We start from the raw sequence: 72,089 nt of genomic DNA on the forward strand, positions 1-72,089 counted from the left end.
CTGTGTAGAATTACACTTTAAAATGGGCAGAGCATCTTTAAAATCCTTTTGCAGTAGCTAAGAGCTTATACATTAGCTTTCATGAGAGGCATTACAGATGTCTCTGAATATTGTATAAACACTAGCCTGTTTGCAACAGTTTAAAAACCTAAATATTTTATAAGAATATACCGAACATTTAACTCGCCTTGTATTTTTTATACAGCAATAAAAACCACATTTTTATCAAAAGATGCTGGAAAACCTGACTAGTAATGTGACACATTGTTATAACCTAGGAGGAAAGTTCACTGGTCTAGAATTAATAAAGTGTGTGATCTGTACAGGAATTTCTACACTACAGGGTGAAACAGCTACCCTTGGCTTTGCTTGCTTTTGCATAAAAATGCATGTAATATGTAAGAATGTTCTCTGATGTATCTTTATGTCTCTGTGGAAAAAGAGGTTTCTGTGGTTTCCAACTGGACATCACTTGGAAAATGAAAATACCACCTCCACACCTGATCTGATCTATGTGTGACATTGCATGCCTTTACCAAGTAGCTTTCCTGCAGGAGGCAGGAAACAGCAAGTATTTTCTCCCAAAATATATGTACCAATTTCAAGGAGACCCAAAGCATGCTTTGAGGGAGTTACAATGAGTTTCTTTAATCCAGAATTCCCAGATGGATTCCAGGAGGAATAATTCCCCTAGTGACTTGGCTGTATTCCCAAAGGCTTTCATTCCCATTTTCACACATGATACACGCACGTAGGGGTAGCACCTCGAAGGATGTACATGACCTCAAAGACTCACCATCTCCTTAGCAGAATTAACTGTTCTGAGAAATGACCCAACCTGAACACTTGGCCATACCAGAGGTAATGCTGGACAGGGAGGAGAGTTAACTCCAGGAAGGGAAAAATTATTGACCTTCTACAATGGAAAGCTCCCAGCTTCAGTGTAGAAAATTTAAGGGTTGCCTTTGTTCCCCTACAGCTTGTCAGGACACTCTGTGGTGGGGCTTTTTGGGGAGAGAGTTCATGTGTTTAAAAGGGAGTTATATTCCCAAGGCAGAGAAGTGTAAATCCATGAGCAAGTGAGATTTAGGACACAGCTTTTGTTTTCCACAGTCTGTCTTAACAATTCCAGCAGGAATGCAACAACTTTACCCCCTCCAAGCCAGAGCAATTGTGTACTGTAAGTGAAGGACTATATAGGTTTTTGGGGGAATTTTAACATAGGTGTACCGGGTGGCCACAATTTTTCAGAGCTATCAGGCTTAGGTAGCAGCTGAATAGACGTTTTAAAAATCACAAATTGAAAGACTAGTTAGGAGAAGGAAGAGTTTCACCTTCTAAGTCTTTTCAAAACTGTACTTTGTTGTAAGGTCATAGTTTTAATTTTTTATGTCTCTGCTGATTAATTTAATTGTTCTGATTTTCCTGATTGATTTCATTATATCTGTTGCTTTTATTGCCTAAATGTCTTTATCAAGCTTGACCTTTAATGCAAACATTCACATGGTTTTCAACAGAAATTCAGCTTCTAATTGTGTAGGTATTTAAAAGGTTGCTTCCTTTTTATACTAAAAGAGTTGCTCATGAGTGTTGTTCCATTAAAGACAGCAATGCCTCCATCAGCAACTGCTATGAGCGAAGTTAGGATGACACAGTGGTAGAAATGCTTGACCCTCTCTAGTTGTCACTGCTGATGAAGTGAATGTGTACCAGCAGGAGAAATGTTGGAGTTCTCCATGATTAGTAAACCTGGAAGGTCTGTAGATAAGGTCTTGTATCCTTTGTTTTTTCCAGGACACAGCAACCCATCTATGGTGCAATTTCCTTTGCAAGGCTGAGTGCATATTTTTCCACTCCAAAATTTGCATAACACTTGGTCACTTAGAGCAGAAGAATGAACAATATTTGAGATTTCCATTTTGAATTATTTAGGAATCTAACCTTACTTGCTGAGTGTATAAAGCTATCCCTAAATAACCCACCTGCACTAGCTGTGAAAGAATTATCTTGTCCCCTAAAAGGAGACCACAACATTAACTGCAAGGATCCAGAGCTACAGGATATTTATACATCTTAATTCTTCCAGGAATCATGGAACTGGCTTTGCTTAATGGAAGATCATGTGTGTTGAAGGGGAAATTCCTTTCAGATCTGCACAGACATCAGGTCAAAAGTTTGTACTGGACAAAAATATAATGACTAGGGTAGTCTGAAAAATGGTGGCCAAGAAAATGCATGCTCTGGAATAAATGATATGGTTGATGTGGCTAGATCTCACACATGTGTATATCAGGATTAATTCCTTGGTGGCCTATAGTTATTTCCACTTTACATTGGCATAAACTATGTAGAAAATAAGGTTAGCATTTGTGCCATCTACAGAGCAAATACCAGTGCCAGCCCAAGTTGCGCAGTTTTTTTTGTGTGTCTGTGTTTTTCTTATATCTTGAACAGGAACATGGCTTCCTTAAGGCACAGAAATGTCAGAAAATCTATCACCAGGCTTGTCCCTATAGCTTTTAGTTGTTTGCAATCAGTTCTTTCCTATAAATATATTTCTGTATTTCTATTTTGAATAACTGAGGAAGCCATCCAGTCTCCTTTGTTCGACGAGTATGTCAGGCCACCTGTGAGTCATGAGGCTGCAAAGGGTGAGAGAATTCTTCACCTCCTCCCTCAAGATTTTTTTTTTTTTAACAAGGTTTATTACTTCCATTTGACAGGTTGGAAGCTGGGACACTAAATAACTTGGCCAAGGTCATATAGGAAATTCGAGATGGAGCACCAAACATATGATTGCTACTGGTTTCCAAGCCATCTCTCAAACCACTGGACATCCTTCTTAATTTCCAGTCTTTTCTGGCACTGCTACCAACTTTCTGGTCCCATTCCTCAACCACACTGCACCAGTTTTCCCCTCCTTTTGTAAATAAAACCAACCTTGCAAGGTAATGTACCAAAGCAATCAACAGATACATAGTAATTTCCTCAGCCAGTTTCACTTCTCTTTCAGTTTACAACTTGTCCACGGACAAATTTATTCCTTGCTTGGAGCACTTTACTGAATCATTATTATTCAAAAGTATCTGTTAGCACTTTGCTAAGCCTCAGACTGAACATCTTTGATCCACCCATTTCAAGATTAGATGGATGACAGAACCCAAGCTTGAGATCCAAAAACATCCATGTTTTGGAGGTATATTCAAAGCCCAAGCCTGGATTTGACTCCCAACACAGTTACTTTGATCTGGCTTCAGACCTGAATACCGTGTCCTGTGACACCTCTGCTTCTAGCACAAAATCTTGTGTTCCTATCTCTGTGAGAGCTCCTAGCCTTGATGAGTGCCTCAGTGCACCTTGTATGGGAAATGACACCTACTGATCCTCTCAGACTTCATTCAGGTGGTGTTCATGTGCAGCGGGGGTTTTTTAATGGTTGGTTATTTATTACTTACCTGGAGGCCTAGAGAATTTGGTGCTTTGACAGAGGTGTGCAAGAAATCCCATTGTTGCCTGTTGTTGCCATTGTGCTCTCCCTCTTGCCTGTTTTCCATGTGGGGTGTGCCACTGCTTCCCACTTCCTAGAAATCAGATCACCACCACTCCTCCCCATTTCTCTCCTGTCCCCACATGATGAGAACATTGTATGTTTTTCTCCCCCAAGGATGGGAAAGCCAGAGCAAGCTTGGTACTGTGGTCTTTTGCACTAAGAGCACTTCAGTGGCAATTCACTCTTTCCAGGGAATTATTCTAGATTTATTCACCACAAAGCATCCAACCATAACAACTCAGTAATTTTAAGGCCTAAGGAAAAAATGTAACAAGATGTTCAAAAATTTTGGTTTGGGATAATTGGGAGTTGTTTATATCCTTGTGCTGCTGATTATGTTGTCATATACCACCATTACTGGTGTCCTCAGGAACAGGATTATCTTTGCTTGGAAACAAAGCCTCCATTTTAACCACTTAAATGCTGGTTAATGTAGCTGATAAATGGGAGGAAAAATACTCCCCTGCTGCTACTGGATCTATCAGATGCTCAGAAATCACAGTGATGAGGGTTGAATAAACAGATAGGTGGATAAATGAAGCATACTCACTGTAAGTTTTATGATAAAACTATCAGGGCACTGCAATTTTTCTTTAAAGCATTTAGGGCAGAGTCTGCCCACTGCACAGCAGAATACCACTGTTGCTCTTCCTGGGATTGAAAATAACTCTCTGTGCATTCAGATCATACCAAGCTTTCCAAGCTGTATCTTCCTTTGTTTTCATACCCTCCAATTATTTCTGTGTGAATCTGGAATTCACATCTCTGGCCCATGGTTTTTCCCCTGGCTCACTGAAATGCCAGGGCTACCCATGAAGTCCGGTAGATGCTTCTTGTAGTGAAAATGTGTTGTATAAGATATGGGGCTTGACGGTATTGCTTCTCCTCAGGTTCCCTTTGACAGCTGGAATTGGTATTTCCTACTGTCCCACTGGAAAAGATTGTACTGACTGGGATGGGGCTAAATGCTCTTTACAGTACTTTGACAGTTAAAAAGTTTAAGTATAAATTACATTTGCACTCTTAAGACTTTTTTAGATTTCCAGAGTGGCATATGAAAACTTTTCTGTGAGATTTTTAGGATTTGATGTTTTGTTTTCTTAGTTGTGGGATTTTTTGTTTGTTTGTTTGTTTGTTTTTTTTTTTTCAAGGTCCTGTCAATAATATGAACTATAAGTTCTAATGTTTTGTACCAACTTCCAGCCTCTCTGAGAGTAATTTCCCCCTGATTTAATGAGAACTGGGACCTGGAAAGCAGTAAGCTAGATGCACTTTGTCAAGAGAAAGCATTGTCTGCATAGAGAATTTTCATAACATCTAATTTAAAGTGCATCTTGAATTTTTTGGGGAAAAAAAATCTCAACAACTGTAGAGAGGAAAATGAGCCATTTCCTCAGCTTGAACCTGCATGAATTAGTGGTAAAGTGTTGATCTCTAAACTTGCAGTTTCTGAACCATAAAATCTGTTTATTTCACCCTATAAAAGAACATTTTAACTTATATGGCTATTTAAGTTTAAAAGCTATTAGAGAAGTGGGTGAGGAGAGGAGAAGCAGAAGCTTGAATCAGTAATTCAGGTTTGCAATACAATCTTCATCTGCTGCATAGCTTGCATAGAAATCCCCTTCAATGTGGATTTTCTGTGCTTGTAGCAGTCCCACCATACAGGAAATATACAGTATATATTTCCAACATTATCCATTATTGTAGTAAAGCTTATAAAGCAACCCATTCCTTGTGTATTCCTGGTGATTGGCAATAACTGGATATTCTTAAGTATGCATTTAAAGAAGGAAAAACATAACAAGAGCTGGCAGAAACTAGTATCTGCAGTGACTTTCCAAAGGGAGTTGGGGGGAAGGTCTTTATTAATATGCTTTTACAGCAGGAAGAGCAACAGCTTTGATAGAAAACCTGCCTACCTACCATGGCTTCTCTTATACTTGAATGTCAGGATTTTTCGCGTTTCCCTGCAGACTGAAGGTGCTAGGTCTAAAACTGAGTCGATCAAATACCCCCTTGGGTGGGCAGAAGAAAGCCACAGCACCCTTGGGAGAGAGCTGGCATGTGATGAGGAGGGATCACTTCGTGCCTCCAGGCAGGGCAGGGATGGAGGCGGCCTGGGTCCCGCGGCAGCACCCTCCCTGCTGCGCCGTGGCTTGTTGCATCCTGAAGAAAGCAAAGAGAGGCTTGTGCTGCTTCAAATATAAGGTGGGTGTTTGTCCTTTGTCCCAGGGTAGAGCCCAGGAAGGGAACCCGGCTTCATGCACAGGCTTTGGTGCTCAGTCACACACACACACACACACGGCTGTTTGCAAGCAGCAGCCTTGCTACAGCAGTCACCTTCAGTGAAAGGGAAGAGAGATTTTGATTCTCTGTCTTCAAAATTGATAGAAAATTGTCAAGGCTTTGAGAGGCTGTGCTTTACTTGAGCTATGTAGGCCTCTTCTATACTAACTATCCCTGAACTTGCGCTACCTTGCTAAAAATAGTTCAAAGTGTAACCGTGAGTTCGCTGAACTGTGATCCTACCAGTTCTGTATTATTCGACTCACCATTCCTTTGAAAGTATTCATCCTTCCCCTCGTAAAACTTAAATCAGCTCATTCCTGGGTCCAAGAGTTGACATCATTATGATGTTACATCCTATGTAATGGTGTGAGACCTGGAAAAGCATTCACAGCAAAACCACGCGGTGAATTGAATTTGCAGTGCCTCAGCCCTTGCTTGCAGTCTAATCTCCCTCCCACCCTCTGTGTTCCCTTGTACTTTTAAAATCTGTGCAGTTCCTTGGAAATATCCCACGGTAACAAAGCAGCACGCTACTGAGTATCTATCAAGGGTCTTTTTAATGTTCCCGTTTTTCTTTCCATGACCCCATTTGTTTTACAGTGTTTGTGAGAGCAAAAGTGATTGTTTTACCAAATTAAGCTAGTTTTCTTGCCAGGAACAGTGGCTAGGATCTTGTTGACAGATTTGGAAAAGATTATTCTTTCAGTACATTTTGAGTGAATTTTTTAAGGATGTCTGCCATATACTGTTTCCAAACTCAGACCACATTTAACTGTTTAATATTATACAGTGACAGGGACAAATTAGCACCTTTCATTTTCCTACCAAAATTAACACATCCCAAGAAGACATTTCAAGAGCTACAGATCTCTTATTTCGAAATACATGTAGGAAACTACTTAAAATGTTGAACTCAAAATCTTGGCCCAAATAAAGTTTGAAAGTTTTGTTATTTATTTCAGAGGCCTCAGAATTTTACCCATTTTGCTTACATGTGTTTGGAGTTACCTTTTCTCTCGCCTGTCTTTTATATGATGATTTTTTCTTTTTGATGGAAAACTCTCTTCACAGTTTGCTCTGAACCCCATGTCTCATCCCTTTGATCAAGGGCTTCCTCATGGACATGAGAGGAGATTTTTGTTTGGGTTTACCCCCTTCTCATACATAACTTGGCCTCTGGGTTTGTTTGTTCTTCCATCTTCCTCTGAAGCATCTGGAATTTGCCACAGCTAGAAATGGGCTAATGGGCAGGGGGCATAGATGCCTCTGGTGGTAGTGAGAAGCTCCTCAGGCTTCTGGCTGGTGTGAATTGCCCCCAGTCACACTGGTGGGGATCACTGCAATTTTCTTTATTGTTATGCCTCTTCCTAGTGAAGGACACAGCTTTCTTCCAAGGCACTTGTGGTACTTAAGACTTATTAGTCTTCTGTGCTAAAAGTCTGAATTTTGTATAAGATATTGGAAGATCCTAGATGACTTGTGTTTAGGTGGATTTTGGAGTTGAAGTTCTGAGTTTAGCATCATGACTGTTGTCATGGCAGGGGTGAGATGATCTAGGCAGTGCTTCTGGCTGTATGTTGTCATGGCATTGGGGGATGTGATGCTGTATAGGGCCATTTTTGCTGTTACGTTAAATGATTCTTTTGATCATTTGTGCTCATTGAAGCTGCTATGCAATGTGGGTACATGATGATTCTTATTCTTTCTTCCATCTTTGGCCAGTACAGATACCTTGGGTTACCAGAAGAGAGAATACGAACCCAAGTCAATATGTCTGTGTATTTCACTTTTCTGCCTGAGAATATTAAGGCCAGATTCTCATTTATACTAAGCCCACTTGCAATATTCTGGCAACATAAAGATGCCTTAGCAGAAATGTAAATTAAAGCCTCTTTATACTTTTAATAGTGTTTGTAGTTTCACTTGGCTGCAGTACAAGAATGACGCATGTCTATACAAATGGCATTTGCCATCCTGTTGATGGCTGCTGATATTCTCTGTGTCTCTACCTCCTAACTAACTAAACCACCAGTCTGCTGCAGTCCCAACTTTCCAGTTCCCTTAAAATTTGCTGCTTTCTTGAAACATCTAAACCAGAATTTAAGATTAAAATAAATTTTCTGCCCTTGCTTCACTATGTGATGACCCTGTATGTGGCTGCATGAATCTCTACTAACTGTCCAGTTCTGCAGTGCCCAGGCAGATTATTATCACCGTGTACATTGCTTAAACTGGGGAGGAAGGTTCATCTTGGTATGCTGTGTACAATGCAGAGCACCCCTTTCTTTTTTGGATTAAGAAAAAGAAAATCTCTTGGAAGGAAACTTGTATTATAGGCTCTTGGAGCAAGAACCTCATATATTTTACATTAAATCATCCCAGCTTTTACACGTTCAGGTCCATTTTAATTTCTAACCATTAAGACCTTGTGTACCAGTGCCTTGTCTTTCAAATGGGTAGTATTGCCCTAGCTATTCTTACTGGGATGCTGCAAGAATGAAGAATGTTCAAAAGCCCAACAGTTTAAAGAGAAAAGAAATTAGGAGCCTGAAGTACAAGGCTTGTAGAGAAGTCACATGTGAACTAAATACTTATGAAAAAATGTCAATATCAGCATATACTTAATAAATTTCAAAGAAAATACAGCTTTTGTAATGTTTGAAAGCATGTATAAACATTTTATTAGGTCCACGGTTGTATTCTGACTGTAAGGTCTTGTGCTAAATTACCACATGTTCAACAGTGCAGGGCTCAGAACAGTCATGAAAAAAAACCTCCAAGAAGAATCCAAAATGAATTTTTGTTTATTTGGACTTCTTGTTTTGTTTTGTTTTGTTTTTAAAGTAAATGTTTAGTAAGCGATGACTGCAAAGTGCATAGCCTTGAAACTGCCATAGAAAAAAAGGTAATGCTGTCTCCCTCATGGAAATCTGGAGGTCTCCAGTGGTTTAAGTCTCCCATGCCTTCCTTTTCAAGGTCATGAGAACTTAGTCCAAAACCTGTTTGTGGTCTAGGACTGGCTGGTAGCTTGTCAGAGTCTCTGTCCCTATTGATTTTAAATAGAGAAAATTAAACGTGGAGAGAATAGAAGGAAAAGAAATGTCTCTAGCAAACTAAAATGACAGTATTTAGAGCTGCTAAGGAGACTGAGATCTTAAAATAGTTTATGTAGGGGAGAAAGTTTAAGGGTCTCAGTGATGGTGAAATGGCATAAGACTTATGAAATGCAAATATTTATAAGATTCTGTAATTTAGTAAATGGATTCTTAGAAACTAAGAGATGAATAGCCTCTCTACGTGTAATAAAGAATGTGATGGCGCTCTGAAAACCCTCAGAGAGTGTAACATATAGGGTAATAGCATTTCTGCAGAAAGCTCTTATCTCTTTTATACTCTTAAGTTCTCCCTATATTCTTCCTGTTGATGGTGCAAGTCTTCACTGCAACACTTTCTATCCAGACTGCGTTTCTCTTTCCAAATCTCATCTGAAAGTATATTTTTTTAGCATTTCTAGATTAAATATTCTTCCTGTGTTGATAGGTGACTCTGGAGGAATTTTCTGAATGACTGATCAGATAAAACTACCCTTTTTGGGAGCAGCTTGCACAAGGAGCATTGTACAGTTGAATGGGGCTGTTAGAATTTAATCTGTCTGGTACTGTCACCGAAGCTCAGCTGTCATGGGTTGTTTACTTATCACACTGCATTGCTATTTTCTGAAGGATAAAATATTCCAAACCCAAACAAACTCATAATTCAAGAAGAAAGAAGACCTCCGCTGAGTATCAGTTGCCCTCTGTGCAGAGGAGGGGAGCCGCTTGCTAAGATAGAGGCTTCTCCTGAGCCCTCATTAGTTCCTTACTTGTTGTGGTCTGGCAGTGCCCGGGCTGCCGAGCTTGAAGCCGATGACAGGGGAGATGATAAAGTGTCTGCTGAAGCTGTACATGGCTGCGGGTCACTGCCTCGAAATGTGAGAACAAAATGGGTCCGAGCGCTAATGACTTTCAGGTGTGCACGCCAGGGCCTGTCAGGGCAGTCAAGGAATTAGTGCTTGGCACAAGGCGCAGACCTCTTGGCTGCCAAGTTAAACATAAATGGGGCCTCGTGTAAATAAACAAGGGCAAAGTGAGCTTTTACTCGCACTAGATTGTATATCAAGCTCGTACACATGCATCGAGCCCATCGCATGCACGCACATGCAGCGACCCCCTCCTAGGGCAGTAAGGCAAGATGGGATGTTACAACTGTGAAACGCAAGGCTGAGGGGAGTTCCCCAGCACCATTTCTCATTTATGGGCAACGTGGACAAGGCCCTGCCTTGCTAGAGGCTGTTCAATCTGCATTTCTCTTTTCTGTACTTCCTTTCTCGTGCAGATGGACCATTGCTTACCCTGTAGGATATTATATTCCTTACCTCGGAAATACTCTCCCTGGTCTCTCAGGGTGAGTCCCCTTTCAGCCCACCACCTCTCCTTTTATGTATTCCCAGCCCTCTCCAATACACACCAAGATTAAATTTCTGCTTTGGCCTGGATTATGTTTTCCAGGCCGATATATTATGCCACCTTCACACTCCCCTCCCTGCCCCATCTGGCTTCCATCCTACCCCCATAAAGATTATTAATATAGCCTGTTTCCCAAAGATTTACTAGCAGGGGCCAAACTGGTGCCATTTCCCATTTTAGTAGAGCACTGAAAATAATCCTGAGGAGTGTGCCCAGCTATAAAAATGTACTTATACTGTCATATTTGCAGTTTCAAACATGCACCACTTGATAGTCTCAAAAGTGCTGTTTAATTGGGTTTTATGGGTTCTAATTAATTATACCATGTAAAAAAATGACTTGTCCCATTACAGCTCTCTGCGGTTTACTCTGAAGAGCAATGTAATTTAGAGATAAATTGTCCTTCTTTATCCCCCTGCCCCCTCTTTTCCCAGCAAGTTTCAGAAAGGTTTAATTCTCCTTAAATCCAGGAAAGGGAAGCTGAGAGAAAGCTACATTTTCTTCAGGGGACACAACTTTTCCCAGTACCCCTAAACAGCTTTAAACGTGACTCGCAATGGTTCCACGTTCCTTCTGCTGAATCAGGCTGGTGAAATTATGAATAATCCTGCAACTTTCCAAAGCTCAGGTCTGTGGTGGCTGTGATTTTGCAAAGATTTGAACATGTTTGCAGCTTTATTTGCAGTGAATTATTTCCTCTGATTATACAGAGGTAACAGTAAAGGAAGCTGAGCATGTGTGCAGGGTTTTTTGCTGGATGAAGGTCTAGATTAAAATTTCTCTCCATGACCCTGTATGAAAACAGTGTGTTAAAGGATCCGTCTGCTTTTATGGCATTTTGGTCTTAATAGCAGCAGAAGAAACGTCTCAGGTTAACTTTCTATCCTGTCTTGCAGAATCACGAAGCCTGAATTATTCAAACAAATTCTGGGGCAGTCTTCTGACTTTTAAATGATTCCTGGAATGACTCCATGAAAAATGAGCAGCCAAGCAGGTACAGTCGTGGTTGTTTAAAATATACTCTTATATTACATCCATCACTGTAATAAATTTAATCTCATGAGGCAAAACATGAAATATAGTAGAACTGAAGTAGACAAACATTGTATCTTATGGTCTATGGCTTTAAATGGAAGTTAGGGAGTCAGACTATCAATTAATGAGAAAAGACAGGGCAAAGAAATCTCTTTCATTTGCCTTCTATAGGCAAATGCTCCTTATTTCAGAAATGTCATGTCACACTTCAAACAATGTAAAGCTTTTGTGTGTGACAGATACCTCCAAAACTACACCGCCCAACCCTGGGAAGGAAACTTGGTGACCTGTCCCAGGTCACTGCTGTTACTTTTAGCACTAAAAGGTTATGATTCTTAATGTGACTGCACAGATTAGTGTTCAGTGGATCAAAAAGTTTGTTAGTCATGCTTCACTAATTTGCCTCTTTTATAAAATAAATAACCAGCATGTCAGTTGCTGGAAACTTGGACCATCCTGTGTGTCCAGATCAGTCTGCTTCATGCTCTAGAGCAGGAGCAGTTTAGAGCTGCCAAAAAAAGGAAAAAAAAAGAACCACCACAGTCACACACATTACTCATCAATCTGAAAAGTAACAAGATTAATACTAAGAACTGTTTTTATAAAGTAATCCTCTCCTGTAGTAAAATTAGTTAAAAGAAATGTTAGTATATATATCTAGTTAGTTATATTAACAATAACTAAAACCTGCAACTTTTTAATGGATTGAGTTAACAAAACAGAGCCCAAATCTGAATAAACCTGAAAATCTACATGCAGTGTTTGGGTAAGCCCAAACGAACCTGAATATCTTGGTGTTTGTACAGTGTTTATGTTTGCTTTTTCATGGCTTTTACTGCCTCAGAAAGCCATTTATGGAGAGGTAACAATGTGAAACCTGCTCTTCTCATGCGATTTTCATCATCCAGAGATTTAAATAAGTGGGATCTGCTTTTTTCGTGTTATTCTGTCCCCATAAATTACTCCTGGAGGCATTAAAAGGGGTTGTGAAAAACACAGTAATAAATACCCAAAGCAGAAATACAAATGTTGCAAACTGCTCTTACTGCTGTGGCAGCAGCTCTGTTGTTAATTTATTGAGCAAAACTGATGAGGGACCTCAATACCTGTTTCAGCGCTGCTGTGTGTGGAGCCTCATCTTGCACTTGCTGAAACCGATGCTAAAAACCCCATTGACTTTTATAACAGTATCGTGATTGCTTGGCAGCTGACTGAGTTACTCTGATTATTCCGGAGGAGCAGAGGAAGAGGGAAAATGAAGGGAGATCAGCTGCAAAATGATCTCTTAGCTCGTGTCACCTGCAGCGGCTCCCTGCCCGAGGTGGACCGTGCCTCTGGGCAGGAACGGAGAGGTTGTGTAACAGAGGCGAGCTCTGCCAGGTCCTTTCTCCTGACACAGCCCAGACCACGAGTATGGCCCCTACATCTGAGGGAGGGAAGCAGCAGGGGCACGCGTGAGTCATGGCCCTCATGACAGGGGAATTCCTCGCTGGCTGCTGGCAGCTGCGGGGCTGAGCGTTTTCCACTGCCTGAGCATTATGGAAAGAGCCGTTCTCAGCTGAGTATTCAATTCCGATTTCTCACCTCCCTTCAAAATAGAAGATCCTGACACACAAGTTTTTTGATCGAAGAGTTCTCATGCAGTTCTTCTGACTGATCTTTTGTGAGCTAGGAGAAGCCCAGGTTCACAGCAAGCCCCAGGGTATCCTTCAAAGGCATCTGAGTCAAATTACGTTTTGCACTCTACTTGTCCCCTTGATAAGAAGACACACAAGGAAAAATATTAATCTGTGAAACAGCCCAGCTTTCCATGGCGTTTAATGCCTGGTTAGCCCAAACCCAGGTTTCACCTCTTAACAGTGCCCTGTGCCTGCCCACAAGTGCTGTTACCTGTGCCGGGAGCTGCGGGAGCGCCGGCTCGGCACGGCTCTGCCTCCCGCTGCTGTGCCTGTACGGGAAACCCAGAACTGCTGCTCCCTGTTTCACGGGTTAGTGGTGGTTCCTTTAGATTAAAAGGGTTCGGAGTTGGGTCTTTTTTCGCAAATGTATGAAATGAGGCCTGTGGGTGAGGAGAGAACAGGGCTCCACTCCTCGCTCTGCTAGGTCTAAGTGGGAGAGGCAGTAAAAGTACCTGGAAAATGAGAATACCTTTCCTGGTATCACTGCACTGAAAATAACACATAGCACATTTAATAAGATTTTTATTACAAAATTTATATTCTACTACAGTGGTATTTTAGAAATAGCTAGTGAGGTACCTCTAACTAGGATTGCTTGAAACTTTCTGGGCTTCTTTATTTCCTTGTAACTCTGTCAAACTCTGAACATTCACATTGAAATTTCCCATGTTGGTATCAGCTTCAGTTGATTTATTTAGAACAATTTAAACCCAGCACAAATAAAATTTCAAGGGGAATTTGAAAGTTTGAGGCAAGGGTGTTCTTCCAATTCAGAATGAAATGAAATTATGAAAAAACTGAATTTCCTGCATACTGGAAATTTGGAGTGCTGCTTCTATGTATTCCTTCAGCAGTGAACATTGCGAAATAGAAGTGGTCCTGATTCACGCAAGCACGTATATCCTGATTCACTGAAACAGAAAGACAAAGGCAAAATGCTGAACTGAAACCTATCAGTAGATTTTGATCATCTCTAAAGCTTGGAAACTTTAATTGCTTGGGCTTAGTATTCCATGCCAAGTGCTTTTTCAAGTTTTTGGAAAATTTCAGCTGATACGACTCAGGAGCAAGAATATAAATGTATATAAATCTATATTATTACACTTATAACATTTTAATGCTATATATTACATTTATCTTATATATTTGGGTTATATAAAAATATTTATATATATACATGTATATATAATGGAGACAGTGTTCTCCCTGAAAAGCTCATTATTTAGAAAAGTGTGTCAGGAATTCATGAAATTAAGGTTTCCTGCATAGTGTTTATTTGCCTTCCTTTTGTACATGTGTTTGGTATAGTCTTTAATTACATGACCAGGTACTACATTTAGTGGAGGACCCTGGTCTCATTTGGTTCAGAAGGTGGAGCAGCTTAGGAGATGAGTCATGGCTGGGTAGAGGACGCCAGTGTCTGATGGACTTTGGTATGGAATCTGGGAGAACTGTAGTAAGTGGCAGAGGATTGAGAAGAAAATGGGGGATCTCATGGCTAAGGCATCTGAACATGGCAAAACTCTCATCCAGCCTTAGAGAAGTGGATTTAAACTAAGTTATTCCAAACTGGCTATTAATTTTTTTTTTTCCTGTGTTCCCAGTTGCAGAATACTTTGTCAGTGGTATTTCTTCTGACATATGATGCTGCACAATGTTAAACGTTCTGAGAAATCAGTTCCCAGACATCTCAGTTTGGGTACCCAACGTTAGCAGAATGTTTTGACCTGCATCTCTTTGTGTTTCAGTTTCCCATCTGTTAAACAGGAATAATATCCTCTCCTCTTACAGGGTGTTGTTAGAAGAAATAAACGTTGTGAAGCACTCATATGCCATACTGATAAGAGCCTTAGAAAAATGCACAAGAAAATTAGCAATTGTGTCTTCCAAGCAGGTTTTGAATAGAATGTGGTAAATAAGGCTTCAAGCCACATGCTGAATAATGACACTGTAACAAAATATTGAATATCTGCTTATTAAGGGAGCACTGTCCATCCTGAGGTAGAATCTGGTGGAAAACAAGACATAATCCTATATTTAAAGGGTGAATCATAATGCAGATGAATAAGGTTTTATGGTTAACTTTAGTTCTGACATTTTGATCACTAGGTTTTGCAGATATAAATGGTGCACATACAAAAGGATACCTGTGTCTAAAAAGAAGCAAAATCTCAGTTCCAAAATGCTTGGTGTTCAAACAAATATGCAGGATCTTATTTCTTATCTCTGTAATTGAGATGCTTCTTGGTAACTGGTGGGTTTTGGAGAGCAAGAGATGTTGCATCTTATACTATTTGGGAAACAGTTTTCCAGAAAATGCTAAACTGTAGCTTGTTGCCTCCCCTTTGTTTTTAAAAGGTGGGAAAACCTTTCTGGCAGCTGGGAAAGCTGGTAGTGGAAATAGTTTTGAAATCAGTAAGTACATAGATACTTGCACACACCTGGATGGGCTCCTGCAAAATTTGCATGGGGTATTACAGTATGTTCTGTTATTAACACTTCTTCTTACAGCTTGTGGAAGAGGAACCTCCCGGATTCTGTAGCAATCAAGTATATAGCTTTCACAGAGCTAGACAGACTACTTATTAAAGATAAAAGAATATTTTGGCACAAGAACAAATGGGTATTAATTGTCTATGAATAAATTCAGTCTGGGAAATAAATGAAGCTTTTTAGCCATCACAGCAACAGGATTCTTGAGTGGCTTCCCAGTGGGAAGAAACATGGAGATTCCTAGTTCCTTCACATGCTGCCTGATGAAAATAAAGAAGGGGGTTGCAGATCTGAAGATCTGGATGAGAGCAGATTGGGTTTAAGAACCTAGGAAGTTTGTTTCTAGTCCCATATCTGCCATTTCCTATTCCTAAAAAACAGCCCTTGCAAGGCTGTTTACCTTCCCCATTTCACACATGGAGAAACTGACTCCTAGAGGGATGAAAGGGTAAGTCCAATTTCTTCAACTTCATTAATGAGGACTCATTAGCAGAGCAAGGAATCAGAAAGGCATCTTTCTGAATGAGACAGACTCTGGTTATGAGAGAGTAAACACTCTGCCTGCTTGTGCCCCTCTACTACAAACCCTTCCCTGCCCTATGAAGGGTGGAAAACATCTGTGGAACTGGGGTCCAGCTTCATGCAGTGGTGGGGAGATATCTGTACCCCCAATGTTCATTCTCCTCTTCCTTATTCTCTGGTGTTTGCAAAGTAGGGCTGCATTGGCTTTGCTGATAAAGGATCCTCTGCAGACCCAAAGAAGAGAGGAACAATTCCAGTCTACTTTGCAAGTCACTGGGAACAAAACATAGCTGCCCCTGCACCTTGTGAGTGGTGTAAAGCGTGTCTGATTGCTTGGCCATCAGCAGGAGGCAGCTTAGGGTGAACCATTCCTGCTGGTTTGCCACTATTAAGATCCAGCAGTACCTTGATGTTTCTTCACTGGCAATAATTTGCAGGATTAAATACTTCAAGTCACTCTAAAATTAGTTCCAGGAGGCATTTTGTGCTTTCATTTCAGAGCTCTCATGAGCCTTTCCTACTTTGTAAGTCTGCTACAGCTAATTACCTGATGGTTAGAGCGCTCTAGAAGATTTCAAATATCTGTCTTTTCCACTAGTCTAAAGACCCAGGTGGGGTTACAGAGTAGAACTTGTACTGGGAGTGTTTGCCAAACACTGTAACTAGCTCAGACAGCTTCATGAGATGGGCAAATAAACCACTGCAGACGAAATTACCTTTGTCCAGTGTCTCTGTCCAAGATTCAAAGCAAACTTATTTTTGAGCCTTTAAAAGCATCTCAGAAACCGATTGAACAAAACGCTTTTATGTATTGATCCTTCTACATCTATCTGATCTATTAGAGAGGCTGCAGAATCGCAGCAGACATTTTCAGTGGGGCTGCCTTCAGATCTGTGGTTTAAGAGTTTGCAAGGAGTATTTCTTATTTTATTTTGAAAACATTTGGGTGCGTGATGCTACTACCTGTTCTATACAGACATGTAGCTAACAGAGCCAGAAGGAGGATAATTTGGGGAGAAGTGAGAAATGTTAGCACATCAGCAAAAAAGCACAGCTCAAAGAAGACTGGTTGCCCTCAGTCTGCAGAAATCCACTGGCAGTGGTATTCTCATCTTGAAGATTCAGTTGACTCTGCTTGCTGTTTCTGGCTATGGCCATGCCATGATCCTTTCTATTTTCTTCCCACCCTTTCCTGGCCCCTTTGAGATGATTCACTTTCCGAATATATGCATGTGTCATTTATAAAAGACTTACTCTCCTGACCACAGCAGAAATCCAGAGGGGTTTGTTTTCTTACTTGTGATTTCACAGGCTGATTTTTTTTACCTGGCACCATGCCCAAAAGAAATGATCTCTCTTTCATACTTCCCAGGGTCATCATTGCTCTTTGCATCTTTCAAAGCCTGCTTGCTCGTTTCTTCTGAGGCATCAAGGTAGGCACAGCTTCATCCACCAGTTCCTAGCTGTACTTCGTTGGGTTTGGTATTCATCTTGTTAAACCCCTGGCAATTTGAAACCCATTGCATGCATTCCAGTACCAGTAACAAATATTTATACTCTTTGAGCCATCACTGAACAAATTGAAATTGTTCCCTCATTTACTCTAAATGAAAGGTGTCCATCACCTTCAGCTAGATATTCAGTGAAGTTGTCCACCACTGTTGTCCAGTGTTTCTTCTAGAAAAAAAAGCTCACCAGCCCTTGCTGCGAACCTCCAGCACAGCATCACAGTATATCTGAAGTCATGCTTTTCAAATATAGTGACCTAACATGAAACTTCTGAGTTGTAAATGCCAAGACCCTGATCCTAGTCCAATAGCAGGACTTAGTTGCTTCAACATGATTTTCAGTGTTTACACTTGGGCGTGATATTGGAAAACTCTGTTCTAAGGCTGAGACCCAACTTCCTTTGAAGTCAATGGGAGTTTCAGCTTCAACTTCCACAGCAGAAGGGTTGGGCTCTTTGTTCTTTTGTGTAGTGCAATTTGTAATTGCTATGATCCAAGTGATGGGCTGGATTTTCTAGCTTGTTTCCAAACTGTGTTCCTTCTGAGACCAGACACCTCTTCTGCCTTTCCCAAAACAAAACGCCGAAGGAGCATGGATAGAGGAAATCCGTTCAAACTGAGTAAACAGCTCATGAGGGTAGGCCAGCAGGATTCATTCATGTTCATTCAGCCCAGGCTGGCTGGTTTGATTCCAGTTGGAGCACTCTTTTCATTACAGGCCCCCTGGGGAATGTTAATCTGTACAGTATAAACATTTATAAACATCTACTAAATCATTACACTTCAACTGCCCCATAAACACTCCTGAATGCTTTCCTTAGGCAGCATTGGTTGGGTAACGTGTGGCTTTTTGGAATGAGTTTATGGGTGTTTGGCACTGGTAGAAATATGGGGAGAGGGCATGGGAGGTTAAATAACATTGTTTAAGCTCCATGACTTATTTAGGATAAAGACAGAAGCTGTTTGTGAAGGATTAAAATGGGACTAGCTGGTAGATGTTGAGGAAAATACCAGGTTGTAGAGGGGCTAAGACAGCCTTCTAGCTCTGTACACTGAAGTTTTAGTTGTACCATTGCCATCAATATCACAAAATGCACCTACCACTAGTCCACCTGACGTTTCTGGACCCAGGCAATACATCATTATTCATCTGTGACTGCAACACTAACTGCCTCTGAAACTAACGGCCCAATGCAAGGAAAAAATGTAGACTTAACTTCTGAAAACTGAGCCAGAACTAATATAACCTACAGAACTGTAATCAGCTGGACCAGACGTCCAGGGCTTGCTTGCATGCACTTACAGGACATGCAAGTATGTATATATTAGCAAAAAATGAGTATGTTTATGAACCAAAATGAGCATGTATATATATTTGCATCTGTGAAGTGTAAGTAAGCAGTTTTTAATGCACACCTAGGAAAGCAAAACTTGTGCGTTGTAAAGATGAACTTCTCAGTTCTTGGATATGGTCTGTCCCCTTGCCTGAAGGTGCCGGCATGAATGAGCATTGCCTGACTGGGGTCATAGTAACTCCATAGCCAGTTCTAGATGATGTATGTGAATATAGAAACAGTAAGTAAAAAACAAACCAACCAATGATCATGGCTTAGTCTCAAATAAGTAAAGAATAATGCCCTCAATTATTAATATTTTTGTTTGTTTGTATGGGTTTTGAAAAGCTAGGAGCTGATAGAGGTGTCATTAATTACCACAAGGATTGCGTGAGTAATGTAACTTGAGCAGAAGTTAAACATGTTGTATGTGAGAGAGATGTGTTTACTGACAGTCTGATGAATAGATAACTTGATTTCAAAAAAACATCTTAGGAAAAATTATTTAATTGGCTATAATTATAGCACATCCTACACTTGAGCAAATACGCATGTGCACTGAAATGTCTGCTTTACTTGTACATATCACAGGTATTTGGCTGGACCTAACAGGAGCCTCCTTTTCTATCTCCTCTTTCTCTTATATTCATAGCACACAGCCAGTGCCTTCCAGCTGCAACCACACCTACTTGTGAAATGAGGGCAGAGAAAACAGAAGTTTTTTATCTAAGTGGATCTGGATGCACAGTACAGGCAAGCCAGAGGGCAGAAATCCTCCCTGATAGACACCCAGCCATGGCTGCAGCTCTCATGGCCCGGCCTATCTTGTTGCCAAATTAATGGGTGGGGTGAGAACCTGCAAGTGAAATAGCTCTAAAATCCTTTGCAACATCTGCAGGCCATGTGGCAGTGGGCTGTGAGGTCTCCAGACCATGGTCTGGTCTGCCCTGCCCTGCTTGGACACCAATATCAGGCCAAAAAGCCAGGACTGATACGCCTTGGCCCTTGGTGCCTTGCAAGAAAAGGGGAAAATGAAGATTGATTTTACTACTCATGTTCACCAAAACCTCCTGAAACATGATATCAAACCAGATCCATCATAGGCTAAAAGTGACTTTACCATATCTGTGTTTCCCAGCTTGCAAATCTCCCTCTCTGTCTGTATGTGTACATATATATGTGTGTATATATGTGTAAAATCAGTAGTAGAGGGTAAATTTTCCACAGCTTTTTTGTGGCATGTAATGAGGTGGGTAATTTAAAATCTGTTCTGTATGGTCAAGGATCCAGCTCTCAAAAAGCATTACACATTATTAGCTTCAATTGGTCTTTTAACATCCATCTTAAAGGGTCAATAAATGAGTTTGCCTAGAGGTAAACCAGTTGTTATCATGTGTAGGGTTACGGTCACAGCTGGAGGGCACCAGCAGGGACAGGCTGTCTGTCTGCCTATGTAGGAGATTTCAGTCTCTAGAGTCAGTGTTCTATTAATTTTACTGTACCTTAAATTCATATTTTAATTATGAGAAATAGGCAGAGAGAGAGAAAGATCTCCTTTTAATAGAAAATAGGTTTAAAAAAATCTGGAGACTATTACCCTGCCAAATTCTAATTATATTACAGCTCGACTTTTATCTTGGTACACTGCAAATAAATTCAGACCAAGGTGGCTTGGATATGTTTCCCAGATTGACAACAGGAACATGTGGAAAGGAGAGAGAAGAGAGCAGAGCAAACACCATGAAGCCTTGCGAGTGTCAGAGTTTGAATTTTAGTTTTTAATCTTTGAATATGTAGGCTGAAATTTGGTGACTTAATTCAAAAGCAAAAGTAAATTTAGTGGTCTCATACAAGCCCCTAGTGGACATCATTTATCCAGTTGAAAAGATCACCATATGTTTTAACGTGATGAGGTCTTTGATTAGAAAGTAAAGCTTGGAATATCCTTAGTTAGAAGGACTGGTAGACAGGGAAACCTTAACAAGTGAAGGCTGATGTACCGCATCCCACAGCTGTCTGGGATGAAGTGTGATGCAATACAGCAATTTCATAGATGTGGGGAGCCCAAAACTACAAAAATTATACAGTTTGCCTACTGACTTGATGAGTATTGACTGAAATGTGCTCAAAGCCTGAAACTATGTTGTTTGGGTACTTCAACTCTGGTTTGAAGTGTACAGTAAGGGAAACTCCCATGACATTGTTACTACAGACACTTTTCCATTTAGTTAAAAAATGTTAACAAGAGAGGACTGCAAACATCACTTTATTGGGTAAGTCTTGACATATCAAGAACTGAAGACATTTTTTAAGCCCAGGGCTGGTATTTGACCCTTCCCTCCCCAGTGATCAGGACTTTCAGATGCAGAGTCCCTGGGTGTTTGCAGGCAACATCCAGACATTTAAGAAGGCTGGTCTAATCCAAGCTCCATTAAGAGGCATTTAATATTGGCTTGACTTGATCTACTGCAGCCTTCGCTCATATTTCTTCATATCTCTGAGGGGTGGGATAGTGGTGGTGGTGGTGACGGGGGAGGGAAGAGCAGAGAATTGAGACTGTAACTTCTATCACGGATTTATGAGGAGGACAGTTTGAAACACTGTCCTTGCAAGGTTAAGAGCAAGCACGTGGCGAATCCCTGTGCACTCCTGAACAGCAGCAGCCTGTGCCACAGTCCCAGCTAGCACATCAAAAGGTTCCTCCTGGGACCTGGCTCATCTGAGCCTTGTGCCATCCACTTCGTTTTGTCTCTCTCCTTTTCATAGAATCAACTGCTTCTGAAAAGAAACCTGTTTTGCAGTGGTCCAAGAAGTGATATGCATTAGCATGAGTGTCTGTCACCCCTCTATGTGGGCACTCTTCATTTGGAGGAGAACTAAACAGCAGCTGCTTAGGAGCAGTGTGCAGCTGGCGCCTGCTTGGGTATGGATTCAAAAAGGTGTTATATATAAACCTCGTGCTCTTTTCTTCAAGCTGTGAGGAAGAGGAGGGGCTGTACCACAGCAGCACCGATCTCGGGGCAGGGACGGACACCTTCTGTTCACTCAGCATTTCTTGAGAGCTGGCCCAGAGCAGTTGCACAGTCTCTGGGGGGAAACGTGTCCTTTTGTGCCGCTCCTGCCCTCTGTTTCTCCCCTTTTCAGTCTTTTGGGTTTCCCTCCACCAGCCTTGTTCTTGTGAGCGTACTTACTCTGTGCTTCCTTCCCTCCAGTCATTCCCATTCCCAACCCAGTGGGCTGTAACCTGAGTCACAGCTCCAGCCTGTGTCTGCACCGCGGCAAGCACCACTGCACTGCTCACAGCTCTGCTGCCAAGGGCTGCATGGACTTTGCTTCTAAGTAGTGCTCCAAGGAATGGAGTTACAGGCAGGAATATCTGTGGAGACAGAGTTTTTCCCTTAAACATAAATATCAGAAAATGTTCATTGAAAGCACTTTTGCAGTCCTGGGGGAGCATCTTTGCCCATATAGCTGATTCTCAAGTTCTCCCCATCTAATTAAGGAGCCAGAACATGAGCTTTTTATCCAGAAAAGGCAGCTCCATTTTGTCAATCCTCCTTTCTTCAATCTTGCCTGCAAAGTGGAGTCTGGGAGTGCCTTTCACAAAAGATCCTTGCCAAATAATTTCAAATAGTAAATGGTCACATGGAAAATTAAAGATCTTTAATGAACAGCTAGAAACTGGGAAAAGGGGCAAGGTCAGATGAAGAAAGCCATATAATTTTGTTCCTGCTGAGGCAATAGATAAGTTGTATGTAGTCCTTAGGTTGACCCGATGCATAAAAACAAATCCTGCAGCCAGCTTTAGAGATAAGCACAGCTTCGGAGTTCCCTGGACAGTGTTTTCCAACACTAATGTACAGTCCAACCCAGTGACTTCAAGCAAATGAGCAGACTTGGCTGTGGAAAACAGTTTTTCTTCCTCCTTCCCTTTGCAGCATAAGTTCGGGCAGAGAGAAGACTTTACTCTTAAAAGTTTAATGCTATTAGTGTGATTTTGGTAAATTACTTTGTTTGTGTCTCAGCCTTTAGCAAATATTATGCAGTAAAACACGAGCATGAGACCATGTCTAACTTTACCCCCTTTTTTTAATGCCAATGCTTTTAGAAGGAGCCAGCATTGTGTTTGGTACAGTCATGTGAAAGATGCAAGTCTCAAAATTAGTCCCTTATAGACTAAGCTTGTCCCTATCCCAAAACCTGTGATGAGCTTAGCTCAAAGTAGGTGGGATACTTATTGCAGGAAAGGGAATAACTGTACTAACCTCTGGCTTCCAGAAAGCTCCTTCCTCCTGGCTGCAGTGGATGTGTTTTGGAGAGAGGGACAGGGGGAAGGGAGTGTGAACAATCCTTTTACCAAAGTAATATACGTGCTTTATTTTTTTTCTAAAGGTGTCAATTCAGAACCATTTCTTAACAAGAAATTAGTAAAGGATTCGATCCAATGGCTGCTTGTCAGTAGGAGTCTTGCCCATTGACGATACTGGGGTTTGGACTGGGCCCTAAATCCTACAGCTGTGCCTATTAATAATTAAATAAAAAGGGTTGGCAAAGTTTTTCATCCACTGTAAACAAACATGTTTCCACTGTGAAGCACATTTAATGGAGTTTTGCAGCATTGGTCTCCCGGGCAAGCATATTAGTCTCTGCTTCCCCTCCCTGTCCTAATGGCCGCAGCCAGGAGGGGGGCTGGGGTGGGGGCTGGTTTGAACTGTGAAGGAGGCTGGTTTTTATCCATATCGAGTGGAGAGGCTTAAATTGGCATTCCATATCATCATAAAAAAAATTCCCAGCAATTATTAAAAGATTCTTATCTCTTGCTCCCTACATGGATAATGAGATCTCTCTCTGCTGGACTGAGACAGCCTGTCTCTCAGCTCACTTAATGAAATGGACCCAAGTTTGCAAATTAGCATAGCCCTGACTCCACACGTAACCTCTTGTTGTCTAGTTGTACATCAAGGCCCCTGGCTTATGTCTTTTCTTATTAACACCCTGTAATCATGTCAACCCTCTTTAGTTTTCATTTCCTGTTTCCTTTTACAAATTCGCTTCTGAATTTTGAGCACACTGTTGGATGCCTTTGGATGAGCTGGGATGTTATTTTTGTCTCATTTTTAACATTATTGAAATACAAGTTTATCTGTGGGTACTGTGTGGATCTAGGGAATCTGTTTTCTGTTTCATATTTTTGCTGGTTGATTGCCATGTGATCTTAAAGCAACTCCTTTTGTATGTCTGTTCTCATTTTCCTTCCACATTTTGTATTTTAGACTAAGATCTTAGGGGTGGAGATTTTGTCATGTCATATATTTGGTCAGTTCCTTGCGAGTGCATTTCTGTTTCTGTGAGGGTGTCTGTGTAATAGATTATTATTAATAATAAGGAACAGTGATACTCTGCTCTAGCAAACACAATATGCTTAAGGCTTTCAAGAAGTCAAGAAGGCCAAACCCTTTGAAACTCTTTTTCCTTCTCTCTCCCCTGATGTGAAACTGCATTGTTGGATCTTTAGAGTAATAAATCAAAGCAGCCAAAAGAAGTGAATCATGATTTCTTTTGCCCATGCGTAGCTGACCCAATCTGTCTTTGATAAGGCAGTGCCCTTCCACTTTATCCACTACCCTACTAATTATCCTTCGCTTTCATGAGCACTAAAATCCACTCACACATTAGAATAAAAAAAGAAACAGGGAAGTGATTAGTTGTGTACAGATAAGAAGCAGCCCACAGTGTTAGTGTTAGCTGGATAATAACATTTTTCTAAGATTTCTTTTTTTTTCAGGAATTAATTTTCTCTCAGTTACATCCATTGCAGTAAAAAATACTTACAGTTTGTAACAAAATAGATAACTCTTCAATGCAAAGCTTTAGTGTTTGTCTTTAAAAGATTTATTCCTTTATCAAGTATTAATTTAAGAAAGGGTGCCTTGTAGGTAAGGCAATGACATCAGTGGTAGGCTACAGGGCAGCAGATTTATTAATTTAATAGGTTTATCCATTTTACAGCTTGGATAATCATATTTCACTAAACTGGTACACAAGGAGGCCTCAGCCCATCTGACAGCTTTATTCTTGTGTAAGTTAACAAGCACATTTTGTACTCATGACCTTGTGAATTGTAAAAGTGCGAGGAACTAGAGAGGAATGACAGACCAAATCCAAGAAACGTGTTAGCATTTCAGTTTTCCTGAGCGAGATTTATAAAGGGAGCAGTGAGGAATCTCAGCTGCGAAGATAACTTAAACAATTGTTAATTTATTTGCTTTAAGAAAGTATTCAGAATTTAAAAAAAAAAAAAAAAAAAAAAGGAACAGTAACTTAGAAAGTATGGGCTGAATTTGTTTATCAAAAACATCAGTTTAACAATAGAATTCCTCCCCTGAGAATAAAGGAGTTGTTCTTGATCTGAGACAACTAGAAAAGAGTTGGACTGGTTTTGTCTAAAGAGTTGGACTGGTTTTGTCTAAGGTAGATATGTTTGGTACTTACTGGTGTTCACTTCTTGTGACACCCTGTGCTTGTTGTGGCCACTAAATTTCCTTTAGTTTTTGTTTATGTTTAAAATTCTTGAAACTGGCTGAGAAATGATGATATTAAGCAAAGAATGGAACCAGGCTTTTAAAATTGCCTAGTTAAAAGCCATTTTATGGTTAAACCCCTTATGTATACATGTGTCATTTTAAAGTGTTTCTTGTTTACTATATAGGAAAGAAAGAAAGCATGCACTCATTTAGGTTTTGGTGGGTTTTTTCCTTATTGAAACTATTGGGAGAAAAAGAAAGAATTTTCCTATTTGTGTAAAAGCTTGCACGTAAAACTGGACTTTTTGTAAAAACCATATTTCAGTTTCTTGTTGAAAAGTTGACATATTCAGGAAGAATATATTTCCTGTGCAAAATAACTTTCAACTAAAATCTAACTTCTCTTCAGAAAATTTAACATAAAAGTAGGGGCTAATCCTACTCTGTCCTTTTAATAAAAACAAAAACTGAGCTACTTACACTGTGCTAACTGCAAGCTTTTCAAATAAAAGAGCAAATACCTTAGACCTCATCATAAAATGGTACATTTAGCAACACTGAAAGAACTGAAAGAATTGTAGACCTCAGGGATTTATTTTCATTTATATTCAAACTCCTTTACGCCATTCTTGACATGTAAAAAGGAATATTTTGTGCAAATCAGAATTAGGCCACGAAGACAGGAATTTCAAAAGCTTGGATACGAGTTGAACGTGACAGGCCAGTACTGAGTTACAATGTGCTCTTAATTTACTTTCCTCTATATGCCTCACTTTCTGCACGTCACTCATTTTCGACAGCAGGCGATGACTGTTTAGCTCTTCTTTGCAGGTGTCAAGATGTTTCTGTCCGCTTTGAGCGCGGGGCAGAGCCGAGCGCTTGCTCTGGCGATGCCATGGGGGGATGTGCAAGCCACATGCAGCGCCAGGCGCTCCCTTGCACAACCCGAGCGGGGCACGGTGTTGGGGAGCCGCCGTTTTGTCTGTAGGGCTCGTTTGGAAAACTTCAGGTCCTTTTCCAGCCACTTGTACTTTCTGGTTCCTACACAGCAATAGTTTGTGTTTGGGTTTAAAAAGTTGTAGGAGGATATTTATGTTTGCAAGAGAATTCATTTTTTTAAAAAAATATTATAAATCATGTTGCATTTTGAGCTGCTATATTTACAACAATGTCTGAACTTTCACCCTAAAGTATACAAACAAGTGTCACACAGGGAAACCATTTCTCTTCCCACTTATTGCTAGAAATTTAATGCTGTTGCCTGGTCTGCACTAGAAAAAAAAAAAAGACATCACATGAACCTCCTGTTTGGCGCTTTTTAAATTTGCATGGCCTGAAATTTTTATTTTATCACACTGTTAACTCTGTTCCCTGCAGCTCTGGCAGGACTGGTGTGAGAGGTGTTCCTTGGCTCAGCAGACGTTGGTTTCTCTGGGATCCTGTGCTCCTGTGAATCTCTTATTTTCCCAGGCTGGAAGGCTGTAAATTGGGATAAAATTTCCAAAGCATTGGGTTTGTAAATGAAACCCTACCACGAGGGACACAAAAAAAAAGGTGGCCAGCTGTGTTAGAGGATTCCATAACTCATCTTACCATAAAAATGGCAAAAAAGGAACTTCTAGTTACATGAGATAGCATGGTCCCATCAGGCTCTGGTGGCTTTGATCATTCCCTTTTTTCTTCAAAAGGGGGGAACTTTGTTCACAGGAACACGCTCAATCACAGGGATGTGGATGCGTTACCAGTTGGGATCCCTAATTATTATCAATTTGCAGATTGCCTTGAATGTCTTATTAAGATTCCTGTGGAATGATTGATCATAATCAAAAAATTAATCACCAATCAGCCCTGGCAATTAACATTAGCAAGTCAATTTGCATATATCTGATAATTTATGCTACTGCTGGAAGAAGGGACTTTTGCTGAATATTATTGATTAGGGGAGTAGAGCCAGATGCTTCTATCATTGGGATATTAGGCTTTATTAGGTTAACGTGTAAGAAATTGAATAGTAACATGTAAGAAATTGAAGGGCATTCCTGCAGTCTGCTGTAACATTTGCATCTTCAAATGTCTAAAAGGAATTTCTTAAATGCATCTACTGAAATTTCTTAAATATTGAAAAGTGGGATATTTTGCTTTAAAGAAGCTTGGACTGTTGGCTTTTATTTACTGTAGATGCTTTAAATATCCATTATAAGAAAAACTCTTGAAAAATCAGCCTAGATTGTGAGATCTACATTACAAGAAGTTACTTAATAGTTATAATTATTTACTGCTATGAATAAAGAGTTTGCAGGCTTGCAATTAATTTGACTAATTGTACTATCTAAGCTATGAAGAATTGTATAACAAAGTCCAAGAAGTGGTTGACAGTACTCTACACTTTTCAGTCAGCAGATTGTTTAATGAATTTATAATATTTTTTTTCTTTTTAAACTGATGTTTTTATTAATGCATTTGTGAAGAGAGGTTTATTATCCATATCCATCAACACTGATTTTTTATTCAAATTGTCTTGAACCTGCTTATAGGATAGTGCATCTGTTTAAAATGTTATGAGTCTGGTCACATTTTCTGATATTTATAATCTTTTTTGCACCATAGCCTTTGGTTTTGCTTCAACACCCTTCAGTGTCTCTCATACCTGGTGCTGTAACTGCAGCTACGTGAAAATGCACAGTCTGCTATCATCAATTCAGATTTGGCTTTCATTTATAGCTGCTTAAAGATTAGGAACAAATTCATTTAAGCCAATACGCCAAGTGATAGCAGTTTATCCTATTTAGCCATTGTGGCCCTATAAATGATTGCAGAATTAAATCTATTTCCACCAACTAGAGATGGTCAACGTTTTAAGTGACAGAATTATATTGAAAACAAAGGCCAACAAAACCAGGATTTCTCTCTATAGCTTCTGAATTTAAAAGGTGGAAGAATTCAAAAGATGTTTTCATTTTAAAAATATACATTCTTCTGATCAATTTCAATTTACAGTTGTAGCTTTATTGCAAGCTAGAAACCTTTGTAGTTCATATAGGATTTAAAAGAACCTCTTGTATTGAATCTCTAAAACTTTGCTGATTTTAAAACTAAAAAGTGCTGTCTTTAAAATACATGAGTAAATAATGGAAAACTCTATCCTTAACATAGCTAGATTTGGTTTATTCTCTGATGTCAGCTCTGTGCTTATCTGTCTTTCTTGAACAAAGGCTTAGTTAACTGTCTGCATACACACACCAATCTGTTTTGCAAGCTTTGAATGCCTGTGTCCTTAATGTCATTAATATATTTCTCTTGGTCTTTTGACTTAGTTTTCCTCAATTAATGAATTCTGCTGTTTAATTGAAATGGGAACAGAATCAGACCCAGACCAGCTCTGATACATTAATCAGACACCAATTCCAACACAGTAATGGTATTAAAGATATCTGAAATGTTATTCCTTTTTCTTTTGGTGAGCATTAAGTGATCTGAAAAGAAGAGACTGTCATCAAACCCCAACTATATGCTATTTGAGATCTTGGATTAACCAGTTATAACACCTGGTTTTTGCTGAAGTTAGTTGGTAACCATGAGATCTTCTCACTGCAAAGTTCAGAGGTTAATTGAAATCAGAGAGGCATAACCCATTCAATTGTCCCGTTAATTATGCCCAGCTCCTGTCTCCCTCCTCCACCCTCCCATAAACATCGGCTGCTGACCACTCACTGCTGGCCGGGGGAGAAAGCTGCCGCTGGCCTCCTGTCATTCAGCTTGATGGCTGGGAGATGTTTAACGGCTGAGTCGCTGAAGCCGATAAAAAATGCCTACAACAGGGGAAAGGGGTATGTGCGTGCAAAGAGGGAGTTGGTGACATCCCCATACATCATCCCCCAGCTGTAATGTTACCAGCTTTTGCTGAAAGCTGGTAATGCTTTGAGATTTGTGGCAGGTGTGCTTTGTTGAGTGCATAGCTTTGGTAGGGAAAATTGGGGAATTGTTGATTTGGATCCTGCAAGACTGGTAGGGATTTCTGGTAGTGGTTTACAAGGATGATCTTTATGCTGTAGGAGTTTGGATTGCATTGAACAAGTAATATATTATGGTTAAAATAGATAAATTTCTATCCTTCTTTCACCGAACTGATATGAACAGTGGAATTCTGCTAGAAACTATTAATTATCACATGTTTATTGTGATGGTAGCCTTCTCCAGGGTTTCTGCAGTGAGCAGTTATGCACTGTTGACCTTACAGTAACCAGACAAACACAGCAGATTTCAGAACTGAAGGAATATTAAAATATTAAAATAAATCTGAATCATGTAAACCTGTCCTGTCCTTGGGGGAAAAAAAAAAAAAAAAAAAGAATCTCCATTGCCTTCAGTGGGAGCTGGCTTGGGTAAGAAGAAAAAGAAATCTTCCCACCTGGGGTAGTTTTGAAGTTTTGAGCTTAAGGATGGAAAATAACTTTGAGACATATTACTTAGAACTAGGTGGACTATGGGTGTCTTAAAAACTGGGATACTCAGATAATGAGCCTAAAAATCTCACCTTGCATGCTTATTCAAATTTACCTGATCTAAAACCTAATCTTAATGAATGTTAAGCATAGGCCTGTAAAATCCCTTCCTCCCTTTTCTTCTCACCCACCAGCCTTCATCTTCCAACCAAAGCCTGCCTCTCCTGTGCCTTCCAGCCACGCTGGAGAGGAGACCCTGGTCCTTGACCACTTTTTGCTGTTGTGTATCCATACAACTGTCAGTGCTGTGTCCCTTGGGAACTGCAGTCTGGAGTCAGGACCCTGCTGTCGTGTGCTGCACAAGCCTGAGACAAAAACACCCCTTGTCTTGAAGCTTTATTCCCTGATTTTACTCTCTGTTGTCATTAATCTAGGTTCAAGTGACTGCTCTCAGTACTACGTCCGCCTGTGGGTAGAAGCTGAGTGTCACAGCCTGAAATGAGGGCCTTGTTCCTATCACAAGTAAGTATATAAATAGCTCAAATAATTCTTATTAATAATTCTCCGATATCTCGTTACTCATCCCTCAGAAATAACAATAACAGTGCTAGTAGAATTTTTTTTCTGTAAACATGTTAAAATGAAAAATCTTTGTATCTTCTTTCAAAAAGGAAAAACCAAAACTCAAACCAATGAAATCTTGTTAATGAGAACTGAAAACTTTTTTGAGTTTCACAGCTCCTTCTAGCTTTCAAAAAACTAAGAAAAAACTCCTAAAAATTCACTTGTTCTCATAGCCAACAGCAGCAATTTCTGTTTGTTTCTTTGTTTAACTAACAAAATTATCAAAGTTCCTTGGTTCTACTTTATTCTAACTCAAAACTATTATTTTGAAATGTGACTTTATTTTTGTTGAGCAACTAAAAATGATCGTTTCTATTCTATATACCCTTAGAGCTGATACTTCATAAAAGCTTCTCCTCCGATGGGGTGACAGCATATATACACTGTACACAACCGTGAAAGGTGTTTTCTATGTAATTTATGTGCCTGAGCCATATACTGAGCCCATATACTACCGAGGAGACGCTAAATCAATCAAGAGTGATTTCCAGTGAACAGCCATATCACATCTACCACCCATTTGCTCTTGGCTGGCTGAGAAATGAAGCGATTTAAACCTATTGGGTCATGCTGAAATGGGGGCCAAAATCTTATCAATGGGCTGCACACAACTGAGCCTCATTTCATCTTCATTTCCAGAGGTCCACGGGCCACAGCAGTTCCCCGTAGTGCAGCGTGTGTCTGGCACTGCACACTGGCTTCCTGGCTGCTGAGCAGGTGGGGAAAACAACATTTTGGTATGAATGGGGACACTCTAGATTTGAACTTTTCTGATCTGCAGAAAAATATGGAGGAAAACACAATTAGTCTTCAGTTATAATGTGGATATCAAGATAAGCTTGAGAAATCCAAGTTTGCTGTGGTATATGAGATGGAAAAATAAATGTTTTCTGTTCACTTGCTTAATGTTTCATACAATCTTGGAAATGCTCCGCTGCCTGACCCTCATGTTTTCAGATTATTTCCACATCTGTCTCAAAGCTGTACCCTCCTCAAATGGACCAAGCAGCTCTTTTCTTAGTTAAAATAATAATAATAAAGTCTAAGAGCACCCCAAGCGTGCTGAACATCCCCACAGCTCGCTCTCAGTGCAAAAGAGAGCACCTGGAAAGGCTCAAACACCGGCCCAAGCTCACAGGCAGAAGTAACATGTGGCATGTGTTCGCCGTTGGGTTTTCCTGTTTCTTGTTGCTTCATATTAAACATGAAATTCCATATGGACCTTTTAATGGTTGCTTGGAAATTGGATGTCTGTCACCCCAGTGGGATGTATTGGCATTCTGCACCTGATTGCATTTCTCTCTCCTCCCCCCACAGGACGAGTCAAAGGTTATGGTTCAGAGGAGAAGGAGCCTGTCGACAGCAGGTTCTCCTCCAGCTGCGAGGATGCTTTTTCTCCTTAATAGCATGGGTAGGTTATGCGTGGATGTAACTAGTTTGAGTTTGCATTTGTGAATTTAGGAATGTGATCCAAAATAAACTGACATGAACAAGAAAGTTGAGACTGACCCCAAAATAAGCTATTCTCATCCTAAACATTGGCAAGAGGAGTAAAGCAAAGCAAACAGAAGTGAAGAAGCAGTTCAGAGTTAGGCACAAATTTCCATCCACATCTCTTTTGTTTTCTACACCTGCTTAAGGAAAGAAAAAAAGGTCTTTTTTTGAACTCTTAGCACTTCTGAATACTGTTTTGAAAACTTCAGAAATTGCAGTATTTTCAATGGCTCTTGCTATTTTATTCTCTCTAGCATGATGTTACCGCAGTGCTACTCCCCCACCAGACTGCAATACACAGCAGTGACTTACCCAAACGATCTGCAGTGGAGCCAGCTCATGAGTCTGAGTCCACGAAGTGCTTCTCCACCCTATTTTGGTCCAAGTTGCTGAGCTGATCTCTCTGCACCACATTTCGCTCTTCATATACGCAAGGTGTCCTAAGGTGAGTCTATACCAGCTTCCCCAATGTGGTGTCGTGATGGTCTGGACTCCGTTACTTTAATTACACGTTTGTTAGTCATTTGTGAATTAGCAATGCTACTTCCTCAATTTCACAGTTGGAGAATTCAAGCAGAAGATGTCAAGGTCCAGATCCCCAGCATGCAAATCTCCTAAGGGTCATGGGCTTATCTGTGTCAGCCAGGGTCACACAGGATGGTTCACAGCCAAGTTTCATATCCGAATCTCCCAAAATACACCCCAGTGCCCTGGGATGCTTGGCCTTTCAATGCCTGCAGTGGTAGTTACACAGAAGGAGTGGATAGGAGTCCCAGTGCCAACATTTACTATCGAGTCTAAGTTACTAAAGTATGACTCTGCAAGTTATTTCAATAAATCTACTCTCTTAAATTTAGTTAGGGAGACAGAAATCTGTCCTTGGATTGGTTTGATGCTGTGTGAAACCATGAGCAGTTAGCTGCAGTATTTCCTGTTCCAAGTATTTAGAAATCATGAGTCAGGTTTTCCAAATCTTAGAAATAATGAAATAGGTTTTTAAAAAGAATATTTCAGGATATGTCTTGGTTCTGCTTCCTCAACTGTCTGGGTGCACTTGGTTTACTTGTGAAGTATTTCAACAGAAATACATGGTTTCTAAGCTTGCTTTTAAAAATGACACTCAACTTCTGACATATTTCTGTGTTCTAGATCTGGGCTTTAACAGCAAGACCAAACATTCCTAGTAATTTTATATGTGCTAATAAATGCCAACTCCTTGCCAAATTCACGTCCCCCCACAATATGCGAGGAGAATCAGAAGTGAAAAGTAAATTAAACTTGTGACTGTTTCCTAGTTCTGAACTAGAAGTTGCACAAATTTAAAGCAAATGTAGATTATAGCCAAATTCTGTTACACGGATTTCATTCGAGGTAACTTTTCTGCTGTCAGCTAGCCAGTAATGTCTGCTCTAGCCATTAAATATGATCACTAAAAATTCAAGATAGGTAAGAAATAATTACTATAATAAGCATTTTTTACTTGTCTTCTGCATTTGTATAGGGTTTATCTCACTTTTTTTCCTCTTTCTTACTTCTGAGTTTTCATAGTTTATTTTTAATACCTTTTCTTTGATATCTAAAACTACAAAACAAAAGTTAAGATTCATAACAGTCACCTAATAGCTAGAGGCCAGGGCTGTAATGAAAACATCAGTCATCTTGAGACGTGTGATGTATTCACTGGAATTAATAAAATTGCTAGAATTGGCAACAAAGGAGAGATTGCTTTGTAATCAAGTCACTCTGGCTGTATGGGATTTTATTGTAAGACTACTGCTGGGTTCCCAAGGTCTTTAAGGACTGGTACCCAATTCTGATGGACTTTATATAATTTTCCTTTTAAATTGCACTTTTTATAATATATTTGCATGGTTGTTTGCACACTGACAGGCCCAATCCAACTCAAGCCTGGTATTATTAATACATGGACTCAGTCTTCATCTTGGCACTGGTTCTCAGTTGCCCAGAGGATTCCTCCATCGTTGCACTGTCCTCTACCCTGTGACACTCGTGTCCTACTCTCCATCAGGTATGTGCAGACAGGGTTCACTCCTCAGTGCGGGCAGATTGCTCTAGCTCTGCTGATGGCAAAAAGAAGCTTCACTTGACAGCTGTAGTTATAAAACTTTTCACATACTGAAGATTTTGCTTCTTTTGGGGTATATGAGCTTCACAGAGTTTGATGGAGTTTGCAGGAGTTTGCCTGCTCCAAGGATCTATGCCAGTGTTTTTAGGAAGTTTTTTAAAAAAATGTGTATTCCAATTGTTACCCATAATTGAGATAATATTGCAACAATCTGTGTAGCTTATTGACCTGACAGAGTGCAAACAGCTTTCTGGAAGCCTCCTGATATGAAATATTCCAGCCCTTGTATTGTTCTTGTACACAAAGTGCATGGAGGGAATAAGCAATAAAATACCAGATGGATTTCCTTTGAAACATAATTACTATCCAGGTGCAGACCCCACTTTTCATAGTCAAAGATTTCCATCATTTTAATAGGATTCTTTTAAGTTATAGTATCAGCATCTCCTGACCTGAACTGTGGTCAATGCACTGCACATATGATACTGGTGAAAAAAGAGAGGAGTTCACCTCTCTGTCCTGTTTGGCCACTGACTTTTTTTTTTCTGAGAATGGTGATTGAGATGCCAACTAGTGCCCACTCTCGCAGGGACTTTCTGTGGGGAGGACACCTGGCCTGAGGGAGCTGTACTGAAACTCATTCGGTCTTTGCAGAGAGTCAAACAAGAATATTTATTTTTTTCATCTTCTTTACCTTGCAAGGGAGCAGAGCAATAAAATAATAATAGTAAGAAGAATAAAAAGGCATAACCAGTCTCCCCTCCCATTCTGACATGTTGAGTGCCAAAACTCAGATCAAGTCTTTAAGGTGAAGTGAGAACGCAGTGAAAACAGGGGCTTTATTATAAAGGCAGGGCTGTGAACTTTGTAACTCTCGCTGTACTCCCGGATGTGCCTCTTCACACTGTACACAGCTGCTGAAGGCTTCCAGGGACTGTGGGTGGTGGGTGAGGAAAGGGGAAGAGGTGGTTTAGCTATGCACAATATTTCCCATAAGAAATAAAGCAATAGAGTCTCACCTCACTGCCTGTTTTTCCACATATATTGAGACGGGAATGTATTTATATAACCCTATTAAAAGGGAACACTCAGTAGCAAACTGAGTCTTTAAATAGCTACTGTTCTGCATACTCCAGTCTCCAAACTCCTCAATTTCAACTCACACCCACTTACATTCTTTTGACATATTCCCCATGTTTTTTTGTGACTTTGGGGTCAAATCCAAAACTTATTGAAAGCAGTGGAAAGACACTCAGTGAATTCAGTGGAATTTGGATAATACTCTTAGAGCTCAGATACCATGGTGATAAATGCAATAAATTATATAGACAAAAGTTGCCCATTTTGGGCTAGCTCCACTTCTACAGAAACAAATTAAACTGTTGCTATTGACTGCCACAAGAATCAGTTCTGCCCCTTCCCTGGTGGCATTTAAGTAGCTCTGAAAACATTTTATGAATAAGGAGAATATCTCCCACTTACAGATGTATAAACTGAGGCACAGAGCCATGATTAAACCTGTGAGTCAGGCAGTGCAGAAGAGTTAGAATTAGACCCAGATATGGGTCCCTGGACCACCCAGTGGAAAAAGAGAGTCTATTAGCTGCTAGCAGTCTCGTAGTCCCTCCCAGTGCTACCAGGTCCTGCCGATGCCAACAGGAGTGGAGGGCAACCAACATCCTCCCGTAAATTGTTGAGCATTAATAAACTGAGTGGCTCTAAAGAAGCAGTTTGTTTTTACCACCAAGATGCATTATTTCATCCTTTCCCCGCCCCCCAGCATTCATATTTTCCCTTTGACTCCTGTTATTTTGGTTCCATTTAGCAAATACATTCTTAGTTTTTTTCCCCCTGTGTCCCTCCAGCCACCTTAGTTTGCCTTTTTTTTCTTTCTTTCCCTTAAAAACTTTTTTCCTCATTCAGTGCACTAAGTGGATTTACGACCCATTTAGGGAGCTTACAGTGGCATTGCTTTTGCAGTTCAGAGGCAGAAGGGCCATAAAAAGATTTACAGTTACAGCAAGAGTCGGCTGCATGGAAGTTTGAGATCCAAATTAGACAAAGGGAGCAGAGCGGTGTGAGTGGCCAGTAAAAGAAGCTTGGAAACAAAAACAAATGAAACTGCTGTTAGAGGAGAAGGTTGGGGTGGGGGCAGAGAAGGAGGAGGAAAAGTTGCCTGTTAACTTCACGTTACTATTGCAACAGCTCTGTTAATTCTGTTATATAAAGCCCTTTTTCCTCCTTTTTTTCCTCTCTCGATGTTTTTGTTGGCCAGATTTCCTTTGCAAACACAAATCTCAAACTGGAGAGCAGCAACTTCACACAGTAGTTGAGATTCCAAGGCAGATATTCCCAGGATGTTGGCAGCTGGTTTTGCTGCTGCTGCTGGGACTCCAGGATACAAACTCCAGAGAATAAAACCAAGTGGCTGAAGGAATGGGACTGGTCAGATTGGAGGACTTCAGGTTGCATTACATGAGGATAATCTGACATTTAAAAGAAGCAAGAGGCTGGGAAATAGATTTTATTCTCTCCCCCACTAGTTTTTTCTTTCTGACTTCAAAAACAACAAGACCAGGATTGACCAAATCCATAACAAGCTGAGGCAAATGGGAGATTTGCCGCTGACATTGAAGGAATGTGCCTGGACACATAGAGAGAGGCTATAGAGAGAGCCTGGAGAAGGCTGGGGGCTGCGCTGTGGTGAGACTCAGCCCATTCTGTCAGCACTGTGGGCAGAAACCACACTGGGAAGCAGTGTGTCCCTTCTGGGCAGCCTCCAAAGATGCCACCTTTGTTGGAATCTTCAGGTGTGTCCGGCTGGCTGGTAGTGGGTGCAGCCACGTCTGCGCTGCTGGGGGTCCACTGGTGTTCATGCAGGCCAGCTACAGCCTAGGCGCCGTGTGTTCTGTGCTGTGCCTGTGCTAAGAGGCCTTTTGGGGGAGTCTGAGCTTCACAGAGCTCAGGGAAGATGCCATGCTAATAGAGCAACAGGGCTTGAAACCAGTTGGAGTGCAGGTGGAACAAGCACAGACGGTCTGTACTTACCCCCAGAGATATGCTCTGTGTGCGTGCAGTGGGAGAATGGATCCAATGAGCCTGTGCTTGACTCTTCACTCCACTTTGTCAGGCTTTTTTTCTGCCTATGCAAGTACATAGTGTGGAAGCAGTCATAAATAAACTGTACACATAGAGTCAATAGTTCTCAGTTTTGCTCTAAATGCGATTTTTTTTTTTTTTAAGACAGTTGAAAAGCACACTATAGTTTCCCTTCTCATTGCCTTTGCGTTTATTCTGCTGCTTCCATTTCTAACCAACTTCAAGTTCAATATACCGCCTTTAGTTTCACATAGAGCACTTCATTTCCTGAAGTCTGTCACACAGTGATGCGATCCAACTGCCTTCTGGGCATCACTGAATCGATGCCTGCATTTCAGAAGTGGGTGATGTGTCTATTAATTGCCTTATTCTTATTTTCTGTTGGCTATCATTACATTGTTCAGGGTAGTAGCAGCACAGGAGTTTTTGTTTCCTCATATCTTGTGTATTTTTTTGTGAGCTTCACTGGTGAAGTTGGTGAAGTTATTTACATTACTGGTTTCCTTGAACCTTGTTTTCTTGGATATCCTTTACTCACTGTGTGCTCATAGCTATCCAGTGAAACTAGTGTTACTGGTGGTGTAGAGGACACTGTGGTCCTCTGGATGAAAAAGCACCTTGTAAAGATAGACTTTGAATCCTTGTTCTTTGCTCCCACATGTTCTCAAATGGATGTTAACACTCAGGTTTCACATTATCTATAAGAGGAAAAACACAATCACAGTGCTTTCCCTACATCCCTTTTAGATCTGGTTCTTTCTCCTTCAGAAGAAAAATCTCCTAATAAAAAGAGTGGTAATATTTAACAGCCAGCTTCAGAGAGAAGCTCCAGTCTAAACCAGAAACAAATTATCACGCAGGCCCCCGTTAAAATTTAAACACTAATTGACAATAACCAGACAGGCATCTCTTGCCCCTTTCCACCCCGCCTCCATGGCAATCCACGGCTGCAGCCGTCCCCTTGCAAGCCTTGGGCACGCTCAGCGCGCGGTGCTGTGCTGCCTTCGTGCAGGCTGGTGGTGCTGAGCTCTGCAGCCCCGGCTGGCCTGGCTCCCTGTCCAGGTGCTGCTTGTGTGGTGCCCTGTAAACCTCGAGGGACCGGTCATTTGGGACACTGATGGATTTCTGTGGCTCCCACTGGAGATTTTCAGCAGGACACTGAACTGTTACCAATTCTGCTGTGTCAGGGCCGTTCCTGTCTCCTCCTTTTTGCATTCACCCTCCCTGGCGCTCACTCTCGCTTCTGCCTCTTTCCCCTCTTTCTTTTTCAGTGAGAAGGGCCTTGAACTTCTGGTGGAGACTTGACATATGAGAGGAAGCATTGAAAAGCAGAAAAGACAATTTTATGAGTGATGGCTAAAATGTATTCTTGAAGTACTGTTTTTTCTTAAGTTGAATATAGTCGTGTGAACAATGCAGCAATTTCCATGAAAAATTCTTAGAGTGATAAAAGGCTTCACTTTTTTGGAGGAAAAAAAAGATTGCAAATGAATACAGTCTTTTTACAGACTTAACAGCTCTGTATCTCTGTTCATTTTTTTCCTCTTATTCCCTCCTTTTGTTCTTCTATATTTATATAATAAATAAATAAATAAATAAATAAACCCCAATAAACCATTAGCTTTTAGACTTTATTATGATTCTATTAATTTTAAAACCAAATCAGTGTTTTCAACAAGTCAGCAAAGTGAATCAAGTTGGCAAAAACATGAAAAACATTTTGGAAATATTTTGACAAATTGTCTACTATTCTTTATAGAAACAAGTATGCATTTCCCAGGGAGGGGGGGTAGAGCAACCTTCTTTCTCAATGAAGAAAATAGGATTTTGAAACCTAAATTTTAATAGCCATCCATGTCACAGGTCAATACGGCCAGGATCCAATGCCAGGACTGGGATGATCAGAAAAGGTAAGATAATTTTTCCATTGTTGGAATTGAAAAGGACACGGTCGCCCTCCCCATGCCCCTCCTTCATCCCCGGTGTTTCCCCCTGTGCCGAGACGCAGTTGGGGCACGGGAGGTGCTGCCGTTCCCTCCAGGCCCGTGCTCACACTTGCACAGGGCAAATCCCACGTCCGCAGCAAAGCTCAGGCTGTCCAAGCGAGCTGCGTATCAGAAATGACTTTTACTTAACCTAGGAGGCCCCCACATCCCCTTTAAGCTGTTTTTGACTGTGTCTTCGAGTCTGTAATGTGCTCCGTAAACAAATAACCTGTGTTTTTTTAACTGGGTCATTATGAGTTGAGTTGTACTTCAAGCACGGGACGTGGGGAGGAAGTGGTGGGACCAGGAGCAGAAGGGGAGACAGCGGCAGCCTCAGACCCAGAGGACTGCAAGGAAGGAAAATATGGATGGCTGCCAGAACAAATGCAGAGCCTTTTGGGAAACCGTTTTGAGGCCTCATGAAAAAGTCAGAGAACAAAGAGGTTAAGGAAGGCACAAATAATGTCAGACCTCCAGGAGAGCCGTTTGCCCTGGGCAGGTAGCTCAGACGGGCGTTTGCCCATGCTTCCAGATGGCACATGGTCGTCTTTCTCTGTTACCACACCTGTGATGAGGTTGTCTGTGCACGCTGGGGCCAGAGCCTCTGCACTTCTGCAGTCCAGAAGCATGAAACAGTACCAAAATGAGTGAAAAAAAAAGGGATAAAAATACCTTGAAAATAGCAGCAACTTTGTAAATCTTCATATGTGGTCTACCTTTTGGGGCTGGAATAAGGATCCTCAAAGGCATTTATGTGACTAGAAGTCTGTGTGGCCTCATCAAAACACAGTGTTGTGTTAGGGAGTGCAACATCTGGGAAAATTCCTGTACATGTTTCCTCCCAGGTTAATCTGCAGGAGTTTATGGCCCTCTGGCTTATTTATTAAATTTCACTTTTTTGATTGAAATCATCACGAAAACTCATTGTGAGAAAAAAACACCCATCTCTGCTTTTGTTTGCTCAAAACTGGATCAGAAATGCTCGTATTTTCACTTCTTTATTTCTCTAGGAATTTTAGTGTAGTAAGTCCCTTTTTTATTCCACAAATCACTATGTTCAATGTTGTTTTAGAATAGCTTTTAGTAAACTGCAGTTTCAAAACCTGCAGGCGGCACCCAAGAGCACTGAATATGACTTCTCCAAGCTTTCTATTTTTATTGGCCGGATTCTGATCTCAGTCACATTACAAAACTTTGCTGGCTGATGGAGATGAGGATCTGATCCCTTGTTTTAGTAAAATGAGGCTTCCCTGATTTACAGCTGAAAAAAAAAAAAAGAATAATCTGTCACAGCTTCTTTCTCCCTAGAGTTGATGACTTCATTTTGCTGTTCAGTGGTCCATGGAAGGTTTTTTGGGTGTTGGCTTTAGAAGCAGGTTGGTAACAGAGGCCGCTCGTAATGAGCAGGGGAACTGCAGAGCCTCACCCTCACTGACAGGAGCAAGAGAAATGGTTCACAAACATACCAAAGTGAAATGTGCAGTTACAGGGATAAAACAGTGATACAGTAGATAGGATATCTTGCCAAAACGCTGTCTAAGTACCCATTAATGGACATCTGAGTTTTGTTAAATAATTAATGTGTCTGTTGTATTTTTTTCTTATAGATCTTTCAAGGAATTTAGTTTCGGTTCCTTTGCATTTAGTTTCTGTTCCTTGAAATGCTGCTTTTGAGCCTGTCTTCTCAAGCGTTTATAGACATTGTCTGTAAAGCAGTTTTCTAATAGTAGCTCCTATCTGTTATGGCCAAAAAGCATTTATCCCAGAGTGTGTAACAAGATGGATACCTCTCTTTGTTCCCATGGTATGGTTTGGAAACTGAGGCGTAGCCCACTGAAGTGGACTTGCCAAAGGTCCATATAATAGCCAAGAACAAGTCTTGTCCTTTGACCAACACAAAGAAGAAAATTTTATTAGAGCTTTAAAAACTAAGTGAACTGTGTGAATCCTAGAACTCGGGGAGTTCTAAATAATACTCTTTTGTCCATCTCCACCCATGAAAAATGGCTATTCTGTTGTGGTCTGTACTGAAAATATCAGCATGTCGCCCTGGCTTTGCAATCTCACTTTGCAAACTCATGCAACACAGAAATCTCATGTAAACGATGGGGTGTGGAATTGTTGGTAAGAACAAGACCCCCAGAACACAGCCGGTCCTTTTCCAATTTTTCCTTGCTGTCTCTGTGTCTGGGCTGGCTGCCCCAGATGACTGGAGAAAGTTCTGGTTCTTGTTTCTTGCAACACCTGAGTACCTGGGTTTTTCCACCTTCATCCAAATCCCTGGCTATCCGTGTGAGGAGGATGTCAGCTGCAATACAGCAATTCATATTCTTGTCTTCTTATCACCAGTTATTCTCCCGGAGTGCCAGTTGACCACTTTGGCTTCAGCTTGCAGTTCTCAAAGGGAAAGAAACCAACATAATCATAGTATTAGTGGCTAGATCAAACATAGCGCAATGACCAGGGGAGTAAGCAGGGCTGAGTTTTTGGTTTGGCCTTTGCTGAAGATGGGAGATGTCCACTAACTTTGGTTGCAAAAATGGGTGTGGATCCGGGCAGAGAAGGCTGCACGTGCAGGGATTTTGGGGGCAAATGGTGGGTATGGGCTGCTCCAGCCCTCGCAGAGGGGATAGGGCACCAAGTGCTCTGCTCTGCTCTTAGAAATAGCAGGTTGGTCACAAACTAAAGTGTGAGCTTAGCTCCAAATGATGGTCAGTTCTCTGTAGCCAACCCAAACCTTTCAGCATATCCGCTTAGGACAAGGTGTTCTTCCTCTTCTGAAGCACAAAGGAAGGAAATGCATCTTCAGGAAATGTTTATTTTACCCGTGGATTGTCTGAAGCAAGTTTTGACAATACCCGGAAAAAAAAAAATCACCCCAAAATTAATATTAAAATAGGAGTGTTTATTGATAAAATGCATGATTTTTATGGGCTAGAGAAAAGAAAATGTGCTGTAATGCTTTACACCAGTGGCTGGGAGTGCAGCAGGGCAGCCGAGGTGGGACCCCTGGACGCTGCTGCCTGTGGGCAGGGTGAGTTGGGCGGCAGCTCCCTGGCCCCATCCCCTCAGCTCTTTGCACATCTTAAAACAGCCATTAGAAAACAGAACAAGTAAGATATTTAGCAATATAAAAGTTTACATGTTGGAAGGAGAGATGCTACTTAACACCGAACCTGGAGGGGTAATTTAAACCCCCCAACCTGCAGGAAGCCTTCTTCTTTCTTTAGACCCTGAGAGATGTGTTAGACACATTTCTGCTGAATACTGTGGCTCAGCTCCCCCTCCTTTTTTTCCACCCTTATTTTTTCTAGCCTTGGAGAGCTATAGAGGAAATCTTGAAGGCAGCTGGTCTCTGGAAATGAAACCTTGAGATTTAATGCCTTAACTAAGAATGAAGGAGTTAAAAAGGAAATAAAAGAAATATTTAATTTATTTCTCTTGAACATAGCTCTGCCCAGTCCCTTCCTCCCATGTACGCACTATCGACACCCCACCACAGAAAACAAACCCCTCGGTCGTTGCATAAGCCCAACCAGCGTGTCCCTGCAGTCTGCCGCAGACCTATAACCTCCTACTCCTCCAGGCTGGCTCCGGCAAGCTGCACTGTGAGTCTGGGTGGACTGAAATAAGCATGGTGAGAGGCTTCCACAGAAACCTCTAAATGGGTTTTAATGTCTCCCCACCGTAGAATTCCCGGAATTAATTTGTGTCTGGCTTTTGAAATCAGGGACACTGTTAAAGAAGATGGATGCCCCTAAGAAGTATTGAAAAGAATGAAGGGATGACAGTGGTGGTTTATGTAGCAAGCCTGGCCATGGATGAAGAGTAGTAAATGTGGTTGGTTGATTGAGATCAGATTTTTTATTTTTTCCAGTGGCAACGCCCATGTAGTTTATTTATCTATTTTCCCCTTTCACTTCAAGGCACCTAACAACAACACTGTATTTTATAAATCCCTGTGATTATGAATCTAGAAGGATGGCATTCTTGGTTTCCTCAGAGGCCAGGAGTCTATACCCACAGGAGACGGATGGGAGAAGTAGCCAGCAAGCTTTCTATATTATTGCACAGAATTGCAGGAACTGGTTTTGGTTTACACCGCATGGGGGAATGCAAAGTCTGCACAGAGCATCTCCATTTACTGCTTCCTCTGCGTGCAGCCAAGGCAGGATTGCTTACGTTCCCTCTGCACAGTTACTGGGGAGGGAATAATGTCGTGCCTACCCTGCAAAAGCAGTGCCTTTGCATCAACTGTTTCTGTTATCCTGCAGGTAGGATACAACCCCAAAAGATTAGAAGTGCTTCATGTAACTGTGCAAAGCTGGTGTAAAAGTCCAGACCGGTCCAGCCCCTTTCTCCACTTCCACATCTGTGCCTTGTCCCAGCAGAATGGCTCCCATATCTGCACGAAAAAAGTGTCCCCTTACTTTCTCTTGCCCGGCAGCAGTGTCTGATGAGACTGTGAGACCCCCAGGTTATGGACAGCAAATAGAGATCGTTGCTGCAGGATCAGTCAGGTTGTGCTGCAAAGTTAGGAAGTGTTTTCCCATAGTTTAGAAGATAATTTTTAAAAGTAAGGGATTTAGTTTACATTTTTTCACGGGCCCCAAGGTCAGCTATGGAGTAAGAGCTGGATTTAGATTTAGAGTCATCTCTCAGCTCTGAGGAAAAAGAAGAAAAAGCAAAACCAAAACAGGCATGTTTGATTTTGGTTCTTTGCTTCATCTTCTTGCTGCCTTGGTAATAGGGTTGCTTGTGGTGGTGTGGGGGCAGCCCCACAAGATCTCTGATCTTTCCCTCCTCTTCCTATCATTCACCTCCTCCCCAGCCCTACCAGAGTCAAATATAAACTTTCTTAAAATGAACACAAGATTCATTCCACTTGACCAAGCCTGACTTCCCAGAAAATAAACAGCAAGAACAGAGCCAGCCAGCCCCTTCTCCCAGAGCTGCCAGCCTCCAGAGAGGCGAGGGATGGACCCAGAGCAATTCTGAGCCTTTTGCAATGAGAATGGGGTGCCAAGGAGAGGGGTCCCACCTAAGGGATTTCCCGGGGTCCACTGTAAAATAGCAATATCACTAAGTGCCTTAATTTTCACAGTTCTGGTTTCTTTTTTTAATCTCAGTTGGATCCTGAATAACTGAACGCAACTGTTTCCCTGCCTTGATAACAGATCAAAAGGAACCAGGTCAGTAGCACATATTAGTGCTATTGATAGAACAGGGATTTTCAGAGCTCAACACTCAAACTAATCTGAATAGGGCAATAGTCGATTCCCTTTTATGAGCATATTTACTTTTGCACTTTGTTTTCTTTCTATTAAATGAAAAAAAAAAAAAAAGAGGAAAGAAAAAACAACTCACTAATAGCAAAAATGGTGTATATTCATTAGAAGAATGACTAAAAATCGGGAATAAAATATGCTGAACAGTTTTCCAACCCAATCTTGCCTTCAGAGTGGATTAAATTAATTTCTGCTATGCAGAAGTCACCTTGTACTGCACTGACTGGGATGTGCTAGGACCGCACCAGCTGGCCACGAAGGTGAGAGAGGGTGAGGGGACACTGGAAAGGCTTCAGTTCCCGCTCTCCAGGGCAGCTCTCCCAGACACTGGACATCCCCCGGACGCTGTGCCGAGTCTCATCTGCTGGGCCGCTTTGCCCTTGGGTGTCTGGTAGCATGCTCGAGGCAGTGAAGCTCTGTGGTGCAGCTGTCCTAAAACCACAGGACCAGCTGTGACCTTTTGGACTTGAAGTCCATGCTTTTTTCTTAGGCTCCCAACCCCATGGGCATTTCCCGTGCAATTCCCTGGGAGCAGCTGTGTGCAGGTGTTGCCTACGGCACTAAAATGATCCTCTCTGAAATAGCATGGGAAAGAAACAAGTGAAGACAAAATAGTAAATACACCTGTATAGGAATCCTTTTCCTTACCAGGCAGTAGATGTTTTGGGACCTAGGTCAGAGTTATCTGATATGTCCTGGATCCCCTCTTCCTGCACTCGTCACCTTCTCTAACTCATGATGTTTATCTGCCTTTCCTTTCCCAGGACAGGTATCTTTGATCTCGGCTGGCCTCACTGTTAAACAGTCTCTCTTGCAATGAAAGCATGAGCTTCTGATCCTCGCTAATTCTCTAATCCCAAAACATCCTGTATGATTGTGTGAGTCTCTCAGCTTTCTTCATCCTACCAGCAATACTTGGCTTGTTATTTAAAAAAAAAAAAAAAAAAAAAAAAAAAAAAAAAAAAAAAAAAAAAAAAAAAAAGAGAGCCTGCCTTTTCACTGCACCAAACCTGTTTTTATGGAAAAAAACCTTAAACTAAGACAGCTGAAATGTTCCCTCCTGATGGCTAACTGCAGTAAGCAGCAGTAGTCACAGAGTGCTGAACTCAAACACCTTCCTCTGTGGGTAGTTTTGCTTTGCCTATGCTGATACTCACAGGCAGCCTTAACGAGGACAAATGTAGTTAATGAATGTTGGCCACCACTTCTGCAAATTACATATGTGCTGCTAAGGATAACATTAAAAGTTTAAAAAATTAAAAAAAAAAAAAAAAAAAAAAGAAAAAGGAAAAGATTTATTTTTGTGTTCGGTTTCAATTTGCTGCTATTTTTTCTTTACTATCTGTTTTCCACTATAAGCATTATCTGTTCAAGCCAGAACAGAGTAAAGCTAATTGTTAGGCCCCTCTGTTTTTCCTTCTTACTGTTTTATCTCCTAAGCAACTTTATTTGGTACAAGACAAATAATCTGAATTCCTGAAGTCAGAAACAAGGAGTGGGAGTCCGGGAAACTAGCTGCTGATCTAATGCAGTTTTTGCAAGTGTGGTTATGGTTAGAAACTCTAAATATGGCACCGTGTTACTGTACACACGGTAACTGCACCCTGTGTGTCAGTGTCTGAGTCACAGTTGTGTAGTTTACTGACAAAAATATGTTTTACTACTCGGCTGCAAGGAGTCGATAGAGCTGGGGTGAATGAGCCGAGCTCGCTGCATCGCGTGTTGCCAACCGACTGAGCGGGCTCGGTGCGCACCCGGGGCTTGCTGTTGCAGCACAAGGGGCATGGTTTGGCAAGCAGATTTTGGGCCAAGTGTCGTTTAAGTGAAAGGAAAAGGGGTGTCTTCTGCCTGCCCTCCCCCCTCCCCCGCCCCAAGTTGGAGGCTGCCCGGGGAGGGGTGTGCGGTCAGGAGAGCTGTGTGATGCCCCTGGGAATGAACAGATTCCACTTCTGTGAGAGTATTTGAAAAGTTTTGTTTCCAGCACCGTGCAGAACAGAAGCATCTTTCCAAGCCTTGATGCTGTGAAATGGAATTGTCACCCTGTGGCTCCCTTTTCCCCCGTCACAGGGCAGCCTCCTTCTGCCAGCAAATGAACTGGCAAAAAATTTAATTTTTTTGACTTTTGAACTGAACTGACTTGATCTGAATGTTACTGGCAGAAACTAAATTAATACAATCTTTTTCTTTTAAGAGAACCCCCTTTATTTTAATATTTTCAATAATAAGTATCCACCATGGAGACCAGCTGGCATTCCCATACTGTACACGTTCATCCTAACCTTTACTATTGACTGACTCATACAGCATGCATCTGCAAGAGTTATTAATGGAAAGTATTAAATAAATTTGGTTTAATATTTGGTAAATAGGAGGTGTCTTTTCTTTGTGCTTGAATTTGTGTTTCAAATGTCTATGTTTGTGTTATTTATATTAATATATTTCATGGGCTCCTTAATAATAGTAGCAATTAAGATAATAACAATAAATACTAATAATACTGAGCTCTTCTGTTTTTCATCAAAGGAGGTCAAGACTCAAGGGTATACTTCTGGGTCTGGTATAATGTAGATCTGATCTTCTTACGGTATTTCTTTTTGTGGAAAGGTAGGAGTATCATGCAAAGATCAGATCGCTTGTATTTTGGCCTCTGGAATGTCTCTTAGGCATCATAAACACCAGTTAGAAACATAAAATTGGAAAGAAAACAAACACTAGGACATTGAAAAATATAACCACAAATACTGACCTATTTGTGTTTTTTTTTTTTTTTTTTTTTTTTCTGATTTAGCAGAATGCTATTAATATTATAATTAAAGCTATTTTGTAGCCTGGGGGCTTGAACACCTGGCTCTTATTAGAGCTAGATCTATAATGTATGGTGAAAAAAAAAAGGGGACAGGAGAGGAGATGGCCCAAAGGAGAACACAAGAGGGCACAGTGGCACCTGTGGTGCACTTTTGTTTGCTGGTTTTTTGAAATGTTGAGGGTAAGGTGAATTTAAGCCTATGTTTGCATGACATAAATAATTACGGTAACATGGTTGATTAGTTGGAACAGTAAAAATGTAGTTTGTCAAGTTGGATTGTTTACTAGCATTATTTTTTGGTTAGTTATGAGGGTCAAAGGTAAGATGTGATGACTGTATCATATAAGGTTAATACGGCAATAAGCCCTACTATAAGTTTGGCAGAATTAACCCGGGCAGTCAGTAGGGAAGTTACCTATTGTACTAAATAAGGTACAAAACATGTGTTCCTGGCAGGTGTTTTCTGCAGCTTTCCTCATCTGTTCCACTATTCTTCCACTGTATTGTGCTAAAGGAAACTAGCTCTGTGATTTTAGAAGCAAAGGATACTAATGCTGCTTTTCATTTTCTGTTCAAGGAGGATGGATGTTTCTGCAAAGCCTTTTGCATGTGACTGATCAGAAATGACCCAAGCAAAACCAAGAAGCGTTAGCTGAACCTTCAGCAACCTCACCATCGTGGACGCTGCTGAATTGAGAGGTCAGTGGTGAAAATTTTCTTCTGAAAGAGTTAGTGCTGTAAATAGATATTTGGAACGAAGTGACACAGAAATAAGCAGAATTCTATCACAGATATTAATTTGGAGTTCAGAGATCACAGTTTTCCTTAGATGTCTCCTGCAGGGTGCTTGCTAGGGGAGCAAACAGCCTCCCTGTACCATGGTCACTTTCATGTGTTGGCTTTTGTGGAGGGAGAACTCGAGTCAGAACCATTCCACCAGAGCAAGTCCAGCAAAGGGTTGCAGAGTCTGATTTGGATTTGTTCTGTCACTGTTTCTGAATTTCACAGGAGGTTACAGGCTGGGCCTTTACTATGGGAATTGTGGTTGAAACCTCTGAATGCTGTAATCCATGACATGACATTAGTTCACAATTAAAAATGAACAACCACCTTCTTTTTTTTTGTAAAGAAGTCCTCATCCTCCCTCAGGTCTCCTATACATTTATTTGCAAGACACAACTTCTCCTCCCACCCACACCAGCCTCCAGTGGTTTCTTACCCTCCCAGGAGTCACTCAATCCGTTACTGTGCATGGAGCTGCAAAAAGAAGATGTGATACTATGCTGCATGCAAAAAAGTAAAGAAACAAGATCATTAACATCTTAATATCCTGTCCTGACATCTCACAAATTATTTTAGACTTCATAGCCAATGTAAACAGGTTTGTTTTCAACTCCCCTAATTGCCTGCTAATTGAGAGCAGATGCAGGCCTTAACTTTCGGCAGATAAAGAACAGCCTCTTCTCTAGGGTTTCGCATCTATCATGAGGTCTCTGATGTATGCCTGCGAGCTTCCCTGGTTAGTGATGCCGAGGCAGAGAGGGATTGGAGCTGCTCCTCCTGAATCGTGCCTGAAACCTCACTGAGACAGAAGGGAAGACAGAGCTATGGGACTCATCAGTAACATCATCATCATTATTGTTTCATTTCGTACTTCAGTGCACTTTCTGCAACAGCATAGGTTTCCTTCTGGGGGGGAGTTCTCCGAATTATAGATGGGTTTCTCGTTATGATAGAAATCACTGGGTTTATGAAAAATGCATTGCTGTCATATTCCATTATCTACTTCCTCCCATGCTGCAATCCAGTAGCTTGCAAGTCATTAGATTCTTTTTCAGAGTTCCTTTGAAATAATCCTTTCAAAAAAACACTATTCATTGGGTATGACCCCGGAGAGATACTGTCTGGTACTAAAGCTCTCTTTTAGTTCTGCAAGGGAGACCTGTAACAACAAGATAAGTGCGTGTGTATTCCAAGTAACGTCTGGAGTTTGCTGCCTCCCATTAAATGCAATAGGAGCTCACAGTTCAAATGGTAGAATTTTGCTTTGTAAATGTAGGAGAAAATGTAGTTCAGATATATAGGTAAATTTGCATTTGGTAGTGATTTAATGTTCCATGGTCTGTTTTAATTCCAACTTAAATATTACATTAAAAACAGCAATAAAAAATAAAAATAATAATAAAAAAAGCGTGCTAACTGCTGCGTTCAGAAAGAGTGGATATGATTGTTCTTGCTGTCAGTGTAGCAGTGAGCTGCCTTTTACTTTCTCCTCTTCATTTAGCAAGTCAGCAGCAGTAGTTAAATGATAGCCCTCTGGTCTTTCTTCAGGACTGTTTTTGCAAATGAAAGCAGGAACTTCAAATCCTCATGTTTTTCATATCACTTACAAGGTGTTTTGTGAATTTTAACATTTTTGCATCTATCTGCGAAAAGGCAGAGGGCGTGTGAGGAATTCTCAGTGAGAAGTGCTCTTTGTGCAGGTAGCCTGCATGGGTTTGTACCACTGGGTTCAAGAGGTCATAAAGGGATATTTAAAATAGAAAAAAAAACAACCAAAAAATAATAATAAAAAGCAAAACAGTTTGGTGGTTTGTGAATGATAAACGGGTACAAAAAAAGAGGAAAAAATTCACATCTAACCAATGTCATTCAGAAATACCTAACGCACCTGGCGTCTGGCATATGAAGCATTATTCAGTCCCAAAACCACAAAACCTTCAGGTTTTCACTGTGATTTCTTCACAAAGCCCTTTTCCTCTCCCAGGGCTGGCTCCAGGCCTCCCTGTGAACACAGAGTCACCCCTGCTGACATTATCCCTCTCTGGAAAGTTGCCACAAACCTTGCAGAATAAAGTCCTGATCTAACAGCGATGCGAGTGGTTTAATAGGAGGGCAAGAGGGCTTGAAGTCAGTAGCACGAGGCATAACAGAGTAAAGCAGCGGTCCATTAAATCAGCGCACTGGGGCCTAGGCATTTACAGTCACACAGTCAGATGTTTCCAGTAATTATTTCCCCATAGCATTTTTATTAGGTGCTCCATAAATAATATTCACTGCCATGCTCTTCTCATGGTCTTTTATAAAAAGAGAGGGAGGAAAGAAGAGAAGGGAAATTTGCCTTACCTTTAGCTGGATTTTGAGGTAATTCTGGGTTTCAGTCCTACTGAAGCAGATATGAGTTTGGAAAATATGGGTAAATTAGTTCCTTGCTGACCAAACATTGTTCCCTAACACCATCACTGGACCAACTTAACACAAGGCAAGTTTCTATTTCAGATTTAGATTTGTCTGCTTGTCATGGTTCCCATACAGACCTAGGATGAACAGACAAGCAAGTGCTGGGATTGGAGCGGGATTTTTTTTTCTACATACCCTTTGTTTGTTGTTAACTTTATTTTTTTTGGCAGTATTTACGTAGGTCAAATCCAGGGTCATCACATCAGCAACAGCACTGCCTTCTCCTCTCTAGAAAGACCTTCTCAAAGCTCAACACTGTCACTGTGAGTTTAATCTGGTCTGTACATGCAGCATCTATTGACAAACACTGGCTTTTTGATTGAGGCTACTGTGCAAAGGTTTCTTCCAGAAAATATCACTGCATTGCCTGGGCTATAGTATTAAAGTTAAGCAATACAGCTTCTTTCCTGGCACTAGGACTCGTGTTTTGCAAAGGGCTTTTACTCAGGTATTTGATTTGCAACATCAATTTTCTAGCCAAAGTAAGATTCCCCAAATAAACTTCAGGATCTGGGGACTTATTTTTCTACTTATTGAACTACAGAATTGCGACCAACCCCAAGCAGAACTCTGAGGAGCAGCAGTAAAAGGAGGTGGAGTAAATAGTCATGGTTCAAGTTTGCTACTACAAGGGTCACAAACTCTTCCACCTGTGTGTGTCAAACCTCTAAGCAGTAGCAGGTGTGTATTTATATAGATCTACACACAAGTGCAATACTTCTGTCTAAGCTGAAATCTGTGCATCAAGTGTAGATGAGCACAGGGAGTACAGAAATTGTTAATAGCTGGGGAGAAAATAGAGCTTTAAATAAATACAGTGGTTTTGCTTATAGTAACTGTCAGTGTCTGCTCAGGCTTGGTGGCCTTGCTGCTTGGTCGTCTCCTGTTTGTACACGAGGGTACAGTGCCACATGGCTGTATTTCAAAGGGAATGGAGTATCTTCATGTAGCTACTTGTCAGTGGACTAGGGCTCTCTTAGGAGCCCTGATTGCTGGCTAGCAGGGTCATTTCACCCACGATCCAAGGCTGGGGTCAGTCCTGACACAGCCCTCACACCGTGTCCAGAATTGCTGGAGCCTCTTGCAGCTGAAAGATGCTCTGCTGCTGGCCATTGCTTTAGCCATGCTAGGGGACGTTGTGTCAGTAAGAAAAGACAACTCATCTGTTTCTCAGAAAATACAATCTCCAGATAATTTCTCAGTTCCTTTTGTTCTCCATTTCGCTTCTGGTCTGATCAAACTGGGGAAGCTGCAGCCTGGAATTAAGTATGAACCCATTCAATGTATATAAATGTATGTATCTATTTTGAGGTATAGGAAGACTCAGTTCAGTGAACCTAGGCCATTGGCATTTTATAATTTCCTCTTGCTCCAGCAGGTAAGAGATTAACCCATTGTTATTCCTCTCTAAAGGAACAGAGAAAAAGATACACTCTGCAAAGATCCTAATTATTTTTTTTTTTTAAATAATAATCCATTGGGTTTTTAAAGAAATATTTTATTGGAACCATAAGGTTTCTTTTTTTGAGAGAGAGAAAATTTGAAATCCGGAGTTTATTTTTCCTTCAGTGTCTCTCCTAAGAAGCAACAGGAATTGAGATTTTTTTTTTTTTTCTCTCTTGTGTTTGTGCCTACTTATTAAACACACATGTGGCCTGGATTCCTTGCGTAGGTGCAAAGAGGTTTGAAAAAAAGAAAAAGAAAAAAAGGTGTAACCCAGTCCATTGACCTGTCTCTTTGCCCTTAGGACTCTTTCGAACAGCTGTGAGAAAAAGAAAAGAGGGGGGGGAAGAGAGAAAAAAGGAGGCAGTTTAACAAGCCAAATCCAGATGTTCATTTCATATACACACCCTGAACAGCTTTTGCATGGTTTATTTCGTTTTCTGAAACCATTTTTCACCAGCCTGTTTTCTCAGCTGGGAAACTTCTGGTGTAGTGTTTTCAAAAAAATATTGCATTTGGCATTACAAGAAAACAGAGCCTTTAAGACATTAAAAGGACAATATCCTTGTTTGACTTGGCCCAGGGAAGCAGGGCTATAGGAATTTTAGATTTCTGTACCACCCAAAGAATAGGTAAAAGAAATTTTCCACTCTTAAACCCAGTTTACGTGGGAATTTGAGAGTTGATTTAGTTTGATTTTTTTTTTTCTTTTAAAGGTTACTTTGAGGACTTTGTGTTAGTGTAGTAGGACTTTATTAGCATGAAGGAATAAGCAAAGTGATAGCAGTCAGTTTGCATCTGGATTCAGATGAACCATGGTTCAAAACTCAAACTGATGATGAATAAACCTTATTTTTGTTTTGTGAGGACCAGATCATGCTCATCCACTGCAACATCTACACAATGCAGACAGACAAATTTGAAATTGTTTAATACTGGTGCAGTTTCTCTTTATTTACAGTAGAGGCAAGCTAGATAATATGAGCCACAATTCATATTGTCTCTGTGAATAGCACTGGCAGCAGTGAGGATGGTGACTGACTGACAGGACAGCATCTACACTGAGTTTAGAGTTATCCCAATGGCTGGCGTTGGGGAAGATCAAGTGCAAAAAAGACCTATTCTGCTATCACTTAGCTAATCAAAGGATATATTGCCCTTCAGAAAGCTCAGTATAAAACCCCAACTCCTCTGAAGCCAGTGGGTGATTTGCAGTTTGCTGTCCTTCACAACTTAGGTATAAAGCCCTTTGTTTTTCACCTGTGAGATCCTGCAAGTGTCATTCACTATTAATTATTATATTAGATAAGAGACTTTATTCAAATTCCTTCATGTAAAGAAAGGTCTATAACTTTGCAAAAAAGTTTGAGCAATGCTTTAGTGCTCCTTTTGTTCACCTGTTCTAAAATAGAAAAAATTGCAGGTATTCTTATCAGAAATGTCACCATCCAGTACAGATCTCAGACCCCATCAGCTATAAAATAAAAGCAGATGATAAGAATTGTTAATGACAATCTGAAGCTATGTATTGTGGTTAAATTAGTTGACAAAAAAACAGTATAAAAAGATTAATGAAAATAATATTACTTAAACAAGTAAACTGAAATGTTTAAGGTATTAAAATGTCCCATGCCATGCTTTCCTTTCAATTTGCTACTGATAAAATAAGGTGAATTCATCACGTGTTTCTTGGCATTGCAGAGCATTCATGGTGTGTGTGCCTGTTTGTGTGTAAGTATAGGTGTGTGCATCCTTAAGCTTTGGCTGTGCCTGGTAGTGGGAATATTGGCATTTCGGTGTCAGAACACCACCAAGTGGGCTATAAATACTTGGTCCTTCAACTAATATTCTCTTCAGACAGAATTAAAAAAAAAAAAAAAAAAAAAGTAAGAAAAATCTAATTAAGACTTAAAATGCATTAGGCAGATTATTTGGCCAGTACAGAACTAGAGTGGAAAGCTGCCAAGCAGTACTAGTAAGTTCTGTTGAGCAAACCCGTAGTCTTTTTAAAGCCACTGACTTGGTACACAGATTGAATAATCCTGGAGAAAGCATATATTGTCTGTCCATTTCAGGAAATTGCAAATTCGTAATGTAAAACAGTGCCCTGATGTGTTTTTTCTCTCTTCTCTTTATCTGGTAGTGTGCACTATATATATGTGTGTGTATGTCTCTGTATTTGCATGCACACTTACATGTACATTATTATACAAATCTATACAAAAGCATGTATTAATTACTTGATTAAACAGGACAGTCTGTTTGTGTGGATATCAAACCTAGAACCCAGGCAGCTTCACATCTGACTTTGGGTAATAAGACCTCCTAATATCTAAGCTCAGAGACAGATAAATCCAGGAACTTCTGCATAGATATTGTCAAGACTCCATATTTGGAGATATTTTGTCAGTCAATGTATATACAATGCACTTAGATATTTGCCTTGGGAAACGTAGTTTTAGAGATATCAGGGATCCATATGTACACATACCACTACATACATCTCTGATGGAAGGTCAGTCTTTAAGGCACCATGGAGCTGGTATCAGGGTTTCATTCTGTGCTTGCACAGCACATGGCAGCCTTGGCCTGTGGATGGGGCAGTTATGTGCTGCTGTAAGACAAAGTCAGTAAAGATGATTCAGGAGCTGAGAAGAAAATGAGGAGGTAATGGCATTGTATGGGGGATTTGGAATAATGCTGCCTTGTACTGTCAGCCTGAACCCTTCCAGTCATGTAAAGGGAAAAGAGTAAGTCTGGTGAAGTGTGAGGGCTCTTATCTCATTCTGTCTTTCAGCAATGACCGGTGCCACATGGCCTCCCAAAAATGCCTTCTTTGTTTAGCCAAGAATTACACCCTGTAAACATTCCCAATCACTGCATCGAAATGGTTACATTTATTATAACAGCCTGCTGTAAACTTTGGTTCAATAGTCTGTTCTGAGAGGGATTAATATGTGCTCTGGGAACACCATTATCAGTGGTGAGGAGTCACAGCAGTAGACTCTCTGGTCTCATCTGGTGCCACACAACACAGGAGAAGCTCAGTGTTGCCCACTGCACTCCATGTTCTATCTCCCTTGGGTTTCCCTACAGATCAACTCAGGTTTGCCTAAAACTTTGCAAAGTATGGCAAAATATTTCCTATCAAAAAGATCAAGGTCAAGGGGAAATCATGATATTCCTCTTTGTCTCACCCTGGTAAATTAATTTTGATGCTGCTCATTGTCACTCCAGGAAAGTTGTGTGTCACCCTTAGTTGTCTTCTCTACAGGCTCTACTGTTATGACTCTGCCAGTGAGAACAGATGCATCGTGTTTTAAGGGAATTTCTTTCATCAATATTGTTGTACTGTTTTCTGGAGATGTGTGAACTAAGCTATCAGAGCTGCTTTTTGTCCACAGAGTGCATCCATGCCCCTGACTTAGTGACAGCAAGGAAGAGAGTGAGATTTATTCATTTCCTGAGATGACAGAGCATGGGATACTGCAGAACTGGTCCCAGTCACCCATCAGTGGTGCCATGTGTTTGTGTAGCTCCTAGCACAACACTGCCTCTGCCACAGTGGGAGACCCATGGCCTGTTTCTCATAGGTGGTGTTGATGATAATGCTCAGAGAATTAAACTTGTACCTTCCTGCTGTGAAGGTACAAATAGTGGGTGGTGCAGACTGTATTTGCAACACTTTATTCTGTCTTCTGTTTTGTAGGAGTAAAATAAGAGGTTTTCATTTAGAGAAGGAAATTAGGGTTGAGGTAGGAGATGAGTATTTCTAAAAGTGATCATCTATATTGCTGCAAAAACTATAATTGGTATTCTCAGAGTCATGGATTAGTTAAGATTGGAACTGGCATTTGTAGATCCTCTGACTCGTGCTTAAAAAAGGACCAACTTCAGAGGTAGCCAAGGTTTCTCAGAGCCACGTTCTATCAAATTTTTAAAATCTGCTAGGTTAGGTGTTTTGTCACCTTTCTGTGCAACCTGTTCCAGAACTTAACTCTCTTCCTTTCCATTTATTTTTTAATTAAGTTGGAATTTGTTTTGCTGCAACTAACTTGCGATTGTTGCCTCTCATCCTTTCACTGTGCGTATCTGAGAAAAGGTGAACTCTATCTTCTTTGTAGCCATCAATCAGTAAGTAGAAGGCACCAGTTAGATCTCCTTCTTTAACTTTTTTCTTCTCCAGGCTGAACTAATTCACGTCCCTCAGCCTCTCCTCCTGTGTTCAACTATCTTGATAGCCCACTGATGGACTCAATATAATTTGTTGATATCCTTCTTGCACTGTGAGGAGGGGAAAAGGTCCAAAAGTGTAACTGGATTTTAGTTGTGGTTAATATTTTGTATTAACTGTCTATTCTGTTGACATTGGATGCTCAAGCCTTGTTCATAAATGCAATATAATGCCTTTCATTCAAATGTTGGGAACGTCAGGGAATACCTACTCAGCCTTCTTGGAAAAGCCTGTTTCCTGAACACGCTGTACCCAGGTCATCCTGTCCCATTCATTTGACACTCTGTGATAGCAATACAGTTAATTGCTTTTTTTCCTATTGCTGAACTGACTGGATGATCCTGGAGATGCTGAATTTGTTTTCTTCTTTGACAAAGCGCATACACTCATGGATTTTTACAAAGGAACCAGAAACATCTAGGAAAAAGCAGAAGAAATGGAAAGCCCTCAATTTCTTTTTCTATGAATAATTTAGTGCCAAGTTAACTGAAACATTTGAAAAAGAGATTTTTGGTGCCTAGCTTCATTAAACCCTCTATTCCCAAATGTATTCTCTATCAGTGTCAGCATCCAACACTTCATCTTGTCCCAACCACAGCAAAGGCCTTGTGGAAATAAAATGCAGGGGAAGGGAGAGGAAAAGCAGATTAATGTTGCCATTATGCATGTCTCTGTGTGTGTGCATGTGCTCTGTAAACTTACTGTGAGGGAAAAAAAATCTATATGAAAAGAAGGAGTGAAGTCCCAAGCCACATCAGCCTTCCAAAACGTGCACTCCTTTCGGGGGTATGAGCCACGCTCTGTTGCATTAAGGAACATTGTGCCACACTCCAACCCGCTTCTCTGGAGCATGAGTTTTAATCAGAGTATTATGTTCTCGTCCACTAAGCTTTTACCAGCACAATGAGTGGGACCTCCTTTACTTGGCAGTGGTTTCTGTCAGCGATCTGTCTTCTACAGCTATTTCCGTGGGAAGGCCCTCCATCTGGTGCTTGGCAGGGAGGGGAACTTTCCTCTCAAATGTTTTCTCTCTCTCTCTCTCGCCCTGTTTAAGGTATACCCTTTGGAAATCTTCAGCTTCCAAGATTTATTTTTGCACAGGGTACATACTTTGTTTTACGTGGTCTGGCTTTCTTTTAACAAAACGCCACCCCCGTGCCCTGCTTATCCTGGCAGAGGGAGAAGAATGCTGTTTGCTTTAACATTACCTTCGGTCTCAGTATGCAACAGGTCAAAAGATGTGACAAGTACACATGCTAATCCCTTTCCCTTTCAGTTAATAGAATAACACAGATGGGAAAGTTTACATTGGGATCTGACACTCGCTCCAAGCTGAAGTTAAGAACGAGACGGGGCTGGACACTGCCTTTCAGATCAGAGCGGTTACTACACAAACTCACCTTCCCACTCAGCATCAGGTTGCTCCTGTCATCTTAAATTCCATTTGCTCTCCTAAGAATGTTCCCCTTGCCCTTCTACTCTCTTTTTGAGAGTAGTAGGTAGAACTGGTTAAGACGTTTTAAGCTTTTGTAGAATTAAATATTCATCAAGAATCAGTGATGTTAAAGTGAAAAAAATGTCAGCATTTTCCACTGAAGCACCACCATTTGTTTTAAAATGGTGACTTTAAACATTTGGCATTTCTGAGCATTGAAATATCACATAAGAAGATAATTCCTGCTAAAACCAGACACTTTCTAAGGAATATCAATTTGATTTCAATAAGACCCCATATTACCAGTTTTCTCATGTATAATCAGACTGTTTACATTTCATTTGATTCTGGTTTCTGTTTCTTTTTAGCCTCCAGAATATGTCCTCTGACATTCTGCATGACATAGCCCATTTGTAATCTTGCATACCTGAAGATTTGTCACTTAAGTTATTCCTACAGAAAACATGCAGAAGAATAAGACCTAGAATTATGCCTTTGAAGGGAAAAGCTGCAGCAATGACTAACTGAAAGGGCTGATCCATCACACACCAAATACTACTTTCTTCCCACCAGGTATGCACCACTTCACAACGCCTGTCATGAGAACCTTCTGCCAGCTCCCGATGAGGGACCAAGTTTCTGGTTACCAGCAATTCCTTAAAATTAAGATTTTGAAGGTATCTCTGTAATGAGATGAATATCTAAGATCTATTCTTAGATAGACATGGGCCTCAGAGTATAAATCTAAACACAGGGAAATTGTATCTTCTACAATTGCTTTTTTTAAAATCCCAATTCTATAAACAAAGCTATATATTATTTAATAAAAATAAGGTTAGAGATGCAATTAAAGACATAATATTTTTTACTGAAAAAGACATATATTTACACTGAACTTACTAGCAATGAAAATACTTAATTTGTATTAGAAACTGTGCCTATAACGTTTTCATAACTACAAATGTATTGCTTGTTGGAAGCACTCAGTTAGTGACCTGCTTTCTGATTAGAGAACTAACATTTGTGTTTGAGATTCACTGCCTATCTTTTTTGTCTAGTTTCTTTCAAAATGTGCAGTTTCAGAGCTGCTTTTTCACATTGCTTTAGACATTTATCCATTAATTTTGTGGCAGATAGAGTGTGTACCTCTTTCAGCCTGCTACCTACTGACACCCATGATAACCTACTAATGCTTGATTCAAAAATCAAGATCTCAAATTCAGAATTCAAGATCTCTGTCTCTGTCCTGGCAACAGCTGTGAGGCTCATTCGTGCTGCACAGACAATGCAGAGGAGAGAAAAGAGCAAACTCAGCTTGAAGTTCAAAGCCTCAAATTTAAGTGAATGGTCTATCTAGATCAATGGAGAGATACTTCCCCAGAGAGAACATGAGGAAGATGAGCTTAAATTAGATGCTTGTATTTTAGTGACTAGGATGAGATGAGAGAGATCCTACAATCAGGACTGGTCCACAAAGCAGCTTCGATACACAGGCCAAGATTCAGGGCATCTTGGATTGGCGGTTTTCTGAGGTTTTAGCATTGGAAGTTATGCTGGTATTTCTGATTGATGCATGAAATGGGCACCATCAGGGAAGCTAAGTGTCCCACAGAAGCTCTGATCTGACTTCTGGAGGCACCTTTCTTCTTTCTTTGTAGAAAACCCTGAAACAGCAGTATTTTGAGTATCACTGTAGCGATTAAATGTGGATCAGGTGAGTCCAGGTCATGATTCCTACATAGGGTCCAACATTCCCATTGGTTCTGGTGAAGTTCAGGCTTCTTATTTGTGGCAAGGCACCTAAATGCTTTTGCCATCCTGAGCTTTGTAATTTCACTTCTGACTTCTTGACTAAGAACTCTAGCAAGGGAGAGCAATTAGTGCCCATCACAAGGAAAGCTTTTGCAACATGGGTGACTGGCCACAGGAAACACAATTGAGACCACCAACTGTTTTATTTGTTTTTGTTCCAATTTCTGCTGATTGAGAAGCTCATGAGATACATCTCATTTCCCTGGAGGTCCCCAGGGAAGCAACAGTCAGACAATCCCTTTCTCGCCTTCTTTGGGCAACGCTGGTGGTATAGCACTGCTGGCACTGCGCTCAGGCCGCTGTGGTGGTAGGTCTCAGCATAGGCAGCTTCATAGCTATTAAAGTCTGCCTAAATGAGGTCTGATTCAATGCAACAGGCAGCTTATTTCAGCCACCACACTCTTATTGTTAGATGGCAAATACTTTAATTCACTATTACTCAGAGCCTCATTTGAACAGGTTACCTAGAGGAAAACAGCTTAGTGTCCTAAGCTACAGGTTATAAAGAATTAGACAAAAATATCACATAATGGGGATGGTGCTAGAGACGCTCCACTATGGGTGTAAGCCACTGTCCCGGCCTTTTTAAAAATAGCCTCCTACACGCTGTAGTGCCAGAAGGAGGTTTTCAGATCTGTATCTGTCTGCAGGACTAAGTTTTAAATTTTCAGATGTCTTTGCATTTCTCTGCACTAGGTTATGCCCACAGGTATCACATAATGCAGTAACATCTAAACTGCATTATCCTTTGGCTAATTTGAGCAGGAAATTCAGTTTTCCTTGGAATCATGCTCCTCCCTTCTTCCTCCAGTTTGAGGGAGGCCAGTAATTTGCTGGTGGCCGTTTAACCTCAGGAGGCCTTTTCGCCTTCCCGTCTCCTACCCCACACAGCCTAAGATGCTCTTGCCAGCAAGCTGAGCTGAGGCTCGCCTCGTTTCCTCCCCTGTAATTCCACTCTTTACTTGGAAGAGAAAGGTGGTGAATAGATTAAAGTTACTCCTTCCTCTGTGGCCAGTCTATCAGTCCTTCCTGTGTATGGGAACATAGACCAAGTCACATCGAGTTCCAGTAGTAATTCAGACAGAGAGAGGGCCTTCACATTAACTGGACCTTGCATATGAATATCTCAAAGACTTCAAAAATTACACTTCTGCCATGTAAATTAAATATGCCAGCACATCCATCTTACAAACCATCTGTTCTATACTTAGAACTTGCCTCAACTGATGTTATTTGGAGTATGCCCACCAAGTTTAGTTTCAGCTGGGTGATCTTAGAAATAATTTTTTGACAGTGTCATTTATGGTTCTTCATCTATTTCTTTAATTCAACTTATTTTCATATAAGATCTCTGCTTCCTAATGCTGTAGGTACAGCACAGACCTGATCCCTGTAACCTCACAAGCCATAAACAATTACAAGATCATGTCCACAACAAGTAGTAAAATCTTGTTTTATAAAAATGTCTTATCTATCCAGAAAATGTGTTTTTGTAACAGGGATAAGGCACGGCATGAACACCAGTTCATTTAAAGCATACAATCAAATACGTGTGTGTATGTGGATTATAAAACTGTTTAGGAAAAACAGCTGGAAGATAAATATCCAAAGAGTTATTTGTATGTTAAGATAGCCTATGTTTATTGCCATTCCAGAGATTGTGTGACTGATCAAACCAAATTTGTAACAAAACATTCAAAATATAGGTTATTTTTGGACGAAGAGAATTAAGTTTTCCTCTGCCACGATGCCTACAAAAGGAGCTGACAATGCCAGGGAACATGATGTGCTGAGACTATTGCTTACCATAGTTGCCACATAGATCTCTCTTATTTCTTGTTTGTCTCTCTCTCTCTCGTCCTGCATTTAGATATTAAGATCCTTGGGCAGAGCGTGGTTTGGCATTCGTTGTTACAACAGTCATTACTCCAAAGGAGCTCATGATTTGGGACCGAATGATGATGATAGTAGATGTTGAATGTAAGTCACAAAAGAAAACTCCACAGATGAGCCTGAATTTAAAAATGTAACATTATAAGAGGTTTATGAGAAAGCACAAATTTTGCAGAGTTATGTTTAGTTCCTCTTTCAATTTCTGATATGTGGCAGCCTTATGTACTCCAGAGAAGAGGTGACCACACACATCTAGCAGAGTTTCCTCCTGGTGATTCCTCTCTGAGTACTTCAACATCCTAGGACACGGCAGAGAACACTGTGTCACACGTTCATATTTCATGTGACTTGCCTATGAATCATACCTCCTTTTGTGACTGGAGCCATCTCATCACTCACTTTCTGAGAATTTAGTTGACTAAGGTTTCCTCTCCTAGGTTTCTTTTTCCTTGGCATACTTCTATTTCCCTTCACCTGACGCCAATCCTGACTTATTCTTTGGCACACTGTGTATTTCAATTCCATCTGCGGAGCCTAAGTATGCCTTTTGAACACAAACCTAGGTGAAGGGGAGAAAGAAGTAGGTTAGGGTGGCACCATTCCTGGAAGACCAGCAGGAGATGGAAAATGTCCATGAATTCAAGGCTGTTTTCAAGCAGCCTAAATCCTACCTATGTTCTCGTGCCTAACATTGTCCACAAGATATTCTGGACCTTCAGGGTTGCCAAACCAATAGGAAAACAAAGTTGAACTAGGAGAATTAGATAGAATACAGCTGTTGGAGTCCACATGAATCTGTGTCCTTCACAGTCACGGAGCTTACTGGCAAAGCTATGTGAATAATGGTCTATTTTTGTTTTCTGACAATTCTGAAAACATGCAGCAAAAATATTTGTAAAGAACTTTTGAGTGTATTCAAAACAATCTGTCTTTAAACAGTGTGTGAACTGAAAAGCTATCAGCCTTCCTTCTTGGGTTGAATGAGAAGTTTAATTTTTTTTATTTAATTGTTTTTATTAATTTAATTTTCTTTAAGATTTAAATAAAAACCCCACAAAATGTGAAGTAAGTTTAAAATTATTAACGAAAAATGCAGATATTTCCTTTTGAAAATTTGAAAACTAAACATTTAAATGTTTTTGAACTGGTTTTATTGTGTGAGATGGTTATTTTAAACCACTAGGCTTTGAAGAAGCTAGCACAGAGCTGGGGAATATTTTGGTTGATCAGAAATTAGATTTTGGCAAAATCTTTGCTATAACACTTTGACCAGCTCTAGGCATCAATCTTGCCTCTTCTCCCTTCACTTAAGGCAACGGCTGAAATATTGTTTGGTCCTAACATGACCTGTACAAGCAGAAAAAAGGTATAATCATCTCTGTTGCTCAGACTTTTTGACTTTATAAGGGTTTATAATGTAAAACTGTCCATACTACTGCCAGAAAGACAGACAGTTTGAGGGAAACACAGATGTAATTGACAAGGGAGTCTGTATACTACAAATGACATAGGACTGTTTGCTTCATATTTCTGTATGGGATTGTTTTGTCACAGGCAACACTGGCCAAATTGCTGAGCTGTGTGTTTATACTCTCTCAGGTCCTCTCTGCAGTAAGGTACACGTGTTTGCATACGATGAAAAAAAATTCTGCCTATCATTCCCAAAGAAAGAAATAAAAGTCCCTCCCACTTGCAGAATGTATATTCATCTGTTGATCCTCCTTGCAAATGGAGAAAGGCAGTTATAGTGGTGGAAGTGAGGTTAATGCTCAGACCTTTACTTGGAAATAGGTCAGTAAAAAAGAAGTAAACAACCACAAAGAGTGGAAGATGATAAATTAAAATTTCTTTAAAACAAGGAGGCTGCTAGTACTCCTCCAGGAACTCAGGGTCAAGTTCAGGTTCATGCTCACTGTCAGGCTGTACTTCACTATGTAAGTCACAAAATCATCTGGAGAAGTGATTCAGTGAAATAATTTGCCATTTGCCTAGCATCACCTACAGATGTCCTGGGACATCGAAGAATGCAAAATTATTTCTTTAATAAGAGGGCAGTGGCACTGAATTTACAATGAGACATGTTTGGTGCATGTGATTCTCATGTGTAATTCAGATGCTGTCTGTTGAAACTATGAAATATGGTAAAAATGGACCTGTGTGTCTGGAAAGCAGAAAGTCAGTATCTGACAGAACTCAACTGTGACTTTCATGTGAGATAACTTAAGAAGTTGTGGTGCATCTCAGCACCCAATGCACTACTTTGTCTTGCTACTTCATACAAAACTGTGGGGTTATTGTCATTTTCCAGACTGTGGAAATCTTCTCTTGGAAAGTATGGTTCCAGGTAGTTCAAGGGAAGAGCTTCTTTAACACTTTTCCCACCCCTTTTTCCTGCTTAAGGTGTTTTATCTTACCTTGTTACCCTAAAGATCCTGTGACTGTGATCTTTTCACTTATACTTACCAGAAGATGTAAACTCTCATCATGATGTGATAGTATTTGGCAAATGGTGACTTGTAATGGCACAGTTTTGAGTAAATAAAAAAAAATCTGGGCAAGATTCAACCTTTAGGAAGGCAGAGCTGTCTCTGCAGTGGTTATAGTGACAAATGTAAAACATTTGTACAAAGGGAATGTTTTGGTTACCAGCTGTTATTAGAAGCCTTTCACATTATTTAATGACCAGGATAGGCTTTAGGCAGCCAAGCAGGGGACTCTATGGCCCCTAAGTGCCTCTTACAGCCTTGTAAAACCAGGGCATGATCTTACCCTCTCTTATCTGTAATGCTACTTGCAAAACAAAACCTACTGGTATTTGGCTTGCTAACCATAGATGGAAACCACTTCAGAGCTTGAGGGTGTTTCATTAGAACTACATTAAAAATGAACAATCGAGATTTTAAAATAATAATCACAATCCACAGAGCAAAGCATGACAATATAAAAGCTACGCAAACTCTTTTGCCTTTCCTGTGAATATGAGTGTGTGTTGCTTTTAAGTTGCAACTCTTGCAACTATTAGGAGCGACAGAATACTTTTATTTATTTATCTATTTATTTTAACAGAGTTTTAAAACCTTGCACAAATCTGGGCACAGGCTTGTGAAAGAGAACTAGCAAAGGCTCAGCATGGTGGTGTTTTGTTCTGCTTTTAAATGCAATTTTATCCATTGCTGCAGCTGGCTGTTCCTCTTTTAACAGCCAGGCTCTTCAGACCATGTGCTTAGGATAGCTTATAAATTGCCAGGCTAGATACAGATGATTGGGTCTGGCAGAATGTCTTTATGGTATTGGTGGTAAAGGAAAAGCATATGTAATGCTATTGAATGCTGGTAGAAATATGATACCTGGCTGATGCCTTGTGCCGTCTGTGATCCAAGTGATGGTGGTTCTGAAGTGACAGTCTGCTTGATATTGGTTTTAAACTATTTTCCCTTAGAAGTGGCAAGCCTGATGGATGTCTAAAACAAACTTTAAGAGAATTTAAGACAGATGAACTCAACGGGGTTTGGGTTTGTTTTTTTTTTTTTTTTTGACTCGAGGTTATTAGGGCCTGGAGTGATAAAATCTGAAATCACCTCTGATCTGTGCTAGTACCAGTTACTAGTGAGGTATCTTCATGTAACTCCCAAAGTAAGGTCAATGAAAGGATGATGAAAAGGAAAATTACTTAGGACAGTTGCTTAGATATATTGCAAGATCAACACAGAGTTTTGAGAGTCTATTATCATCAGGAAATGAGATATTCTACATTGTGGCACTCGGAGATCTTGGGGAAGCAAGTGGCAGTAAACTGAGGTCATCAGGGAACCAAGTTCAAAGCAGTGGTTTGATATAGCATCCATGTTCAGCACAGAGAACCTCAGCCCTGCTCATTCAACATCCTCAAACTAATAAAAAAGTTTCTTGATCCAATAACCACCACTTTCACATACCACTCTGTCTTGGCCACATGGCAAATCATAGACAGAAAATGCAATATTCTGGAAACATCTACAATTAACTTTGTTCGCCCAAGCTGTCTTTGGAAAGCAGGTAGATACAAAAGTTCATAAACATTTGCAGAGTTGGGATTTTAGCATAGAGTGTCTGAAACCATTTTCTTTTTAGCCATCTTTCTTTTACCAAGATGAGATTTCAAGATCTCAAAATACTTGGTAAACAATTTTAGCATCGTTTGGCATATTCTAACTTAATCACATTGAAAAATCTTGCTTTATCTTTAATGTCTAAGGTGTTACTTGTTTATATATAGACAAATTCACATTTTGAAATGAAAAGTTGGTTGTACTAGGAAAAAACCCCAGGGATTATGGTGCCTAACTCTGTTAGTGACGTAACCGTGCTTGGCCTTTTTAATTACTGCATCTCTCGATTAGGAAGCTTGTTGCTGGAGGAAGATGCAGTGAGCCATGTGCTGTCACTTCTCTCCTCCGGCGGTGGGACAGGGGCTCACACCAGTGACTGAGCACGCCGGCTTTGTACAGTGTTGCTGATGAAGTGAAGGGATCATTTGCTGCTGGCTCTGAAGTGAAAACAATCACTCTGAAATCTCAGAGCTTCCTTAGAAATGTAAAAAAATGGGGTGGGAGCATAAGTTAATTGTGCTTTTACACACTGTTATACTTGTCACCGTGCCAGACTCTACATTTCTTCCAAGGGTGAAATGAAAACTCCAAATTCATGTGGTTATGAAACAATTTCACTATGAGCACTCAGCTAAGAATTATAAAGTGGTAAAGACACAGTCCTATGTCACAGCTGGTTGAGAAGGGTCTGAATTGATCAAGGCTTCTTCCAGCTTGGAGGAGCCTTTTGGTGTGTATTGAAACCACTCTGCATCTGTACGTTGAATGTATAGAAGGTATTATAGAAAAGCTGATTTGTTACGACATTTCTTTGATTAGGAGATGAGGCCACTGGCAGAAGACATCATCGTCATTCCAAGAAATCTTGTTTCTCTACAACTGGAGATTTAGGAAATTAATCTGGTTCGCCCTGATTTACACCAAAATAAATCCATACTTTGGAAACTGGGCATGGCAAGAAATCACTGTCACTGCAGGGGGCTTCTAGATAAATAGTGGAAGACCTTGATGAACAAAGACCAAACACCATTTTCTCTCCTGTAGTAACAGAGCCTGAGGTACTGTAAGGCCTTTGTAAGCTACAATGAGGTCAGCACCACTTTGTTTTAGTCCTGAGATCAAGGGAGTGGAACATCATTTTAAAATCATGTTATTAACCCATGTGATTTCATCCTGGACCACATGTAGTTCATAGAGACTGTAATTGCAAAGTCAGTCCTGATTTGCATCACCATGGAAGGAGAACCAGTCTCATATAAGTATCTCATTGGACAAATAGCATTTTGCTTATTTTTGTTATTAGAGATGAGTCAAGGGGGAAAAAAATGCAGAAGGAGAGGGTCAAAATACCCTGAGGCTAAATCTAAATTGGAGCAAATCCATATTAAAAACTTGAGTGTGCCTAAAGTTAGCACATGCAAATCTATTCTCTTAGATACATAAGCTCAAATACTTAAAGATGTGTCGTAGCCTAACTCTCACTTGGGTGCTTAACTCCCATTGATAACACCATGTGCTAATTCAGGCACCCAGGTTTTTGTGTAATGTTCTTACTATGAAGAACAGTTGGTCTTGAGGGAAAACATTTACATAGATGACAGCTATATTCAGGAAAATGAAAAGTACTGGGTGAAAAAGGAGGTTTTGACATTGTGTGAAATATGGGGTTTACACACAGTAGTTTTTGCTGTGTGTATATAAATGGGTGATTTACCATATATTGATTCGCACACCATTTGTAAACGTCTAATTTATTTATTTATAGAGATGTATGGAAACCATGGTTTGAAAAGCAGTTTGCATAACATCTGGTATGTCAACAATGTAACCTTTCAATTTACTTGTTGGTGAAAATGTCAATATAATGAACCTGAACTCGGCATTGGTTTACACAAATTTCCTGGCAGACAAAGCAGTAATGATTTGCGTGTCAGTGTAAGTGACATGTGCCCTCCAGTTTTGAGTAGTTTACACAGCTAAGAGGTATAAAAAGGGTAGAGCACATGGCTGGTTCCTTACGTACTTACGCTGGCAGTACAAATTGTTTGTATTTGTGTGGTGTGAAACATTTAATCTCATTTTGACTTCAAATTTTTCAAAAGCAGCCTTTGACTTTTCACTGAAAAATCCTTTTTTGTTTTTGGATACATGGTAAAAAATATAAGAGAAAAATTGTAGAGCTGAAGGTGATTTTAGATCCTGGTAGCATGTAATCCATGAGCCTTCCTTGGGTACACTTGTTTTAGTTACTTTTGCAATTTATGTGTTTTCTACAGACAAAGATATTGTACAGGGACGTGATTGAGGAATCTAGTGGATTCTTGATTGCTCTTAATAATATGCCAACAGGAATGACAATCATAATATATTGTTTACACGTTTTGTATTACTGCCTGTATAAGATAGGTCACATAAATCACATAGCATTTTTTTCACTTTGTGACTCACTGCCTGACAGTTTTGAGGTAATAAATGCTGTTGATACTGAATAGCAAAAACCTCACTTAAACATAGAATCAAAGTCCATTGATGGCATCTGCTGTTCCTCCTTGATTTTAGGGAGTTTAGGCCTGCACAGAGAAGTCATTGCCCACTTCCTCTCCCCAAATTATCTGTGTGAAGAGGCAGGAGACCTGGTGTAGGAAAGTGCCTCCAAACACATCGGTCAGCCTTGAGACCCGGTACATGATGTGATGCCGGTGGTGGGCTGAGAGGGCTGGACAGTGCCAGCGGGACACTGCCTGGGTCCCGGCTTCGCTGCCCCACTTGGGGGGCGGATATAAGGCCTTTGCAGGGGCTGATAGCACAGCTTACCTCCTCCCTCCTCCCCTGGCTCCCCACTCCAGGGATCTGCTTTGTGGTTGGGATTTCAATCAAGTTACCAAAAAAAGGTGGAGGAGGGAAGGAGACAGTTACTGAAACAATCGGCATGTAACTTTTGTTGTTTTTTTTTTTTCTTTTTTTTTTTTTTTTTAAAGAACCAGATGCTCTCTGTTTCCCATTGTTCTGCCCACACTATCTGGTTTGGATCTGATTTGGGTGGTGTAGGTCTGTTTGTGTGAGGGTCGCAGCGAAAGCTTTGTGCATCTGTTATCTGATAGCTTTAAAAAAATTAAAACCATGTAAGACCTCACAATCACAGCTAAGAAAAGGAAATTTCACCAGGTTTTCTAGAGCTTTCATTTTTTTTGTGGAAGATTTCTAGTATCTAGACTGAATACACAGACTGAACCAATGCCAACTATTTGTAAGAGCTTCTAATTCTTTTTTAATCATTCTGTTCTATTCGCTACGTACATTTTCTACTTGTTCATCATTAATATTTCCCTTATAAGGTTAAAAACTTTTTGTAAGGTGATATTTTCCCTTTAATCCAGTTAGCTAATCTCCATCCTGGGAGTCCAGAGCACATCCAGTGGCCCAGGGTAAGGTGCACGCTGCAGCCCCGCAGTTCCTGGGTGAGAGGAGATGCTGGAGCAGAGCTCCTCCATGTGTCCCTCAAATCCCATTTCCACTTAAGGGAAATGCAGGCCAGAAAGGATCTGCAGTAACATCCAACAGGTATCCTGACCTGGGTGCCCCACATGTGAGACTCGCAGTGGAACGTCCTTTCTCTGCAATCTAGGCAGATCCTGAGATACTTACAGATTTCCAAGGATTTGATGATCTGATTTTTTTAAAATTTCTTTAAAAAATCACATGAACTGTTGTACAACACTTCTGATTATAACCCTGTTTAAGCAAACTTTTTTATTAATACATCATGCTTTAAAGAAATGCTTTTATAACCTGGGCCTTTTCAGCAAAATGAACAAATTCAGTCTTACCTGGCAGATAAGACATCCTGCTTGATAAGGTAAGTTAAGGTATACCATGCACCTGGAATCGCATATGACAGGTTATGGGGGAAAGAAGGAAGTGCTGGAGAATATTGGGCAGAACAAGGCAATTCAGGACAGGACAAGAGTGATGAGAAATATACATATTTGTAGAGAGGTAATGCATAGAAATCACTAGTTGCACAAAGGAAATATCGTTAAGGTCCTTACTGGCTGATGGTTTTTGGTGTTTTGGGCTTTTTAAATGTATCTAAACAATAATAACAAAACCCCCATAAATATCTGAATGGTGCTGAAGTTTATTTACTTATTTATTTATTTTCTATGTATCATGGGGCTCCTGCTGAGGTTTCCCTCCAGCTGTGTCGACTCAGGACCCCGTCTACCTGGGGCTCTGTGTAACATTGCATATAACACAGAGCATTATTGAGAGTTCCAGGCACACTTCCCACTGCATTAAAATCAAATTGAGTTCTCACAGGTCATGTTGCTGGCCTTGCTGGTACAGTCCTCTGAAGGTCTTTCCCCCTTTTGTTGGGCACTAATTCTTTTTCTTCATCTAGATTGGAAAATGAGGATACAACTGAGTTTGAAGCCCTAATCCCATTGAGTTTCTCTGCTGTATAGCCAAAACCAGCTTGTCTCTCTTTCCCTCTACTGTATTTTTCCTGTAATGTTAACTTTCTCTGCTTCTTGTTTACACAGATGGAGGCAACACGTTTGACTGCGAAAACAAAAGTACAGAACTGCGTCTACAAGACTTCAGCACATATGAGTGACCTCTTTTCTGTGACCTCTGATTTCTCAGCTTTAGGCTAAATTTTAGCTTCTTGACTTCAGACTCCTGAAAAGATGTGAAGCCCCTGAGTACCCACTTGACCACTCTTCTTTGTTTTAATGCTTGTTTATCTTTCCTGCTTTTTCATGCACTGGACTATTAACAAAGCCAGAAAGTGCTTCTCAGGCTACAAAAACACCATCATATCAGCTAAGCCTCCTTCTACTGCACAGACAGCAGTCATCTGTGTGTGCACACGAGTTGGCTTTTTGATGGATACACTGCCAGTGTTCAGAGGCTGCAAAGGGCTTGGCAGGACATGCTCATCCATGGAGAACAGCGCTCCTTGCTTTTATACTTTCAGAAAAGCATGAGAGCTGAAAACAAAGCCACTGTTAATGTACATTTGGAGGGAAAGGCCTAGCAGCCACCTCCAAATGCCCTGGGAGGCTTCTTTCACTTGTGCTATGAAGAAAAGAGCAGTGACTAGAGGAGAGTTTGGCTTGACTGGAAATGAGGTGGGGAAGAGAATAACAAAAAAAAAAAAAAGCATAGGGCAACAGTTACTTCAGAGGAGAGGCTCATACAGGGTTGAGTTTCATTTTAAGGTTCTGTTTTATCTGAGTTGAGCATGGCATCAGCTGAAATTCAGAACGAAACTAGGACACAAACTTAATTGCAAAACCAGCTGAAACCACAGGATGCAGTCACAGAAAATTCTCACTTGTTTGAGGCTGGCATAGGGTTTCACTGTGCACTTCAGCAGGAGGTTTTGGGGGCCCCAAAACAGATTTAAGGAGTTAAAATTCAGTTGCTTTCCCAAATTCAACCCTGGACTAGCAGAAGAATTGATGGGCGCGATTAGAGAGCATCCACATGAGTAGGAGTGACAACTGGCTGGCACATTGTTTTTCCACCTAACAGAATTTGTAGGGGATATGTTGTAACTGTTGATGTAAACAGATACGGTCATCCTAAAATACCTCTATTCAATGCCATGACAATGAGTGACACAAAAGCCAAAGGTCAACAGCTGTTTCTCTTGCAAAAAAAAAATGAACCAAGAACCTCAGACCTACTGAGACCGGCCAGCCGCAGCTCTCGCGCTGTTCTAATTGTCAACTGTTGATGGCTGATTCCTGGAAATAACCAGGGAGAGAGAGAGGTCTGTGCCTAACATGAACAGACTTGTGGTCACACTGAAAAAGCCAAAACAACAGCTTAAAGCGAGTCATTCCAGCAGTATCGCTCCCTCGCCTGTCACTGTCTCTCTGCTGCTCACTAAGAGAATATCTTCTGCTACAGACATTTATCCCACTTAGTATTTTACTCCTTCTGACACTGTATTATTTCTGTCTATAAAGGCAGACTTTGTCTCACTCTCAGGAGCCTGAAGCGTACTTTTTCCTATACTAGAAGCAGACGGGGGATCCTGCGGGATGGGTTCAGGCTCAGGGAGGTGTTGCACAGAGGGACCCCCTGGCACAGGCACTCACCCTGAGCTATTGGGGAGTCCCTCCACCTTGCTGCAACTCCCTCGTTGTGAAAGGGGCAAGGACGTGCAGGGGAGAAACTGCAGAGTTGTGTCTTCATGATATTTCATAAAGACAAAAATTTCTGAGGTTGAGAGACATGTTGGCTCCAGTTCTAAATTGTGCTCTCCTTGGGTATCCTGAAGGGCATGAGATTTTCAGGATGTCCAATCCTGTGTGCACTGGGGGAAGCTGAGGGTCTGGTGCAATACCTGTTTGTATCAGGAAAGCAATTGCTGCTGAGCTGAGTGGGGGTTTGGGTAGCAGAGAGGTGAATCCTGCTGCTGGGATAGGCGAACCATTGAAACGCAGGTTTTTCTGGTGCATTTGGCATTTGGAGTTAATGGGTATGAAATCATACTTTTCACTTCTGCTTTTCTTGTGCATGTTTAGTGTGATGCACGTATGGTGTGGAGTTTTGTAATCAACAGATTGCCCCATCAGTTTTGCTTTGTTTCTCTGATTTTTGTAAAGGACAAACGGGATATCACTTTTGGGCAAAACATACAGTAGTATATCAGTGGATGGA

At 40.7% G+C, this 72,089-nt stretch overlaps 2 long non-coding RNA genes across 2 annotated transcripts; both read left to right on the plus strand.

Moving 5' to 3' along the window:
* The first annotated feature begins 11,250 nt into the window (after positions 1-11,250).
* Positions 11,251-31,226, plus strand: LOC116964316. The gene is made up of 3 exons (XR_004408691.2): positions 11,251-11,341; positions 30,319-30,406; positions 31,148-31,226. It is a non-coding gene; the product is annotated as an uncharacterized LOC116964316 (long non-coding RNA).
* A 1,037-nt stretch (positions 31,227-32,263) lies between these two features.
* Positions 32,264-58,153, plus strand: LOC116964315. Its single transcript, XR_004408690.2, has 5 exons — positions 32,264-32,447; positions 33,893-34,031; positions 39,051-39,097; positions 47,844-47,965; positions 57,987-58,153. It is a non-coding gene; the product is annotated as an uncharacterized LOC116964315 (long non-coding RNA).
* The last annotated feature ends 13,936 nt before the right edge of the window (positions 58,154-72,089 follow it).

Source organism: Tyto alba, unplaced genomic scaffold (assembly GCF_018691265.1).
Source record: "Tyto alba isolate M040663 unplaced genomic scaffold, T.alba_DEE_v4.0 Super-Scaffold_33, whole genome shotgun sequence".
NCBI classification, from domain to species: domain Eukaryota; kingdom Metazoa; phylum Chordata; class Aves; order Strigiformes; family Tytonidae; genus Tyto; species Tyto alba.